Here is a 69827-nt window from a genome sequence, read left to right on the forward strand (position 1 = left end):
AGCTAATACGTGCACAGAGGGTTAATTAACTGCATTGATGAATGCACGAGTTCTGGAATTAGGTTGCAAACGCCAGCATTCGTTGCATTAGGACTGCTGCAGCCTGAGCAACAATTAAGACTTGCATTCGTTGGAAATCCTCCAGCAGCCTCATTTATCAGAATTCCTGCTAGCACGGATACCTGGCTCTTGCCCCTCATTTCTGCCCCAGTGTTGGAGTTGGAAAGCAAGGGGAGGCAGGACTGTCCCTCCCTCCCTCGGCAGAGCAGGACTCGGAAAAGAAGAAGCTGGGCAAGTAGCAAACTAGCCCGGTCAGGCCGGGGCTGCAGGAAACCCTTCCGGAAGGAGCCCGGGAGGGGCAGGGGGTGCCCAGCGCCGGCTACTTGCTTGCGCCCTTCCGGGCCGCATCTGAGCCGCCGCCTTGGATTCTCGCCTCGCGTGGGGCGCCCCGGCCCTTCCCTGAACCTGCGGCGGTCTTTTCCGCTGGACTCCGGACTGAAGGCGCCTCCGGCTGCGCTGCCCGAGCAGCCGCCGCTCGGCTTCCATGTGCCGGGACACCTCCGCGTCGGCTCCAGCGCTCCTATTTGGCCCTCCGCTCTGCGCTCGCTGCCAAAGAGTCCGGGCCGGCGCGGTTGCTACCCCACCCTGCGCCTCCCCCTGCAGCCGAACCAAGCGACCTCCCTGGCGGTGGCGCTTCAGGCTTGAGCCCCGTGGAAAGCGCGCGGGGCGGGCCAGGCTCTGCTCCTCGGCGCCGCAGCCGGGATCCGGCGAGGCTCCAGCCCTGGGAGCGAAGGCCGGCACCTCGGAGGGAGCGGCCCCCCTGCGCCGCCAGCCAGGCGGCGGCGGCGGCGGCGGCGGCCGGGCAAGACGCGGCCTGCCCAGGGGAGCTGCAGGCCTCTTGCAGACTCCTTGAGCGACGACTCCTAATTGGCGCTGAGCGGGGCCGAGGAGGGATGGGCGGCCATCAGCCTCCGCAGGCAAGGAGGCAGCCGCTGCTCTCCCGCTCCGGCCGCCGCCGCCGCCGCCAGCCCCACGCCCCCGATGCCCGGCTTCCCGCTCGGCCGCTCCGGCCCGCTCGCCTTGCCCGGCTTCTGCTGCCTCCTGGCCGCCTGCCCCGGCTCCGGCTGCTGCGCCGCCCGCAGAGGTGAGAGCCGCCAGGGCCGAGCGAGGGGCGCCGCCGGTCTCCGGGCCGAGGTTGGTCCCGAGCCCGGCCCGGCGCCCCCTTCCCAAACGGGGCGATCGGCCGCTGCCTGCCAGCTTCCTTTGGGCTCTTTGGACGCGGACCTGGCCTTCGTGGGGGCGAGGGGGGGCTTGATTCCGGGAGGAGGGGAAGCTGGCTTGGGAGCCTGGCTCTTTGGAAGCACCTGAGCGCCTTTCGCCAGGCAGGAGACGCCCACCAGACTCGGGTTGTGCATCGCAGCTCTGCTTGGGAGAACCCCGGCTGTGCACCAGAGCTGGGAAATCGGCTTCCCTGCGGCTGAATGGGGGCCGTTTTCTGGTGCCTGCGCTGTAGACGCCGTCTGCTGGAGGAGGCCAGCTACCCGGCAGCATAGAAGGATATGGCTGGCGTTGGGTTCCTCCGCCTTCCTTGATGGAGGGATATTTGCAAGGCATTGAAGGGGAGGCCAGCTCTCTCCCTTCCCCCAGGTCACCAGCTGCGTGCTGAGTTCAAGGGTTTCCATGCCCTCCAACCCGCCCTGGACAGGCTCCTGGCGAGCTTTCTGCCCGGAGAGAAGACTTTCCCCCCTAGCAACTCCTCCCAGTAGAGTTTTTCAGACTTAAGAGCTTTCCCTAAACCTTAAACCAAATATTGGGCAGATTGGATGCTCCAGTGGTGAAGCCAAACAAAACACCCAGCTGGTCTCTGGGCCCAGGATGGAAAGTCCTGAGCATGCAAAACAAGGCAGGGAGGGATACCAAGCCCAGGTTTAGGGTAGCAAAGTTGATTTTTACTCCTATCTTTCCCCCCAAAGTCCTGGTGCTGATCTGCTTCAGAATGCCTTGAGACTCCAGCCTCCCTTTCCTCATCATGGCCTACAATGTCAAGGATTCCCCACCCCCTAATGTTAAGAAACCACACCAGATAGGCAAATAATGTTTTCAAACTCAACCATACTGATTCCATAATCAAACAGTTTATTACAATTATATTCTTCAGAAAAAAAGTTGGACTTTGGTTTTATTTGCAAAGAAAAGGCCCGCCACACAATGCCAGGCCAATTCTTTGGAAGTCATGGAATCCTAGGGCCAGAAGGTACCTCAGAGGTCCTCTAGTCTAGCCCCAAGTCTAAGGCAGGGAGACCGGATACCATCCCAGACAAATGGTTGTCCAATCTTTTCTTGAAATATTTTATCCTTCCGTTTTTTTCAGAATATCCAGTTCATGCTTTTGTTTATTGTAATAATTAAGTAGAATGTAGCATGTTCCCATAGTACACTAATCCATGGTACCCATGATTGACTGAATTAACCCAAGCTAGTTGGGTTCATACAACGCTGTAAATGAATTGCACCAGACAAACCAGCCGATTATACTTTGGCTGAGCAAAGTGTTGCACAAACAAATTGACTCAGTAGAAGTTTCCCAGAAAATATAACAACAAAAACTCTAGATCTGTAGTATTGCACCTATGTAACCCTAAATACAATTGTTCCCCCCCCCCCCACATGATCTTAATATTTTCTTCCGAAAAGGACACTCTTCATTTTAAAGAAGAAAATGGCTGTTTGTGATTCAGGTATAGGAATAGCAGGCGCCTCTTCTAAAGCAACCACCAAAACCATTGGTGTGTGAAAAAACCCTCATGTGTTATACCATAAAGTTTTTAGGGGAATAATTTCTTCAAAACACGCTGTGATTTTAGCATATTAAAGAATACGTTTTTATTGCACCCTTTTCTATTTTCGACCTATTTGGTCATTCCACGTGTCCCTACGCAGGACATGTAATGGATAAATAATATTTATTGGTTTATTGTTTAATCAGAATATTTATATGGTCAGCCAACTCAAATAACTCTGGGTGGTATACAAAAATCACTAAGCACAATGACACTAAACAGGTTTACTGAAACAACGTGAAACAGTGAAATGGCAACCAGAACCTGAAACTATCTCAGGAAAGATCTCTCTAAAGAGGTTCGGTGTAGACTGACTCTGGTGCAAAAGGCGCCCGGCCTCCAGTTTTTCCTCAGTTTCGTGCTCAGGGCCCTTCTGGTCCCCGTATCTCCTCCCACCTGGAGAGCTGTGGCTGTGGCAACAGTTGCTTCCTCTCATTGGCAGGGATTTTTGGTCAGCGCTTGGAAGACACAGTCAGCTATGAAAAGAAATCTGGGTGGCAGCCGGTGCCCCTTCTGGTGGAGCAATGTGTGGACTTCATTCGGACGCGTGGCCTGACCGAGGAGGGGCTGTTCCGCCTGCCTGGGCAGGCCAATCTGGTCAAGGACCTCCAGGACTCCTTTGATGGCGGGAAGAAGCCCCAATTTGACAGGTACAGGGGTCCCTTTCCCAAGGAACTGCTGAGGGGGCTGCAAGGCCCTCCCCAGGTTCAGGGACCGACTCTGCCCTGCTTGGAACTGGAGGGTGGCTCCTTTATTTGCTTAGGGGTGTATGATGAGATCCCCCCAAGCTGTGTCTCAGGGTGGTAGGAGATGAAAATAAGTGACACAATAATCGGCAATAAAACAAGTATCGAACCATATAAAACCTTCACTTAACATGGTGCTGTGCAGATGTCTCTCTCCTCTCCTCTCCCCAGAGTGGCCCCTCCACATGCTGATTGGGGGTTACGTTCTAACAGATGTTCTACAAGATGTCACATTCTACAAGGCTTATCCTGCATTGTGTAACATATGCACCTGTGAGGTCCTTGGTGGTCTCTGAGCTTGGTGGTTTTCTTGCAGATGTTTCATTACCCAAACTAGCTAATATCATCAGTGCTAGTAAGAAGTGGGCTTTGCTCTCAGTTGATGCTCGAATGGCTCGCCCTGGGGCCATCTTAGAGAAACATGAAGAATGGTTTCAGGAAATGAATATGGCCAGACTAAAGAAAAGAAGGACTAGGGGTGATATGACAGCAATATTCCGGAATCTGAGGAGCTGCCACAAAGAGAAGGTCAAGCTATTCTCCAAAGCCCCAAAAGACAAGAAGCAGCAACGGATGGAAACTAATCAAGGAGAGAAGTAACCTAGAATTGAGGAGAAACTTCCTGACAGGGAGGACAATCAGCCGGTTCGGGTTGTGGCTGCTCCATCACTGGAGGTTATTAAGAAGAGGCTGGACAGCCACCTGCCTGAAATAGTAGAGGGTCTCCTGCGTGAGCAGGGGGCCGGACTAGAAGGCCTCCAAGGCCCCTTCCAGCTCTATTCTGATTGACGTTCTTTGTCATGTTGGCTTGTTTTGGGCAGTTCCTTGATTGGGGTATTGTTTACTTGATAGATGGTCTGATGTTAATCTTGGACTTAATCTCTGGGTCATCTGGGTGCCAATTGCTGGTGGGGGGGCAGTGTTGTGGGGGGGGGGGAGTGTTTTGGTCCTTTTGTTCCCCGTTCAGCTGGTTGACTGTCTCTTGTGGTCTGGATGGGAGCCACGATGGCGCAGTGGTTAGAATGCAGTCCTGCAGGCTACTTCTGGTGCCTGCCGGCTGACTGCAATTTGGCAGTTCAAATCTTACCAGCTCAAGGTTGATTCAGCCTTCCGTCCTTCTGAGATTGGTAAAATGGGGACCCAGATTGTTGGGGGCAAGAGGCTGACACTATGAGCCACTTAGCGAGGGCTATAAAGCAGTGAAGCGGTATAGAAGTCTTAGTGCTATTACTTTTGCTATTTTGCACAATATGTAGATGTCATTTATGTCTAAGTGTCTATTGATGGCTAATTTGCCAGAGTGCCAGGCTTCTAGAAAATGTAGAAAAAGAACAGCAATATTTTTAAAGAAAACTTACAATTCCTTACTGCTCCATCTTGAAATAGTTGTGGGCTCAACAGGCTTAGTGAAAACTGGTTTTTCAGGATTAAAGCCACGTCCCTCGTGAACATTGCAAAATCAGAACTGAACATAAATCACTTGGAAGACACAATCACAGCAGAAAGTCATTAAGACTCTGAAAGGAAACAAATGGAAGGAAAATAGCACCAAGAGAACAAATTCAAAAAGGCATTTTGTCCTGGGCTGAGTTATCCAGGATTTTGTCAGTGTACTTAAGCCGTGTACCTCTGAGTGGTCTATGTAAGGTGAGTGGCCAGGCTGTGCCCGGGTGATATTGAGGCCATGTGTTAAGGCAGCCAGCGAGGTTCTCCTGCGCCAAACAAGGATGCAACTCGTGCACCAGCTGGAGGCAGGCAAAGGGCCACGAAGTCCATTTTCCACCTGCTGCTCAAAGGCAGGATAGGTGAGAGACTAGAAGGATGCCGATGTCCCCCAAAGAGCTGGTGAACTTCCTTTTTCAGAGTAATGCCTGCCAGCCAGAAATAATATGGCTGTGGGAACTATGAGGGAGAAGCAGTCTCTCCAACTTGCCTAGGTTCAGTTTCGGTCTGCTTGGTCCCATCCAGACCCCGACAGCCTCTGAGGAGGATGAGAGGACATCCACGGCATCTCCCCTATTGTTTCGGGTAGCCACAGAGAATTGGGTATCACTCAAACAGGGGGACGTCCCCCTCAACCAGCAGCTGGGCAGAGGTTTGAAAGAGCAAACGAGAGAGGACAACCTTGGTCTTTCCTGCAAAGCCAGGGAAGCCCTATTCTCCTCCCTCGCAGCCGTGGACTGGAAGGAGCAGATGGACGGCATAACTGCGCCTCCGGTTCCAGCTGCATAAGCTCCTGCAGTGAGACACCCTCGGCGCTGGGTGGTTTGCTGATTACCAGTTCTACAGGTATAACAGAATTGGAAGGGATCTTGGAGGTCTTCTAGTCCAACCCCTTGCTCAAGCAGAAGAAGGAATGATGGATGAATTAGGGACCGGGCTAATAGGCACGTGCTCTTAGTAACTTGGGAGATGTGCAGTATTCCATCCTGTGGGTTGGCTGTCGGCACTCAAGGCAGGATGACTTTTTGGACTTATCTGGCCAGGTAACGTATCGGGAGTGCTGCTCTTAGCTGGGCTGGAAGGTAACGGCCGGAAAGAGAGAAGAGCACCTGATTCTGCCACTTCCGTTTCCTGCTCACGTTTGCTGTATCTCATTCTGCCTGTGGGAAATTCCCACTTCCATGTCCCATCCCCAGAGAGTGATGGAGCTGCCTGTGTACTTGCCTGGTCCCCAGGGACAGCACTCCTGTCGTAATTCCAGCTACTCAACAAGGTTTTGGTTTTTAAAAAAATCAACGAAGTTTGAAGCCCGTCAGCCTCAGCTTTCCCGTCTTCATCCAGGGCCGTTGCTGAACCCCCTCCTTGCCCCTCCTTCCTTGCAGAAATACAGATGTCCACGCAGTGGCCTCCCTCCTGAAGCGATACCTCCGAGAGCTTCCCGAGCCCGTCATTCCTTTTGCCAATTACCAAGACTTTCTCTCCTGCGGCCAGTTGCTTTCCAAGGACAAAGGCCAGGTCAGTGGATTCGGCAGAAGTCATTATCCAAGGGAGAAGCAGCTGCATAAACAGGAGTCTGGGAGTGGTGGGAGGCAGGCAGGCTGCACGTTGCACCTCATCCCTGCTGCCTGCAGGTGAGAAGAAGGAAGAGGTTGAGGCGGCAGCAGCAGGACAGTCTGAAGATGGGGGGTGGGTGGGGGGGTGGCTAAAGATGTGCAAACTCTTGAACCCAATTGGCCCCTTCACTGTATACTGGATAAAAGGAGCCGAATCGTGTTCACAAGATCAATGCATTAATCTTGCATTTGAGATTGGGTAAGGTTACAAGTTCTTGAATGCAATATTATAAGGAATCCCAGGGCTTTAGCTACTCTGGAAAATGATCTTTATTTTAGGAAATAAGACAGCGGCCAACCATTTCTGTAGTGTTGACCAAAAAAAAAGGGAAAAATAACAAAATGAAATGAATCAAACTCAGCCTAAAGGTTTCTCCAGCTTTACTACCGTGTTTCTCCAACAATACGGCCTCCACCAATAGGAAGCCCCACCATGTTTTATTGGCATAAAATCAAATTAAGCCCCTCCCCCCAAATTAAGCCCCATATTAAACATGCGAAATGGGGGAGGAGACGGGGGGGCTTGCCGTTAGTAAGTACTTTTGTTGCATGCCCGGATATGGTGCTGCCTGCGTTGGTGGGGCACTTCATATCGGGAGACCTTCCACCGTTGCTTCTCCCTTCTCCCTTGCTGCCCCTTCTCCCTTGCTGCCGCGGCGTTTGGCGCAGCCACGTGCGGCCAGTCAGAACTCCTCCCTGCAACCGGGCCCTGAGGAGACACTTGGCTTCAGGCGCTCCCGTCTTCCCTTTGCTTTGAAGGTAAAGCGAATTATTTTACAAAGCCTCCCCTGCCCGAGGGCAGCCCAACTCACGTGGGGAGGCTAATTTCCGGGGCCTCTTCCGTTCCTCCCGACCTCCCTACGCTGCGCGCCTCTGGCGCGCCACTCCCTTCCCAGCCCAGCGAGTTCTTCCACCTCAAAGAAAGGCCAGGCGGGCAGCTGCAGGGCAGCAGCAGCGGGTCTGAGCCGCTCGCAGCGAAACAGCCACCACCCGTAGCCCGGCGGGGAGAGCGAGCGGGTTAGCGCCCGCCAGCCCGGGCGAGATTTGGGAACGAGGGGCAGGAGGAGGCACGCACACACCGCGGCTCACTTTCCCAGCTTTGCCCAGCCCTTACGGCTCTGGCGCGGCCCTGGCAGGATGAGCGGAGGGTCCGGCAGGGAGGCGCTCGCTGCCCGCCAGGGCGCGCCAGAGCCGTAAGGGCTGGGCAAAGCTGGGAAAGTGAGCCGCGGGTGTGTGCGTGCCTCCTCCTGCCCCTCGTTCCCAAATCTCGCCCGGGCTGGCGGGCGCTAACCTCGCTCGTTCTCCCGCGTCGGGCTACGGGTGGTGGCTGTTTCCACTGCGAGCGGCTCAGACCGCTGCTGCTGCTCTGCAGCCGCCCGCCTGGCCTTTCTTTGAGGTGGAAGAGCTCGCTGGGCTGAAGGGAGCGGCGCGTCAGAGGCGCGCAGCGTAGGAGGTCGGGAGAGAACGGAAGAGGCCCTGGGAGATTAGCCTCCCACGTGGAGTTGGGCTGCCCTCGGGCAGGGAGGCTTTGTAAAAAATTCGCTTTACCTTCAAAGCAAAGGGAAGACGGGAGCACCTGAAGCCAAGTGTCTCCTCAGGGCTCCGGTTGCAGGGAGGAGCCCTGACTGGCCGCACGTGGCTACGCCAAACGCCGTGGCAGCAAGGGAGAAGGGAAAGCAACGGTGGCCCGAACCCGAAGGTCTCCCGAATATCCAAGCTGTCGCCGCCCGCCCACCCACCCGAGGATGCAAGGGGGGAGAATTAAGTCACCCCCCGAAAAGACGTCCTAGCCGTTTTTTCGGGGGTCAAAAAAAAATAAGGCCCGGCCTTATTATGTGAGAAACACGGTAATTTAAACTGGCAGTTATACATACCTATTAATTTATAAGCTTTTGAAATGTGATTTTTTTTAAAGTTTCATAAAAATGAGCTCTATGTTGACAATGAATTAGGCCCGCCTATATCCTGCTTTTTGGTGTGAAAAATTCACAAAGCAAAAGCTTTCCTTCTCCTTCTAGCCCTTCCCTCCTTTATACTGCCCTTTTCCTGTCGTGGCTGACCTGGAGGGTGGGGCAGGTTGAAAGTCAGCCTTCAGGACCCGGGAGGAGGTCCTGGATTCAGGCTGCAGCCTCTTAAGAGATTCAGGCCAAGGGCTGGGATCTTGGGGGGTGGAGAGGGCTGCCAGGGACCCCCCCTCCCCCGTATCCGATAAACTTCGTTTAGCTGTTGTGTGAAAAATGGCACCTGCTGTTCCTATTTGTATGATCCCTCAGGGAACTCGGGAACTGACAAAACAGGTGCTCTGCCTTCCTGAGGCCAACTACAACCTCCTCAGGTTCATTTGCAGGTAAGTCCTCCAGTCCATGGGCAGGGAAGGGGATCCCGGCTGGCCAGACCAGCTGCAGGTAAAGGAAAACCCTGCTGCTACTTCCGTTTTGTTCACAATTGTTGGGTGACGGTGAGGCAGTTGCCAAGAGGAAGGTGGTGTGGTGCTTGCGTCTCTGCCAGAAAGGACTTTGGGGCTTTTCAGGGACTTCGGGAGAGAAATAAAAGGCACCTTCAGCACAAGGTGATCGGTTTCACGTTTATGATCTGAAAACAGGTTTCTTGACCTCTATATTTATTCCTCACAGTCTCCCTTTGGGGAGGCAAGCCTGGGGCTGTTTCCATAACAGATCTGGTCAAGAATGGCACAAAGCTCATGATTTAACAAAGATTCTATGGAAAAAACCTAGTATTATAAATTGTTTTCAGTTTTAAAATTGATCAGAAAATACTCCTTTTTTATTTTGACTGGGGATAAAGCTAATTGACATAAATCCAAACTCTAACCCCAACCCAGAATGAATATTTAATTCTGTTGAGGTATGGGTCCAAACAGGGAAGTGGAACCATATCAAAAAGCAGATTCTACCTAGTGATAGTGTTGAGAGCCAGTTTGGTGCAGTGGTGAAGGCATCGGGCTAGAAACCGGGAGACTGGGAGTTGTAGCCCCACTTTATGCACAAGGCCAGCTGGGCGACCTTGGGCCTTTTCCTCTCTCTCAGCCCCAGGAAGGAGGAGGAGGAGGCGGTGATGGCAAAGCACTTCTGAAAAGGGTGTCAAGAAAATTGCATGGACTTGTCCAGGCAGAAGTCAGGACTGACTCAGAGGCAGAAAATAAGAGTGTTAGCTGTATGTTTTCTGGAGCTGTGTAGGATTGTGAGTAACACCCTGTGCAAGCAGGGCCACTGGTTGTGGTTGAAGACAGATTTTAACCCAGAGGATGTGTGCTGGGTCCCACTCTGGTTCAGGGCTCATTTGTGCAAATCAGGGAACCTTAAACCTTTCCCTGACTGGCTGCAGCATTTCCAAATCCCACCCTGATTACTGATGAGCCCCCTCCCCAAAGGGCATCTCCAGTGGCTGAGCTGAGCCTGTTGTCCAAACTAGGTAGCCGTGGGGATAGCTTAGCCATGCGTGGAGCAATAGTTAAGGTTGGAAATCTTGGTCTTTGCCATTGAGAATTGCTGGTGGTTATTTATGAAGTTTTCATTGATTTTTTTGGGGTGGGGGTGGGGGGCTTTCAAGGTTTCTTGATGAAGTTCAGTCTTACGCCAGCCATAACAAGATGAGCATCCAGAACCTTGCCACGGTTTTTGGACCAAACATTCTTCGGCCTCAGGTGGAAGACCCTGTGGCTCAGATGGAAGGTAGGTAGCCTGTGTCCGTCCGTCCATCCATCCCCCCGCCCCCACAAAGGGCAGCAGTCCAGCCCCAGCTGCAAATGGACACCACTGGGCAGTCCCAGGGCCTGCAGATTCAGTTGCCCGTACTCGAGAAGAGCTGAATGTGGAACACTAGAAGTTTACAAACGGACCGAAGGCAAAACCCCAGCAAACGTGTGTTCAGCTGATGAATGGGTGATTTGACTCCATAAAATGGTGAATTGATTTTGAGGGGCGCAGAGACTAAGGCTGCGTGGACTGACTCTAATCCAGATCTTCAGTTTAGATTTTCAGTTTGATTTGATATGAAAAATTGAATTCATTCAGGAGAAATACTATTTTGCAAATCATGTCACTAGAATTATTATTTTGTACCTTTGAGTGTATTGGGAGGCATTGTTTTCTGATTTAAATCAAGTTGTCACATCGTCCTAGAAGAAAATGTATGACTCTCTCTTAGAATACCAAACTATACATCTGGTGAATTCATATCCATAGGAATATATGCCATTATGAATTTGAGATTCTTTATGATGTCATGGCACTCTTCGTTGCATTTATTCAATATCCCACCTCGGAAAGCCATCTGTGTTTTTTCTCTGTGATATCCTTTCAGGTCCTTCAAAAGAAAGCTGCCCTCTTCTTCCCTGCTCAGTCTTTTCTTCTTAAATTGTCTCTTCGTTTCCTCCTTGTAAATCTCAGTTTCTGCTTCCTTGATCATCTTCACTACCCTTCTCTGAACCTGTTTCTCTTTGGCCGAATCCCTCTTGAATTGTGATATCTGGAGCTGAACTCACTACTCAAGATAATCACCCGTGGAAAAGGGAAAGGTATCAGATTTCCCACTCAATTTTGTGTCATCTACAAATCAGATTAGCATTCTCTCCGCCTTCCTCATCTAAATCATTATTGGAAACGATGATATAGATTCCAGGACCAATGCCTGCAACACCCCACTTGAATATCCATTTAATTGGGCAGCCCTCCAGACCACATTTAACTCACTCCCTTGGTTTTCAAGGAAATAGGGATCCCTTGATATTTATATGCCCTCATGTTGAGTAAATGTCTTTCTCTGCAGAACAAATTGCCCTAACATGACTGTCTGAATATTCATCTCACAGGTACTTCACTGGTTCAGGGCTTAATGGCTATTCTGATAAGCGAGCATGCGAAGATATTTGATCCTTCTCTGATTCAGGACTCGGTTCAGCCAGACGCTGATCTCCAGTGTCCACCTAGCTGGGTAGATTGGAACTTGCAGAGTGGCCAGACAGAAAACAGCCTTTGCAGCCGTGCTGGCTCGCTTCCAGCTCTTGGGCCTTCTGCAGCCCAGCCTCACATGCAAGACTGCAACCAGAAAGGAAATGGCCAGCAACCACCCAGCAGCCCCAGCCACAGGAAGCAAGGCCTGGCCTCTTGGAAAGGCTCCCCTTTGCGGCAGCCGGGAACCAGATCGCTCTATCACCCACCAGGGAGCCCCTTCTTGGAAAGCTGCTGCTTATCCTTACATGAGAATGGGCTGCTGGGTGGACGGTCAGCTGTTCAAGGCCACCGTGGAGGAAAAGGAAAAGGGTCCGATTCGCGCCAAAGGCTCTCCGCCTACGACAACGTCCCCATTCTTCATCGCTCCAAGGAAGCCTGTAGCAATGCCGGCCCCAGCGGCTCCCTTTCCTCCAGCAGCCTGTCTCTAGCTGTGGATTCTGTCACCCCCTGTGCCACATGCACCACGACGACGAGAGCCTGCCTGGCCTTGAGCCCTCTGGGCAGCCCCTTGCCCCACAGCGAGGTCTCTCTGGGGAGCAACGGTGGGGAGCCAGAAACGGGCTGCGGCAGAAGCAGGGAGGGACGCAATTTGTCCGTCGCTTCTAGAGATGCCGTTCACTGCTCAGAAGCCCTGCAAGATCTCATCGCAGAGCTGAAGGCGGAGCTACGAAAACAAAGGTCTGGGTACGAGGCCGCTTTTAAGAGGTACGCCAGGCCAAAAGCAAGGAAAAAGAGGCAGGGAACCAAGGGAGTTGGTTACGTAACAGCTGAGAATAAAAGGCAAAATGGCTTCCTCTGCCTCTCTCTCTCTCTCTCTCTCTCTCTCTCTCTCTCTGCAGCTGCCTGGGCAGTGAGGCTAGGAACCGTGGTACACAAGGCACATATTCCTACAGAGAAACCTTACAGCTCACCTTCTGTTGTCTTGTAATCCTGACCTGAATTGTGGGAGACCAAGACATTAACTTTCACAAACATCCTCTGGGATGTGTGTTGGGAGGGGGGGGGCGACTCCATGATCAGGGCAGGAAGATGAGATGCCTATGCAAGCCCAGGGCCGCTAGGCAAGCGAAGTGGCGGAGGGGGTGGCTAAAGGAAATGAAGGCTGGCCAAAAACATCTTAACATCTCTTCAAACCAAAGTGGGCTGTAACTACAGAGACGGGACTTTCACAGGCATTCTGGTGACACGGCTGTTCAAAATGCACCCGCTATGTAATAAACTCACGTTCTCTCTTCCCTTTAAGGATGGAAGGAACAAGCACAGAACTGAGGAAGCTGGTGACAAGACTACAAGAAGAGCTCATCCAAGAGAAGAAGAAGCAGGCCGTGCTGCAAATCAAGTTGAGGAACTCTGAGCGGGCAAGGAAAGACGCAGAGAGGAGAAACCACTTCCTACAAGAAGAGATGGAGTATTTCTTCACCACTCTGGGGAATATCACTGCAGGGAGTCAAGTCTAAAGACAGGCAGGTGCCCTCCGCCCTCGGCTTCCCACCCAAGCAGTTTTGCCCTGGTCTGTAACCACTCTCCTTACTCACGTAGTAGCATCACAGTTGTTGGCCTAAATGGAAGATCATTGATTGGTGAGGAAGAGGCGAAAGGATTTCACTTACAACGTTACGAATGCTTTGCTAGACCCAGCATAGAGTAGTATACATAGTGGCGGCAAAGAGAGGGGATGGCTCTGGATCAACCTTCTCAGCGTGGAAGAATAATGCTTGGCTGATCTGCAAAATTAAAATTACTTTTCGGTTGCCCTTTAATGCTCTCCTTTTATAGGAGGACCTGCTAGAACTATTAGTTTTGCCACCCTGGGCCACTAACAGGATCGCTTTCACTTGCAGACTTTTGCCTCGACTGTACATTAGGCTTATTCTCAGAGGGAACTGAACTGCTTCTTTTCCCCCCAGTGCTAATCCAGATCAGTCAAACAGCCCTGACCCAAAACTGAGCAGACGGCATGATATAATAGGCGCAATAAATTAGGCATGTGAATCAATTTGCGCTCTCTGATCCTTGTATGTAATTGCCCATGCTGACAAATTTTACAGGATTTGGAAATAATTGCCTAGGCTTGCTCAGAAACTGGGGCTATGGTGCAAAATAACTTCTGCAGGCTATTTCTGCTGACGGCCAGGAGACTGGCAGTTCGAATCTCACCAGGCTCAAGGCTGCCCTCCATCCTTCCAAGGTCGGTCAAATGAGGACCCAGGTGGTTGGGGGGGGAGGGGCAATAGGCCGATGCTGTAAACCGCTTAGAGGGGGCTGCAAAGCACTGTGGAGCGGTCTATAAATTTAAGGCTGTTGCTATTTCTCTCTCACTGAGTTTTTTTCTTCTTCTCCCCATATAACGGGAGATTCTACCTTTCCACAATAATGGAAGGAAGGTGGCTGAAGCCAGGAAAAAATGTTTTCACCAGGAGGCCCAAACAAAGGGTACAGTCTCACTTATGCTGCCCCCAAAGTGACAGCTTTCCAGAAAACATTAAAATCTGAATTATTCCCACTGCCCTTGGAGGCCAAATTTAGTTTTGCTTCTCTTGTCACTGAGATCTGTGGATGCGGAGCAACTGTCACTGGGCTGAGGAACAGGGATGGTTTTAGGTCTGCGAGGGATCCGTTTGCCATCCTGCACTGTGTCTGTTCTAATGTTATTGTCTGTCGTCAGTTCTTTCAGTGTCACATTTGCCGAGTATGTTTTACTGTTTGTAGAATTATGCAAACCATGGACATTTCGGTTACTGTAACCTGCCAAGAGTCCGGTGAAACTGGCAGCATACAAATTTAATAAATAAAAACAAACAGAAATGACTTCTATCTACACAATGCAGATAGTACAAGCTTAATTCTTAAAACTCTGCAATTTTAAAATTCACAATTTTAAATTCACAATGAACTTAGAATTTGAATCAGAGGAATAAAATGAAATACATATTCGAAGATATGTATTGAAACTCATTTCAGCAGAAAGCAGAACAATTTTTAATTATATTCAACATTTCTACATTTTTTTTTCTTGGAAGGAAATTAACCAAAACATGATCTTAGTGCAGTCCTCCTGTCTTTTGTGATTTTTGTTGGGTTGTTCTAATACCCAACATCACAAAGTATTGTACAGGCTGAGCCCCCCCTGGAGCGTACACAGTACACTTATATATAATACTTTTACCACAGATCCAGAAGTATCAGCTACAGGTTGAGAGGATAACTGTCAAAAGGGGGTTGGGGGTGGAAGCATGTTTGTTTCTAGAATTGGTGCTAATCTGAATGCAACCAATGAGTGGAGAAGTGAACACATTGCAGGTATAAACAGGGGATTATTTTAAAGGCCTTGTGCAAGGGAGGCAAGCTAGGCTGATGGCAACATTCAGCCCGCCTCCCCCCTGAAACCACTGACGTGCCCCCCCCCCTCCCCAGGGGTATCCTCCCTCTGGGTCCATTGGGACACAGCCAGCTTATGTAGCGTTGCCCAGATAAGCACTTCAGAAGCGTTTTTGTTCAAAGACCTTATCCAGGCCTTATTCTATAGCCTAAAATTAGATATCCCATGAGTAACAACAATTGGAAATAAAAGATTGAAAAATGGCTCAGCTGATACAGATTCTCTAAAAAAACAATCTGAAAGACCTTGAAAGAAGCTGTGATAAGCAAACTGAATAGCAATATTACATTTAATAAACCTATCTTATAAATGCATCCTGAAAAAATAAAGTCAAAAATCACAGTAGTAAAGCATGCAATTTTAAAACAATAAAAATTAAGTTCCATACTGTACAATTAATTACAGAATAGCATCGTGATTTACTATTTTACTTTAAAATTAGCACTCTGAAAATTAATCCCACAATTACTTTTAAAAATACCCCAAAATAATACCACTGATTTTTGTTGCTAGCCATTTCGCTCCTACATCCACTTGCTGTCATCTACAGCAACTTAAGGGACTCGTTGAGGCTTCCAGGCTGCTGTCGGTGTCAGAAGTCCGAGTTCGGTCAGTGGACAGTGAAGTTGATGCGTCACAGACTGATGGGGATGAAGATGGATGCCGAGGGCTATGGATTGTTGTTACACCTGTGCTATGAGAAACAAAGCACCCCTTCAGTTACAGAGAGATCCCTCACTCCTCCTGCAAGTTTCTCTTCCTCTAGCCGGTTCCTGGTTACCTGCCGTCCTGTTCCTACGGTCAGGGAGGGCGACTGCATCGTTTGGCCCAGCCCCGTCCTAAAGGGATCCCTTGAGAGCTTGATTGATGTACTGCTGAAAGGCGCCAGAGGAGAAACCAGCAGGCCACGCGTTCTAGTTCTGCCTGAGCCCCAAAGCCAGCTGGGTGTCTCTGGGCCACCCTCAACTCTTGTCTAATCGTAATGGTATCCCATTAGATCGCACCAGATGGGCAGAAATTATCAGACACCATGACGCTTCCCATCTCGTTGACAACTCAGTGGAAACAACATTTCCAGCCTGGGAAATGGAAATTGAAACAAAGAGCTAAAGAGCCGCGTAAGGGCGATCCACTCTGCACCAAGTTGCTTTTTCTCCCCTAGGTAGATATCATTGCCAACCTTCTTGCAGAGAAATGGTGTGCCTTCCCATTGCATACAATTACTCTGATTCCCAGTGTAAATATGGGTATTTACACATACAAAACGCTACGTAGCTACCTATATGAATAAGAAAAAGGCACAATCTCAACATTCAGACAAGACGCTGAATAGGTGAACGAAGGCTGGATAAAAACAGCCTTTTCCCCTTATCCGTGGCATTAACCAAATAACATGCGTAGCAACTAACCTAAAGGAGATGGCTGCCCACGTATGACTCCGTTCTTGGTCCTCTCCTCCAGCTCCACAACTTCTTTGTAAATCAGTTCTGTAAAATGAGCAGGTGTAGTGTTATCTGTCAAGTATTTCAAGCAAGCCGGAGAAGCAATTTCATCTGAAAAAAAGAGAGCCACTTTCTGCAAGATAAAACTCCACTTATCAAACAGGAAAGCCACAAAGGAATGTATTGGACGAGCCAAGCAATGCTCATTGCTTCATGCTTCAGTTCCGTTCTCCTTGAATGAGTGGGACTAAGGTAGGAAATATAGGACCTACGGAACAAAAGCTTGCTGGCACATGTAGAACATGATAATGTTTTGGCAGGCTTTTTACAGTTGTATAGATTAATGTTTCAGTCCAAGATATTCCACAGGGGTAGCTACAGAGTTTCCTTTCAGAAGGTCTATCCATTCAGGGAGAAAGGCCCATCACCAAGCCCATGCGGCCGATGTCCCTGGGGCCGGCTGTTCCACAAACACATGACTTACAATGGCTGGTTTCTCATTTCCCCCCTGGAGTTTGGCTCCATTCATTTCTCCCCGTTTCCCTAGCATTTCTCCCCCCTGTCCGTCCTTGGGACACTAGGCAGCACAGGGAGCTGATCTGGTTTCATGTCGCTTTCAAAAGAGGCTGGTTATTACTGCTATTCTGGCCTTCTGGTCATAAATAAAATTATTATGATTGACTTACTATATTCAGTCTTTCTTCCAACTGAGACTCAACCCAGAAAGCAGGGAAACCAGCCCTGAATTCCTTCTGGTGTGGACAGCCATAGAGTGGAAAGCCCTCCCACTGAAAGCAATGATGTTATAAGACAGGCGTGGCAGGTTTTCCACCTCCTTTGCGCTGCTCCCCCGCCGCCTCCATCCCATTTCTCAACCTTGCAGTAGTCCTATGAAACCTTCCATCCATCCAGTATCCCACCCCACCCCCCCCAACCTCCCTCTGCCTAGGTCCCTGGCTGATCGATGCTTAAAAGGCCACAATTCAGCATTCCTCCTAGCCCTCCTTCCTTGCAGCTCTACTGGCATCCAGCTCGGCTTATGCTGAACACAGAAAGAATTTCTATCTCACCTTTCCATTCTTCTACTGTGTGCTCTCTTTCATCCAATTGCTTGTCTGGTATCTTTGGAGGAGGCTGGGAACAGAAGAAAGGTACAACAACTTAGCTAAAGGAAACACTATGAACGAAACAACAGATACAGCCAGTTTAAGAACAGACATGCAGTAAGCCTAACTTAATAGCTTCCCCGAGTGACAAGAACCACACCGTAATTCTATGCCATTCAATCAGCAATCATTTTAAAAAAGACCACGATTATTATTATTATTTTTAGCAAGCGAAGATTTGGCTCTCTTACATAAGTCCCAGCCCCTCCCCCAGCCCTCCAGTTATGCAGCAAAGGACCAGTTCCAAAGTTTCCGTCCAGCTGTAGCTCTGGGCCTCCCTGGCCCCCTGCCCCCCCCTCTACCCCAGAGCCTCCTTCCCCGCGCGCGAAGAGCCCGGGGTCCAAAGGGCCGGACTTACAGCTTCAGCTTCCGAAGGGTCGTACCAGACGTTGATGTAGGGGTGCTGCAGAGCTTCGTCCACTGAAATTCTTTTTGAGGCATCGATCACCAGCATTTTGGACAACAAATCTCTTGCCTGGCTGGCTGCAAGAGGAATGTTTAATACAGAATCTATTTAAATATTTTGGAAAGTGATATGTGAAATAGGAAGAAACCCAAATCGATTACACCAGTCAGTAGGAGCTGCAGTCCAATGTCTCATGGGAGGCTGATTTAGATAGAGAAGGGGCCGGCCGGCCTCCAGAGAGAACAAAAGGAGCCCAACTTTCCTTGGCTCCTGGAGGTGTCCGGGGGAGACGAATCCCCTTCCCCTTCAAAGTTGGTTCAAAAAAACAGCCACCCCTGGCAACTAGAGACTCTGCTCTTGCTGGGTGCCCAGCATCAGAAGTAGCCCCTCGCTTTGCTTCCTCTCAGCTGGAGGCGAAGCAGAGGCACCGGAGCTGCCGCTTCCTTCTTTCTGGCTGCTGCCGCCGCTGCTGCCAGGGCTCATATGGCCAGCAGGACCCAAGGAAGCTGCCCCACAGGTTCAGGCAGAATTTCCCACCAGGGGACACCTATCAGGGAGAGCTGAACCTGCACTGAAGTTCCAGGTGTGAACAAGACTAACCCCAAGACCAGATCAAGGGGGGACATGGTTCCCATGCTCTACAGTTTTAAACTGGTTACAAACTTCTGATAATGAGACTGTAGAATAATAAAGAAAATGACATTATTAAAGACACAAGACACACGGTATTTGCCTACCAGCTCTGGAATCTCCTAGCAGAACCCTGTAGTTGGTAAAATTAAAGGGGGAAACTGAAATTTGAACTTACCAGGAGGAATCCTTCTGGTCAGCAAAGGGTGGACCTGATAGGACAGGAAAGAATTAACTCCTCTCCTCCTCAAGAAAGCAGGGCCAACAACAACAGAACTCAGCTCCACTCCCAGAGGAACAAACTCTGACTCGGTAAGGAACTGGATTTCAGCTGTAATAAACTATCACAAAACGACCTCACGGCCAAAGCTAGCACTGAGAGGACTTATGGCTGGCTAGCCTCAAGAGACCTTCTCTAAAACACACACACACACACACACACACACACACACACACACACGGGCAACCAAATGTCCCTCACCTGAAAGAGTGGGAGGGATTTGTGGGTCTGCTCAGCATGACACCAGCCTCCTCTTCTTGATCAGTGGAGAAATGGAGCCCATAGGAAAGAGGTTCCAAAACGGTTTTCCTTTTCTCCCCCCCTGAACAGCGCCAGGCAAAGCCTGTGGCCAATCAAAAGACTCCATAAAATCACATCTCCAATTCTACAAGGGGGGGCAGCTCGGCCAAGACTCTGCACAGTCTGTCTTGCCAGGAATCCAATCTTTTACGCTGGGTTCTTTCTCCTTTCTGGGTGATGTCCTGGAGCTGGGATTCCAGGGTGAGAAAGAGCGAAGCCAGGTGCGTGCTGGGTTCCCCACTAGAGGAAGTCAGGAAGGCTGGGGGGTGGGGGGAGGCCTTGGGCAGAGGAGGAAGCGAAACAGGACCAAGGTGACCCAAAGCCTGCGGAAGCAACTGCTGTGGTTCATGGATCCGTCCCAGGAAGTGGATCCCAAGAACTGGATCCTGGGCAAAAAGGAAACCTTTAGGTGTAAGAGGAGGTGGATGAATACAGCAAAAATTGTGCAGCCGGAAAAGGAATGCTTTCACAAAATCCTGCCTGGGAGAGAGAAACTGGGGGACTAACACACTTGTAAACTGCCATAGTAGAAGGAGAAAGAGCTATTAGCTCTCGCCAGTCTAATCGGGTTTACACGTATTTGTATTTGTTCCATTTTTTAAAATCTTCTAAAAGTTGAACAGTAAGACTAGAATAGGCAACTGATAAAAAAGTCATTTTATTTTTCAAGCCTTTCTAATTTTGATTTAAGTATGAATTAGTTGTAAACATGTCATGTCACTGTAACCTTATATATATATTTTTGCTAAGAAGATTTTTTTGCTTAAAAAAAGGCTATTTTAGAATGGATCCTATAGAGGTAATTATCCCACTCCACTGTGGTCAGGTTGCATTTGGAATCCTGTGTCCAGTTTTGCAATTGAAAAAAACAACCTTATCAACAAACTGGAAAAAACTATCCTGGAGGTTTTCCAGAAGAGACTGGTCAATTTAGGGCCTTCTGCCATGGGCAAGGGGGTTGGACTAGAAGACCTCCAAGGTCCCTTTTAACAACCCTATTATTCTGTGTTCTAAGATGATGAGGAACTGGGCATTAACTCCTATGTGGAGCAGTTAAAGGAACTACGTATATTCAGCCAACAAAAGAGAAGCCGGACAAACGAGGCAGTGGGATGAGACATGGGAAAATAATAAGATTCTGGTAAGAGAAGCCTGTGACAGGAAGGCCAGTTCATGTGGCATCTCCCCGAGTGCTGAGTGCTGGAAGGACCACCTGGCCTACAAGAAAGACCAAAAAAAGACGGGAATAGAGGCATAGGGAGAAATAATGGCCAGTGCATTAAAAAAAGAAACAACAGGCCAACAGATAACAGCGAGGCCTGGCAGTGGCCAAGGGCAGGAAGGCTGAGGAAAGAGACAGAGGGGCTAATTCTGGCTGCACAAGGCCAAGCCTTAAAGAAGGAATGCCTACCAGGCTAGAATCGAGAAGACAGGTTTGCCACATCTGCAAAGGAGCTGAAAAAACATGGTCTTACTTGCTTAGCTGCTGCAAGAAGATCTCGCACAGACTGATTACAAGCAACGACAGCATGACGAAGTAGCAACAGTGGCACATTGGAATAGCTGCAAGAAATACCATTTGCTTGCAAGGGAGAACTGGTGGGACCACCAAACAAAGGAGAGAGAGAGAGAGAGAAGGGAGAGCGGGTGGGGAGAGAGAGAGAGCCCTGTCCCTTTCGCCCCGTCCAGCGTCCACCTCTCTCTCTCCCAGGACTCAATAGGGGAACACAAACCCCGAATCCAGTCTGAACCACACCTGGCTGGCTGCGTGGGGCCAGCCGCAACCATTTGGGGGGGGCCTGCCTGCCCTCCACTCTCAACGGCTGCCCGGCCGCCCACAAGAGGCATGCCGGGCCTCTGGGCCTGAGGGAAGAAACCTTTTGAAGACCCACCCGGTGAACTGCTTGAAGGGGAGAGCAGCTTGTTCGCTTCAGCCCTCTCCCTGTTGGCCCCAGGAAGTTTATCACTATAAACTTAGAAGAAGCCAAGAAGTGAGACAGAAGCTTGCCCCCTTCGTTCATTCAAGAAAGAAAGACCCACTGATCCCCCGGATGGCCTGCGCACTCAAGGTCGGGATAGGGCTGCAGCATTTGTGGCAGCCATTCCAGGGAAACGGAAGGAGACCCTGCCCTCTCCACACCCCTGGCACGAAGAGGGAGGAGAACGGGTCCTCCCTTCTCTAGCATGGCACGTTGTTGGCTCTGCCTCCTCAGGCAAAATAAGGCCGTCCTCTCTTGTCCTGTCCACTCACACCTCCTCCACTGACCAAGAAGCACCTATTGGTTACCACCTAGGCCAGCTGAAGCGTGGAAAAGCCCCTAAGTAGCCAGCAACTTTCCAGAGCATCGGACTCTGGGTGGCATCAGTTTATCTAACTCACAGGCGAAGGGAAAGAAAATGCTACTTTCTCCCTGTGGCTGAGCCCAAAGTCCAAAGTGTCTAAGTGAGATTCCATAAATATTTGCGCTGCCTAGTTCCTATTTAATATGAGGTCGTGATTGTGGCACCGTGGCTATTTTCAGGCAGCCTATCAGCTCGTCTTCAAATTGGAAATGACCGCTTGATGACATGTCGTAGAGTTTCATAGAGCAACAGAGTTGGAAGGGACCTTGGAGGCCCAGACACCGGGAGGCCCAGTTCTTGGCTGAGCAGACGTTGCTCCACAAATGGGAAGCGGGAGAAAAACCTGAAATCCCAAGGAAGCACAACATGGAAAAGCTGCTCCTGAAGGTAACAAACGGCTTCACAAGTCTTGGGGAACAGAAATAGCCGTCTGACTGGCCAATTTCTGCCTACAGTTCTCACGGTTGTCGGTGACCAAGGGAAAAATGCTTCAATTGGCCAGGATCATTTTTGGCATTTGTGACACCAAAAAAAAAAAAAAAAACAGAGAACTCTCCTTCAACAAAGAGTCACAAGCTACCAGTTCTATTTAGATATTTACTTCTGGCATATTTGTAGTGACATGTAATAGTAAAATAATGTGTGAATGTGAGGGAAGTAGCATTTTCTTTTTTATAAACCAGAAACTCATTTGCCTTCATCTATAAACTTTTGCTTTTCTACAACAAAGGTAAAACTGGGAGTAGTCATATAAAACATATAAAAGATCTTTAGGTGAGCTAGTTATTTATAGGAGAATGAGAACGTTTAACGAGGTAGATGCGATCCCAATGCTAAAAGAAAACTAGATTCTACCCATAGGAGCCTGCAATCCAATGCATCTTTTACTTTTATTATGTCCAAGGCAACATGTCAACATTAGCAGGAGAAAAAAATTAATGGTATCTTACCTTTCAGTTTATTGTGGTCAGAATCAACTGGAAAGAGAACATCTGGAAAGAGTTTTTCAAAACTATAGCCAGCATATTTAGGCCTATTCTCCACATACGTCCTCACTGTTGGTTGCAGCTTCTTCATAAATTCAGGACAGGGTGTCCCTAGTTGTTCAATAACTTTATTCCACTGATCGATATCTGAAATCACGAAGCTAAGGAAATGTATGTATCTGGTGTTCAAACAAAGGCTATTACTACCATTCGCTCAGAAAAAGCGGTGAGAACAACAAGAAAAAAGGATTTTGGGGTTCCATAGCAATTCCACTCTTTAGTTTTGCTGGTCTACAAGAACAGATCCTCTCGACAAAAGCCGAGTAAATTCATGCCTGGGCTACAAAAATGTAGAAGAGCCATATATGAGCAACTCAAAAAAACAAAAACAAAAAAATCCCATTTGCAATTGGAAAATAAGAAACTCATCCATTCGTCACACATATCAACTGTAAAGTGGCTTTCTGTTTTAATTCAACAACAAAAACCAGAAAAAATGTGATGAGAAGTTGTGTCTTTATTGAATGCGTGCCATTAAAAAAAAATCCTAAAATTGTTAGCAAATTCTGAGCAGGTAAGTGTAACTCACCTATTTCTGGTTTACTGTGCTCCTAAATAAAACAAAGGGTCCAGAATGTTGGTAGCCCTTAGCAACGAGGAGGCGGAGAACTTGGAAGATTTCAACACAAAGGCTCTGTCCTAATGCAGGAGGCCTTCCTGTGAATCTACGGCGCTTTTGTAGCACCACAAAAGGTGGGAGGGGGGGTGTCAATGCATGTGCTTCAGGCTTATGCCTGGTCCAGGTTATCCCCATCTCACAACTGAAGACGGGGAGGTGGGTTCCCCCGCCCATTTGCCTGCCATACCTTATGCAAGTTAACTATGTTTTTATAAAGTTCTCAAGTAAAACATTTCATAATTATCAGGAAGACAATCCTGCTGATGTTAATATAGACCATATTTTTTGGTGTATAAGACACACTTCCTCCCTCCCCCAAAAGTGGGTGGAAATGTCTGTGCGTCTTATACGGTGAATGTTGCCAAAGCTCCACCCACCCCCGGCTCCCACCCACTGGCCTCCTTGCAGCAAAGAGCAAAGAGCCTGGTCAGCTTCAGCACAGCCTGATTTAGCACAAGCAGCTGATTGTCAGTTCAGCTGTTTCAGGCTGCAGGGATTGCCATCGCCTATTGCTGCCTCTGCACCCCCCCCCCCCCCGATTTTCAGCCTCCACATCCTGTTTTCGTCCATGCGCCTCATTTTTGGCCCATTCCGATCCCCACCGCCTGAAACGGCTGAAAATGGGGCACGCAGAGGCGGCAATAGGCAACATCAATCCCTGCAGCCTGAAACAGCCGGTCGTTGGGAGGCAGATCCAACTGAGAATCAGCTGCTTGTGCTAATCAGGCTGTGCTGAAGCTGACCAGGCTGTTTGCTGCAAGGAGGCCAATGGCTGGGAGACAGAGGCAGATTTTTTTTGTTTTCCTCCCCCAAAGCTAGGTGCATTTTATACTTAGGAGCATCTTATAGTCCGAAAAAATGCAGTACTCTCTCTCTATAACGTTTGTCCTTTTCCCTTAGCCAAGAAGTGTTTTAGGAAAAGAGAAATGTCCCTTACTACGCTATTTGCTGCACTGCAAAGGGACGAGAGATTTGTTGTATAAAATGTGTGTGCAGGTATTCTTGGCTGACCAAACTCTTAATAAAAGACAATTTTTCTTGTATACCAAATTGTATGAAAAAATATTTGTCAACACAGCTTATCGGGCCATTAAATTATCTAATGTGCTTGGGTGTGTATGTAAAACTTAATGTTTGGGTTAGAAAGAAAAACGGTAGAGAAGATTTGTCTGCTCAGATTTCTGTTCAAGGCCCCAGGAAGGATACGGTCTGTGCCAGGAAATAAAACACCACCTTTGATCATTTCTCCCATGATGCACCCCACTGACCAAATGTCAACTGAAATCAAAATGCAATGACATTAACTGAGTGGAAGGAAACAAAAAGGGAGTTTGAGAAGGAAACACACAAACAAAACGGCCAGGGACAACAAAGAGGGAGGCAGGAGGAACATAAATGGATAAAAATGAGCCACCATCCCAGTGGAGACTATTTCCTACTGCTAGATGCAGCCTTAACAGAATCAATTTCTAATTTTTATATTTATCAGAAATAAATATTAGGGCTTTAAGAAACAAATACTCTGTCAAACTTATATCCCAAGAAGGAACATTAAAAAAAAAAAAAAAAGAGGAGAGAAGACAGCTACCAGAAGAAATTAATTACCAAAAATTCATCCCGCTGCAGAAGCACAAGGATACAGTCCCTTCCAGGAAAGAGGATTTTGTGGCAAACCATTTCTCCCATAATGCACCCAACAGACCATAAATCCACTATGTTTGTAGCACAAAAAGAAGAAGCAAAGCAAACTGTCACTGGAAATTAAAAGAAGCAGCAGGACATGACTGCATCTTACGGCAACGAAAGCATTAACAAAAGGGAAAAGGAATCATGAGATCGGGTGGGGGGGGTGTTTCCAGAACATACACAGGACTCCCACGACCAAAACACCTCCTGGGCAAGGAAAACAGGAGGAGAGGCTGCTGTGGGATAACATCCCCCTTTGCATATGTTACTCTCTCTTAGAATAAATTCTAACACTTTCAGAATTCTTGCATTATAATCTACCTCAAATAAAAGATAAATAGTAAGAAACTGAATTATTTAAGAAAGCCAGTACAGAAGAAGCACAAATGTTATTAGCAAGTAGAATCAGCAATTGGCAGCTTAAAAATTAATAAACTAAAATTAGTGTCAAAAATTGAGGTTTTATGAGGAAAGGGGGTCCTTTTTTCCAGAGGGGTGGCTGTGGGGGTATGTTGCCTGAATACACGGGGCTATCTGTGTATTTTCGGGATCCAATCTTGGAGCAATTAAAAGCAAAGTCTGGCAGCTCCCCAGGCTGGGTCTGGGCTCAGAAGCTAAGCTGGGCCGGGTCAGGCCAGGACGTCAGTGGGAGGACCCCCCCCCTCCTCCTCCAGGCTGGAGTGGGAAGTGAGATAATGAGCCACTTCCACCATGTGGCCAGGAAACTGAGGTGAAGGAAATTTTGCTTTTATTTTTCTTGCACCGAGATAAGCAGCCATGATCCATGCTGTGGCAATATAAGTGTTAGGTGTTCCTGTTCAGAAGAGTGTTCAAAAGTGCTCTTGAGCTTACACACAAATGGTGTGTGTGTGTGTGTGTGTGTGTGTGTGTGTGTGTGTGGAAAGGGTGCGATCCGTTGCCCTGAGTCAAGTGTAGCTCCCTGGGTTCACAGAATTTCCTTGGCAACAAAACCAAAATACACTGCTCAAAAAAATAAAGGGAACACAAAAATCTGAATGAATGAAATATTACTATTAAATACTTTGTTCATTACATAGTTGAATGTGCTGACAACAAAATCACACAAAAATTATCAATGGAAATCAAATTTAGCAACCCATGGAGGTGTTTTTGGAATTACACTCAAAATTAAAGTGGAAAAAAACACTACAGGCTGACCCAACTTTGATGTAATATCCTTAAAACAAGTCAAAATGAGGCTCAGTAGTGTGTGTGGCCTCCACATGCCTGTATGACCTCCCTACAACACCTGGGCATGCTCCTGATGAGGTGGCAGATGGTCTCCTGAGGGATCTCCTCCCACACCTAAAGCATCCCCCAACTCCTGGACAGTGTGTGGTACTGTTGCAGCAGATCCTGTTTCCAAATCAGGACACAAGACCACGAAAGGTTGGAGAATACAGGTTTTCAGGCTACCTCTGGCGAGCACATGGAGGGTTGTGCAGCCCCCTAAAGAAATGCCACCCCACACCATTACTGACCCACTGCCAAACCAGTCATGCTGGAGGATGTTGCAGGCAGCAGAACGTTCTCCACGGTGTCTCCAGACCTTGTCACATCTGTCACAATGTGCTCAGTGTGAACCTGCTTTCATCTGTGAAGAGCATAGGGCGCCAGTGGTGAATTTGCCAATCTTGGTGTTCTCTGGCAAATGCCAAACGTCCTGCACGGTGTTGGGCTGTAAGCACAACCCCCACCTGTGGACGTTGGGCCCTCATACCACCCTCATGGAGTCTGTTTTTGACTGTTTGAGCAGCCACATGCACATTTGGGCCCGCTGGAGGTCATTTTGCAGGGCTCTGGCAGTGCTCCTCCTGTCCCTCCTTGCACAAAGGCGGAGGTAGCGGTCCTGGTGCTGGGTTGTTGCCCTCCTACGGCCTCCTCCATGTCTCCTGATGTACTGGCCTGTCTCCTGGTAGTGCCTCCATGCTCTGGACACTACACTGACAGACACAGCAAACCTTCCTGCCACAGCTCGCATTGATGTGCCATCCTGGATGAGCTGCACTACCTGAGCCACTTGTGTGGGTTGTAGACTCCGTCTCATGCTACCACTAGAGTGAAAGCACCACCATTCAAAAGTGACCAAACCATCAGCCAGAAAGCATAGGAACTGAGAAGTGGTCTGTGGTCACCACCTGCAGAACCACTCCTTTATCGGGGATGTCTTGCTAACTGCCTCTGCTTTCCACCTGCTGTCTATTCCATTTGCACAACAGCATGTGAAATTGATTGTCAATCAGTGTTGCTACCTAAGTGGACAGTTTGATTTCACAGAAATGTGATTGGAGTTACATTGTGTTGTTTAAGTGTTCCCTTTATTTTTTTGAGCAGTGTAGTTTGCCATTCCTTCTTCAACTTTCTAATTTAGAATCCAGCCCTGGGAATCCCTGGCACTTCCCATTCAAGCACTAACCAGATCCCTCCCTGCTTAGCTTTTTGGGGATCAGTCATGGAGATGCAGAGGCATCTACAGGAAAACTATTCAGCTTTAGGCCGAAGGAACTTCACTTCCTTCTAGCTGACCGCAGGGAGGGCAGAGCATGGACAAGGCAATCAAGCGAGATCCCTCTCGGTATTGATACAATTCCTTGGACAGAAATCCTTTGGGGATCAGGAAAGTGTTTATCTTCTCCCAGCCCTTTTAATATATTGTTCTAATATTTTATAACTTACTTACCTATTAGAAGTATTCCTACACTGTACTTCATCAAAAGAAAAATCCTTTCAGTAAAGTAAAAAGAACAAAATTGCAGACAAACAAGATGAAAACAAACAATTAGAGAATGCCGGAGAGACCCTAAACTTTCCAATATTATATTTTGTCATCTGTGTCATGCAAAGGTGACCCCAATCCTCAACTCATGGAGCTCATCAAGGAGAACACTGCCGTGTGTGTGTGTTTGTGTGTGTGTGTGTGTGTGTGTGTTATTAAAATCAGCTTAGAGATAAAAAATGGTAGCACTTAATCATGGAGAAAATGACCAACTTGGACTTCGAATTATTTTGCAAGTATATGACTGCACGTCTCTATGGTTTATAAAAGCACGGTTGGCAGAGTAGTCACCCTACTAACCCTCGGAAGTAATCAAAAGGGCTCCACTGGATACCTAGAGTGACAATGAGTAAACCTACTTGACTATTCTCATTGTTAAGTAACAGTCAAGACTCCATGGTCCAACAGGTGTGTGTGTGTGTGTGTGCCAGGTCGACTATGTAAGGAGTCTTCTGCCACCGATACCGCAGCCATTCTCTTTTCCTCTTCCCTCTCTGCATATGTAGTACATTTAAATCTGTTCTAGAAACTATCTTCAAAGTTTTGCTTTGAAGAGTAAGGTAGCAATAAAGGAGACTATTCTGGGTTGAACTGGGGGGGTCCTTGGCGCTCTCTGAGCCTGCTTATTTTCTTGCAGACGTTTCCTTACTCTTAACTAGGTATCATCATCAGTGCTGGAGACTAGCACTAGCACAGAGAGCACCAAGGACCCCTCAGAGTGAGGTAGGTTTGTTTAAAATTATTCTTCAAGAATTGATACTTATTTTTTTATACTATTTGTATGAGTAAATATAAAACATATGTATGTATAAATATCAACTCAATTGCGATACATGGAGCATTAAAATATTATTCACTTCAGGCTGGTGCTTTCGGCTTCGTGCTTGTGTGAGCAAAGCGTGATTGGAGCTGCTGTCTCTCTATAAATACTGGTGGGGAGGTTGGCTGTGTTGTTATTTCTTGCTTGGTTGATGGAGTTGGTGTTTGCAGATTGGTTGGCTTTTCCGTGATGTGATATCCTGAGCGGGTGGCTGTGATGTGCCGCTCAGGATATCACATCGCGGAACTCAGGAGGTTACACCACAAAACCTCAGGATGTTACAACACAGCCAACAACACAGAATGTCACAACAATAGAACTCAGAAGGTCATCACACAGCCTATGACCCAGGTCATTACAACCCAGGAGATTACAGCACAAGACCCAGGATGTCAAAACGATAGAACTCAGAAGGTCATTACACAGCCCATTACCCGGGTCGTTAAAACACAGGAGGCTGATAGACACACAGCCAATACCTCAGCCACACATGTTCTTACGAAAAAGCCAGCCAATCTGAAAACATCAACTCCATCAACCAATCAAGAAATGACAACACAGCCAACCTCCCCACCAGTATTTATAGAGAGACAGCAGCTCCGATCACGCTTTGCTCGCACAAGCATGAAGCCGAAAGTACCAGCCTGAAGATGGCGAGTGGGACCTCGTCGAAACGTCGCCAAGATACTCTCAATCTGACACGGGAAAAGACCCGAACACGCCAAGACCTGCATACCTGTACCCGTGAAAATCTATGAAAAGATTATAGATAGATATGGAAATATATATATATTCCCTTTTATGAACCCTAGTACAAAGAGAGGCATCTTCTCCTCATTCCTTCAACCCACAACAATGGCACTGTGTCAAAAGTCATTCTTTTGCAGCTATGAAAGCAGGGAAAGCTCAAAGGTGGCACGTGAAATAAAAAGTTCCCTTATCCTGCAGGTCTGTCCCGTGTAACGGGCTGATACAATTTTCTTCTTCTACCCTTGCTTCAAAATGGGCAGCATGAACTACAGTGCTAACCAGGGGTGGGATGCTACCGGTTCTGTCCTCTATAGAACTGGTAGCGCTGAAGAACCAGTTCTGTGTCTGCTGCTGTTTGGCCCACCCACCCACCCAGGCTCTTACCTGACCTTTATTTCCTGCTTTTTCAACCTCAGCTGCTTTGCGCAGCACAGCTGAGGTTGAAAAAGCAGGAAAAAAGTGGCTTTTCAAATGCTGCGCACCCGCGTGCAGTGCTTTCCAGTTGTCCGGGTGGCACAGCTTAAGGTTTTTAGCATGCGCGCATAGTGCGTATCTGGTCCACAAACTGCACATGCAAAACATAGTCACCGAACCGGTAGTAACACCGGTTGAATCCCCACTCCTGGTGCTAACCATACCCTAAGCTGCCCAAGACGGCAGGTGGGACCAGCAGCTCAGCTGCTCACTCGCCTGCAGGAACCCCAGGGAAGCCCCCCCCCATGGCCTCAGAGGACCTGCCTGACCATGTCATGTGACCGTGTCCCTTAGCCAGACATGGCGGGCCCAGGTGCTGTCATTAAGCAACGGCTTCCTGTGCGTAGTTAAGCTTAATTTTAGCCGCTTTATAGAAGTAGAAGTTATTTTTCACATTTGAAGAACACAGAAACTAAGAAAAAAAAGCACTGTCCCAACACCATCAACATTAAGGTGCTTCCAACACGAAACACTGAGACTAAACACACGGCAGATTCTGAGAATGCGTTAGGTTTTAACAGCTAAATAAAGCATAAAATGAGGCACATGAAAAGATGAGAGAGGAACCCAAGGAATGGAATGACAAAAAGACGCTGTCTAGCAATCGAAACGTGAGGCTCCTAACCGTTTTCTTTGTATCCCATTCCAAGGATGACTTCTGGTGCTCGGTAGTAGCGCGTCACGACGTAAGGAGTCATCATGAAGCTGGTCCCGGCTGTTCTGGCCAGCCCGAAATCTAGAATCTTCAGTGTGCAGTCAGCTTTCACCACAATATTGCTAGGTTTTAAATCCTTTGAAGAGAAAGACGTGAAATCCAAGGAATATCAAAAGCAGGATACAAAAAAGAAATCAGCTCAACAACTACGACCACGCTTGGCAGCATCTCTGTGAAAATAGCACAAAATGTACTCCTCTTTAATAACTTCTGCAAGTTATTACATGCATTCTTCTTTCAGCTCTCAGGAGGAGGGAAAATACACAGCTCTGAAATTGACAGGAAGGGCTGTTGCTGGCATCGGCCCTTCCTGGAGGAGATGTAATGCCCTTTGCATTTCTCATTTAATAAGGAACAGGGGATTAGTCATGGAGCCGCTTACAAAGCGACTTGATGCAGTAGTCCTTTCCTACTCTCTAGTTAATAAAGTTAAGGCATGTGAGCTAACTGAGAGAACTTATGTAAAAAAGTAAATTCTTCCTTCAGTGGAGTTCAACTCTAGACAGAAAACAGGACGAGGTGAGCTAATTCTACTGTCAAGCCCAAAATTGACATATGTGTAGCCATTTTAGTGAGGCTTAATATATATATTATTTTCCTTACTTTCTCTGTGGCAGTCATGGGGGAAGGGTTTCGGGCTCGCCACATTCCTAAGGGGGGAGGAGTGGAGATAGAGTTGTCTAGGCTAGGTGATCTTCCTTCCCGTGGGAAACGAGCTGTCCGTGCTTGGGCCCCTGGAGGTGGAGATTTATGACATCAAGCATCATTGAATTATTTCTATTGGAGAATGTGACTTTGGGGGGTTGTTTCTAACTTGTAATATTGTGGGGTAATTCCGGGTTGTGTCAGATCCGGAATTACCATGGACTTTGCCAATTTGATACTTTTCTAAATAAAAGAAATCTTTTTTGAAGATGGACTTTGTATTTTTCTTTTAAAATGGATTTCATCCCTTGGAAACCTGATATCTAGTTTATTCTAAGGATACCCTAGCAGAATCTTGCAAGCCTGAAAGTTCTGCCACCACTTTCAGTTGGCTTGATCCATCAGGATGGATCCCTCCCAACGACCTTTCTCTGATGGTTAACCCATTGGGGGCTCCTGCAAATCTTGTCTGATTGCTTTCTAAGTAGCCTCTCTTCCGGACTTCTTCACCAAGGTCATCCACTCCTTTCCTCCATGATCCTCTTCAGAATTTCCAGTCAGGTTTCTTTATAGGGCAAAGCCCTAATATTCCCTGATCCTCTCATCCAAATGCTTAATCGGATCCAACCCTGCTTAGCTTTTCCAATAGCACCTCTGGTTGGCTATGCACCACCTCCTTCTGGGAACTGCACGAACAGTAGAATTCTTGGACATTTTTAATACAGAAGACAGATGAAATGTGTTTTCACATCCACCATTACATCCAGAATATTTAGTGATCAATTAAATAGCATCCCTCTTAGAATAGAATGCAGTCATATTTATCATGCCTAGACTTCAGTTGTACCGAGAAGATGATTTAAGAATAAATCCAGTTAATTAAAAGCAAGTGACACAAATACTAGTCAAGTGTTATATTTGAGAGGAAGCCTGTAAAATTGGCCCAGATATTCTTTCAGGTATATTAAAATCTGCTTAGTTTAATAAAGAAAAGAAAATCACGAGACACGTAAAACGACAGAAATGACCTCACTAACCCTATGTATGATTCCAGCCGAGTGGAGGTGCTTGATGCCACACAACATCTGATACAGCAAGTAGGACATCCGTTCGTGGTCAAGCTCCATCTGGATGACTTGGCAGAGATTGGCATCCATGAGCTCCATCACTATGTAACTTGGGAAGGAGGGGAAACAGGCAGTGAAGGGAAACGGCCGAATGGCAGTCTCATCGTATCGTCAGTTGTGCATTACTACGGTTAACACAGGCTTCCCAAAATTTATACTTACACATCTTGGAATTCTTCCAGTGATTTCTGTGGAGTGAACACGTTTAACAGACCAATTATCTATGAAAAAGAAAAAAGGTATCGTAATAAGCACACCATTTTTGATTATCATTTATATAAAAAGTAAAAAATAAGCTGCAAAACTGGAGAATCTGATCAACTTAATCTTAAAGCACTAAAATCTCTATATTGTTCGCTAATTTACACCCAGTTTACAATACTGATCAATTTTATCCTTACTGTTGAAAAATGCCCAGATTTAGAATTCGATGGTCTAGAATGGAAAGAGAAAATCCTTCTCGAGTAGTTAGTACAAAATTAACTTGAATAAACAAACCATAAAACAAGAAAATGACAGGTGTGTGGCTACGAGAAAGTTAATACCTAAAAGGAACCAGTGAGTTATGCAGGCAGATATGAGGCCTCTCTCTCTCTTCCTTAACTATGCACGGTTTCTAAAACATAAAGAAGCTAAGAGAAAATTGTTCAACTGACTCCCAATTTAACTTAATGCCAGGTATAAATGTATATAGCTATATAATATCCTCCCAGAAAATTCAGACAAAAGAGACATGATCTTTGAAAAGTATTCCTATGTAGTCTACAGGGATTCCCCCATGCAAAATAAAACGGCCGCCCACTGCAGGATCCTAGTTCTTTTGTTTTTCTAGAAAACCAGGAAATTCAGGGCTGAGAAATCATTCACTCCCGGCCATATGTGAAGCCAAACGAAACTTTTTATAACCACCCATCTTTTCTCAGCTAGTGAATAATGAGCCATGGCAGTTTTGGGGCTAGATAGGAAGCAGGGAGGAGAGGCTCATGTCCCTCCTTCCCAGAGACTTGAGCTCAATCTGTGTGTGTGTGTGTGTGTGTGTGTGCTTCAACTCTTCTTAATTTATCTTTACCCCTGGAATGGTAAAGACAGCAAAAGAATCACTTCCTAAAGGACAACTTTGATATTATCTTTAAGTCTGCACAAATATACTTACATTTTTGTGGTTTACACACTTCATGAGGACCAATTCTCGATAGGCTCTTTTAGCATGTGTTTGATTTTGAAACGGTCGGCTGAGTTTCTTGATTGCAACATTTCTTTCAAGAAGAGCATCATAAGCTGCACTGTGAATAAAAGAAAACTGCCATCACTCACAAGCATGCAACCAAGCACCGCCAGAAATGGATTCAAAAGGTATTTATCAAAATTATATTAGCAGTACATAATTTCAGCTTAGATGACAGAATTCAATAAGGGCATACGCAAGAGCTGAAGCATGAATTTTAGGTATGAACCCAAGAGGAAATCTGGAGCCAGATCAGGCAGAGTGAATTCTACACTTACTGCAATATAAGCTATTAATATTTTTGTTCTTCTCCAGAGGAATGAGTACAGGGACACGGTATCGTCTATGGGACTAAATGATTCTGATTTTTTCCAGACAATAGAGCCCGTCTCTTCTTCAGTGCTCAAGGGCTTCAATTAGACATGGCTGCTGCCATTTACCTTTTTCCCCACCGAAAAGTTAACACTTAAAGAATTTAACAGAATGTACCACCCTGTTGAAGCACCATCTGGAATTAAAAGCAACTTCATGTGGAAAAAAAAAAGAACCTTGGAATGAAAGGCCACATAACAAAGAACCTCCTCTCTTTTCCTGAGTCCGTAGAGGCCCATGAGCAACCTCCAGTGAACAGGAATCCCATCTGTGAGGGAACAAATTGGAGTTTCCTCTTCTTTATTGCTTCCCATCTGAAACTCTGATTCTATTCAAGAAGAAGCTCCTTCGTCTCTATGGAGACATTGCGGGTGGGGGGAGGGGAGGGAATGCCTCTCCTCCAGGGAAGGGTGCTGGCTGGGGAAAAGACTGTTTCACTCTGTCCGGTCCAAAATGAGGGTCAAAATGATGGCAGGGTGTTGGATGAAAGGGACTGAAAGCCAGAATAAAAGCGGGACACCTTTACGGCAAGCAGAGTTGATCCTATGTAGACTACTTCTTCCGAGAAAGGAAATCAACATTGCTCCATCTTTGATTGTCTCCTCTTCTTCAATAAAAAGAGATTATTTCACTGGGGAAAATGCCTTACCATACTATCCCCTGTGCACCTGAACCAATCGGCTTCAGATTCTGGTATCGCTTTAATACGGTGAAAGTAGAATCTCCAATTTCAACACTGTAGAAGTTACTTTCACGCTTGCTTCTGCTCATGATGCCTCCAGCTGATGAGCTTAAGCTAAAGGACACCAACCTGCAACACATAAATCAACATTTTCCAGACTCTCACAAAATGGCACATAATCCTATCATGCTTTTCTTCACTACATAATTAAATGGAGAATGCTGCTAAATTGCATGTAGGAACATCAGGTACATACTTCATGGTTTACATTAGTTAAGTAATGAGCAGAATTATTTTCTGTTCAACTCTAAGAAAATTTGGCTTTCATTTCTAAGCCAATCTGAATTAAATTGCACATTCACATAAATGATTCTACAATCTCAACCTTTCATTCCTACATCCATAGTGTCATGTCAAGAATTTAGGAGCATGCAACCTGATTTTGCAACCAATCATCTGTGACAGTCCCACAAGGCAACAATGCAGAAAAAACAAGACTACCTCCCAGTTCTACCCTTTCCAGAGGCAGCTGACCCCAAATTGCTTAGCAAAAAAAAAGGGGGGGAGAGGGGCAACTAAACACCCTACTGAATATTGAACACAAATCACCGGGGGCCGATGGATGACATCCCAGAGTTTTAAAGGAGCTGGCAGAGATCATCTCAGAACCACTGCACCATATCTTTCAAAAATCCTGGAGCACCGGGGAACTACCAGAGACCTGGAAAAGAGCTGATGTGGTTCCCATCTTCAAAAAAGGAAAAAAACAGACCCAGGAAACTATAGACCAAACAGGCTAACATCAATACCCGGGAAGATACTGGAAAAGATAATAAAAAAACAGAGCTGCCAACATCTAGAAACAAGTAAAGTAACAACTAGCAGTCAGCACGGGTTTGTTAAGAACAGATCATGCCAAACCAATCTTATTTCATTCTTCAACATAGTGACTAGCAAAATACTGTGGACATAATATACTTAGATTTCAGCAAGGCATTTGACAAAGTTGACCACAACCTACTTCTTAGTAAGTTAGAAAAAAGTGGAATAGATAGCACCACCACTAGATGGACTCGCAACTGGCTAACAAATCGTACTCAACCAGTAGTCCTTAATGGGTCTAAGTCTACATGGAAGGAAGGAAGGAAGGAAGCAGTGGGGTGCCACAAGGTTCTGTCTTAGGCCCAGTACTCTTCAATATCTTCATTAACGACTTAGATGAGGGAATAGAAGGGGAACTTACCAAATTTGCAGATAATACTAAGCTGGCAGGAATAGCTAACACCCAAGAAGACAGGCTCAAGATCCAGATGGATCTTGACAGACTAGAACACTGGGCCATATCTAACAAAATGAAATTCAATGTAGAGAAAAGTAAAATCCTCCACTTAGGCAAGAAAAACCAAAAGTACACATATAGACTGGGTGAAACCAGGCCCAATAGCAGTAACTGTGAGAGGGATCTTGGAATCCTAGTAGACAACCAGCTAAATATGAGCTAGCAGTGTGCAGCAGCAGCCAAAAAAGCCAATGCAATCCTAAGTTGCATTAACAGAGGGATACAATCGAGACCAAGGGAGGTACTAATACCACTCTATAAAGCCACACCTAGAGTACTGCATCCAGTTTTGGTCAACACATTATAAAAAAGATGTTGAGACTCTATAAAAAGTACAGAGAAGAGCAACCAGGATGATTAGGGGACTGGAGGCTAAAACATGATGAACGGTTGCAGGAACTGGGCATCATGTCTAGTCTAGTAAAGAGAAGGACCAGGGGAGACAGGAGAGCAGTCTCCCAATATTTGAGGGACTGCCACAGGGAGGAAGGGGTCAATCTATTTTCTAAAGCGCCTGTAGGCCAGACAAGGAATAATGGATGGAAACTGAACAAGGAGAGATTTAACCTGGAAATAAGGAGAAACTTTCAGACAGTGAGAACAATCAACCAATGGAACAGAAGTTGCCCTCCGAAGTTGTGGGAGCGTCATCACTTGAGACCTTCAAGAAGAGATTGGACTGCCATTTGTCAGAAATGGTGTAGGGTCTCCCGCTTGGGCAGGGGGTTGGACTAGATGACGTACAAGGTGCCTTCCAACTCTGATTTATCTGTTAGATCTGTTAGAATATTTTCAAGCATTTTCAAAAGCCTCTTGTCCCACATCGCCATTTCAAATTATACCATGTTGGAGGAGGCCATTTGGCCTAATGTCATGCTCAGTGTGGGAATCCAAATTAAGGCATTCCTGACAAATTGTTTTTTATTGTATACAAACAGAGGAAAAGAATCTACCAAATTCCCTAATTGGCTGCACTGCACTTACCATTAGTGATTCTTTTTCCCCCTAAAATTCAACCTGAATCCACCTTCTTGTAGCTTAAATCCATTATTCCAAGTCCTGCATTCTGAAACGATAAAAAAAGGAAATCTCAGCCTTCTTCAATGTGACAACTTCATTCAGAGATCTAATCAGCGCTATCATCTCTAATCTGTGCAAAGCTATGTTTCCAATTCCTTCCATTTCCGGTCTTGGCTTCTAGTCCCTTTGAGGGCCCTCCTGGGAGTTGCTTTTAACCCCTTGAGTTTAACCCCAGGACAGGCAGCCTCAAACCACCCTGATCTTTGAAGCGCTTGTTCATATTCAGTTTGTAATCAGCTTCTATTCTTTTTCACACATGGTGTCAGCAAGGCAGGCACACCTCATTCTATACCGCACATTTAATTTGTAGACAAAACCTGGAGGGAAATGCAAAGGACACAGAAGTCACTGTTACTTTCAGCTGACTTGTCTCCTCCATCAAGATCATTTTGAATCCGGCTTCTGTGTTTTACAGGACCAGCTAAGCCACCCAATTCTGTATGGTAGGCATAATAAACCTTTAACTCGCCAGCTACGTTAACAACCTGAGCCTTGGAGAGCAGAGGGCCCAGGGTTCGCCCTTGGGGCGTTCTCCTGACCCCCCCCCCCTTCCAGGTTGTCTTTATTTCCCTGCTTTAGGTCATTTGACATCCTTCCTTTCCTGATAATAATTGTGTCCCCTCCTCCGGGTAGGAATCCAAGGAATGCTCGGATACCGGGAGGGCTGAAGGGCCAGGGACGGACCAGGGCGACGCCCCCACCCCCACCCCGGAACCAGCCAGGCCACTGAACCAGGATCGACGCGCTTCTAAGCCCTTGTTTCCCACCGCCATTCGCCGTAAGCCCGCTCTCAGCTCTGCGCGTCCGCAGGCTGCCTCGACTGCAAAAGAAAGAGCGGGGATCGTTTCGTGGTCCCTCACGGATGGGGGTTGCAGGCCAAGAGGCCCGAAGGATTGTGGAATTAAATCTGCATCTCCACCATTTTGAGGCGTGGGTTTCTTTTCCATTTCAAAATCTGACCTTAAAAATAACAAACCAGGACTTCATTCCCAGAGCGAAGGAAGCCGCCGCCGCCGCCGCCGCCATCCGCTCAGCTCTGCACCTGCCCGGACGCCGCCCCCCGCCGCCGCCTCAGCCCGGCCCCGAAGGAAGGAGGCCAAGGCCTCCAAAGGGCAGTTGGGCTCGGGCGGGGGGGGGGAGGCTCGGGCGGCGCAGTCCAGGCGCGGGACGGGACGGGGGTGGCACCCCGGAGCCGCCGCCGCCGCCTCTCCGCTCCTCACCTTGGCCGACCCCCACGCCCACTTCAGACAGGCCGAGGTCCCGCCTTGCTCGGCCCTGCGCACCGGCCACGGGCCCAGCAGCCCCGGGCGCTCAGGTGCACCGCTCGCCGCCGCGCCCTCCGGGTCGGCGCCGACAGGAAGGAAGGAGCCGCCGCTGCCGTCGATGCGGCCTCTCTGGCCGCCGCCTCTCCTCCTCTCCGCGGAAGCGACTCCGCCCCGCCCCTTCCTCCTCTCCCCCCTCCCCCTCCCCCGGGCACCTGGAGCGCCAGCCAGCCAACAGGCCCGCCCACCCGCCTGACGTGACTGCGCGCCACCTGCGCCCGCCCCTTCCGCTGCCAGGAGGAGGAGGAGGAGGAGGGTGGGCGTCAGTCTCCGCGAGCTGCGCCTGTGCGGGAGCCTCGGGTTGTGGGGGTGGCAGGAATCCTCTCTAGCAGCAGCGAGGGGACCCGGGCGGCCCCTGGGGAGAAGGGGTGCAGGTTGGGCGACACCTGGCTCAAAAGCAGCAACCCTGCTGGAGGGAGTCCCAGTCACGGAAGCACGAGCCAGCAGCCAAAAAGGCTTAACCCCACCTCCCCAGATCCTCGGTTGCATGAACAGAGGCATTGAGTCAAAACCACGTGAAGGATTAGCGCCGCTTTATCACTGAGGCCCCACCTGGAATCCTGCATCCAGTTTTGGTCCCTGCATTGCAAAGCAGATGTGGAGACTTCGGAGGAAGTGCAGAGGATTAGAGGCCTGCAGAGTAAAGCATAGGATGGCCGGACTAGAGAAAAATGAAGGACTGGGGATGACATGATGGCAGCTTTGTTCCAATATCTGAGGGGCTGCCCCAGAGAAGGGGGGGGGTGTCAACCTATCCGCCAAAGCCCCTGAGGGCAGGAGAAGAAGCACCGGATGGAAACTCATCAAGGAGAGAAGCAACCTGGAATTAAGGAGGAATTTCCAATCAACCAGTGGAACAGAAGTTGCCTCCAGAAGTTGTAGGTATTTCATCACTGGAGGCTTTTAAGAAAAGATTGGATTCCAGCAGTCTGAAGTGGTACAGGGCCGTGATGGTGAACCTATGGCACGCATGCCAGAAGTGGCACGCAGAGCCATTTCTCTGGGCACGCCGGCCGTCACCCGTTGTTCTTCTGGTTTCTGGCATGCACATGTGCACCGGCCAGCTGGTCTTTGCGTGCGCATGCGTGCCAGAAACTGGAAGACCAGGGGGGGTCTGAGCTTCCTGGTGTGTGCCGGGAAGCTGCTCTTCCAGTTTTTGGTGCTTCCCCCCAGCGCATGTACACCCTCCCATTTCGGTACTGGATGTTGAGAAGGTTCACTAACACTGGTATAGGGTCTCCTGCTTCAGCAGGGGGCTGGACTAGAAGACCTCCAAGGTCCCTTCCAATTCTATTCTGATGTAGCTCTACAGCATCTGGGCTGGGCGGACCGAGCCAGAAAAAGCAAGATTTTGCCCAATGTTGACAGAGTTAAACACAGATGGAAGTCCCCTTTGCACCTGATGGATTTCTATAAGAGATTCTTAAATATTTTTTTTAAAAAGGAGGGCATGAATATTCAATTATTCTCTCTACCACCCTTGATTTGAAGCCTGAACTTTTGTACAGTATTCTGGGTATGGTGTTTAATTTAGTTTATTGTCATTGCACCTCATACAACGAAATCAACCCCCATCTTCAGTGCATTAGTGACATTGAGCTGGCCACGCCTTCCCTGACCACGCCCACACCCACCCACCCCTCCCCAAGGTCAAACACACCCCTGATGCAGCCCTCAATGAAATCGAGTTTGACACCACTGTTGTCAGCTCCCCAGAGTCACTATCTGTCAGCTAGATGGCTACAAAAAATTGCTTCATTAAATATACACTGCTCAAAAAAACAAAGGGAACACAAAAATAAGACATCCTAGATCTGAATGAATGAAATATTCTTATGAAATACTTTATTCATTACATAGTTGAATGTGCTGACAACAAAATCACACAAAAATTATCAATGGAAATCAAATTTAGCAACCCATGGAGGTCTGTTTTTGGAATTACACTCAAAATTAAAGTGGAAAAAAACACTACAGGCTGATCGAACTTTGATGTAATATCCTTAAAACAAGTCAAAATGAGGCTCAGTAGTGTGTGTGGCCTCCACGTGCCTGTATGACCCCTACAACACCTGGGCATGCTCCTGATGAGGTGGCAGATGGTCTCCTAGGTATCTCCTCCCACACCTGGACTAAAGCATCCCCCAACTCCTGGATAGTCTGTGGTGCAACGTGGCATTGGTGGATGCAGCGAGACAAGATGTCCCAGATGTGCTCAATTGGATTCAGGTCTGGGGAACGGGTGGGCCAGTCCATAGCATCAATGCCTTCGTCTTGCAGGAACTGCTGACACACTCCAGCCACATGAGATCTAGCATTGTCTTGCATTAGGAGGAACCCAGGGCCAACCGCACCAGCATATGGTCTCACAAGGGGTCTGAGGTTCTCATCTCGGTACCTAATGGCAGTCAGGCTACCTCTGGCGAGCACATGGAGGGTTGTGCAGCCCCCTAAAGAAATGCCACCCCACACCATTACTGACCCACTGCCAAACCGGTCATGCTTGAGGATGTTGCAGGCAGCAGAACATTCTCCACGGCGTCTCCAGACCCTGTCACGTCTGTCACGTGCTCAGTGTGAACCTGCTTTCATCTGTGAAGAGCACAGGGCACCAGTGGCGACTTTGCCAATCTTGGTGTTCTCTGGCAAATGCCAAACGTCCTGCACGGTGTTGGGCTGTAAGCACAACCCCCACCTGTGGACGTTGGGCCCTCATACCACCCTCATGGAGTCTGTTTCTGACCATTTGAGCAGCCACATGCACATTTGTGGCTCGCTGGAGGTCATTTTGCAGGGCTCTGGCAGTGCTCCTCCTGTCCCTCCTTGCACAAAGGCGGAGGTAGTGGACCTGATGCTGGGTTGTTGCCCTCCTACGGCCTCCTCCACGTCTCCTGATGTACTGTCTCCTGGTAGTGCCTCCATGCTCTGGACACTACGCTGACAGACACAGCAAACCTTCCTGCCACAGCTTGCATTGATGTGCCATCCTGGATGAGCTGCACTACCTGTGCTACTTGTGTGGGTTGTAGACTCCGTCTCATGCTACCACTAGAGTGAAAGCACCGCCAGTATTCAAAAGTGACCAAACCATCAGCCAGAAAGCATAGGAACTGAGAAGTGGTCTGTGGTCACCACCTGCAGAACCACTCCTTTATTGGGGATGTCTTGCTACCTGCCTATGCTTTCCACCTGTTGTCTATTCCATTTGCACAACAGCATGTGAAATTGATTGTCAATCAGTGTTGCTACCTAAGTGGACAGTTTGATTTCACAGAAATGTGATACATTGTGTTGTTTAAGTGTTCCCTTTATTTTTTTTAGCAGTGTGTGTGTGTGTACACACACACACACACACACACACTTAGATGTAGTTTAGGATTGCAATTCCTCTTTCTGCAGCCATCTGACATTGTGGGCTGGAGTTCAGCTTATCCTTCCTCTCTCCCTGCTACGGCCCCCTGGGCAGCTCTGCATTTCTTCTTACTGAGGTTCATCTTCCTGGTTTCTGCCCGTTCTTCAAGCTTGTCAAGGTCCCCCTGAATCCTGCTTACAATTTCCTACCTTGACTTTGTGTTGTCTGCAAGTCTGATCGTGATCATCTTATTTTCTAACTCGTCATTCAAGTCATTCATAGATACATTGGTCCAAACAATGTGGTTAGCAAATGTAGCTGTAAATATTAACACCACCACGTTCCATCTGATGGCTGGCATTTGTCTTTAAACGCAGCATATGTTTAAAAAAAGAAATCATCCACGTAATCATTTGATTCAAAGTCTGCTTCCATCCAATTTTTTCATATCACCATCTATTTCCCAATTTTTAAAATTGGGGTTCCCCATAAATCAATTTAGTATGGGAAAAAGTTTAATCTTTTTTAACATATTCATCATTTTCTGAGATAATTTTCTGAGAATATATGCATATTCCAAAATTGCCTTAATCAGAAAATTAAACCAAATTTATGTTTTCTAGTTAATATTTGACAATAGGTCAGCAAGATAGTATAATTTCAAATTTGGAAAATTGAATCCTGCCTCATTAATTGGTAATTGCATTTCCTGTGAAGATATATTCTGAATTGAAGAATCCCATGGATTTTTTTTAATAAAAAAATTATTTTCTCTCTCTCTTGCTCTTTCAGCCCCAGGAAGAAGGCGGCCAGGGGAAGCCATTTCTGAATTCTTCCCAAGTAAACTGCAGGGGCTTGTCCAGTCAAGGACCACCAGGAGTCAACACAGGAGAAAGAGAAGGTTTTGGCCCTGGGTTAAAGAGCCAGCCTTTGAATGTAGAACTATAGCACAGCCTAAACTGCGCTTGGCCGTTTCCAAAGTCCTGGGAAGGGGAGGGCAGCCTGGGCCCCAGTGACGTCACAGAGGCCCAGGGTTCTACCTCGCAGTATGGCAGTTGGAAAGCCAGCTCCAAGGACCTCGTGGAGACTCAGAGCATCCGGTCATCCTGTGGGTACTATGAACTAGCACAAATGCAGTATATTGAGGGTTGGTTTTTGTTCTCTTGTTTGGATCTGAATTAAATTCCTGAAGATTAAATAAGCTTCTGCTTTTTCTATAGCTCATGGTGTTGATGCGTATTGCCCTGGAGAGCAAAAATTCCTGGCCAAGTTTTGAAACTCTAATAGCCAGAAATGCAGATAGCATGAATGAATTATAAATTATCTATTAATGGCCTAAACAAGTAAAGGGACAGGGTATACATCTTTACTGGGTTTGTTTCACTTACACTGTCAATATTTCTTTACACTAATGATTTTATTTTTACTTTTCTCCTAAATTGAAAGTGTCTTTTGTCCTAAACAGATTTTCATGTTCTAGAGGAGTTTCTGCAGGTCTACAATGGGCTAGGGTACTACAGCTGTCATCATCCTAAGCCAGGATGGGAAACTTACATCCCTCTGAGTTCACCCTATGCTGGCGTCCACATTAACCCTCCCTCCCTCGTGGCCATGCCTGCCTGGAACGCAGTCCACTCTAGAGGGAGCTGTCCCTGTTTTGCTCAGGATACGGATGACTTTTCTTTGTGCCAGCTCTGTTCCCGTCACTTGTGCCAGCTCCACTCAAGTCCCTTGAAGGAGAGAGGTCTTCACACCTCTCTCTCTCTCTTCACTTTGCATAGTAAGCTCTTGTGGCCTCTCTCATTCAGAGTGCCCAATATTAATTCTTCTGTTCAGATGAATATGGTGGCTTGGGAATGTTAGAAGTGCAGCAAGCTATCACATGGAAGGATCCAGTCAAGACCAGCAAGGAATCGGCCAAAACCTTGAAAAAGCCAGACAAAACCAGGATGGTACCCATCAACCATATAGCCATCAGGTGAGGGAGGAATGGAACTGTAGCTTTCCATGACCTGCAATGCTTATGGGTCTTAATACTAGTGGTAGGCATCCAAGGAAGGTGTGCAAACATAGCAGCAGGAGTGCAGATTTCAAGGATGAGGGAATCATTCCAGGTTTCTTTTCTTTTTTTTTAGTAAAAATTTGGAACAAGGGAGAAGTGTTCCTGAAACTGTAAAATGTAACAATTAGGTGAATTTCCTTAGGCAATGCCTCTTGGCACATGAAAAGCCTTCATAGGTAGGAAAAGAGAAACAAAGATATTCATTTATATCACAATGTTGGAACAGTTTTAGATACTTTACAGCAGGGGTCCCCAACCACCGGTCCGTGGAACAAGTCCTACCAGGCCGCTGGCTTGCTGGGCGCCGTATCTTTTTGATGAAAAAGTGCTTCCGGTGAGCTTTCTACCCGGAAAAGCTCACCGGAAGCACTTTTTCATCAAAAGATGGCGGCGCCAGCTAATGCCAGTACCGGGCCGCGCCATAAAAAGGTTGGAGATACCGGCCGCGGCATAAAAAAGGTTGGGATCACTGCTTTACAGCACTAGATAAAAAGTGTTCATAAAGCCAAATAAGATCAGCTGTTGGCAGTAAAATTTATAGGTTAAATTTTGCCATTTGGAATATTTTCAAAATGTAGACGTGTTCTTTTGCTGTGTTCAGTAGTAATTGAAATATACCCTATGGTTTAACTGCAGGCTGCTGCATCCTATCCATGCAATCTTATACATTTTACTGTATTCTGTACTTCTTGTACAGAATTGAAGCTCAAGATTCCTTAAAGCAGTTTCTGCTATTTATGAAACTATTTATGTTGTCTGTGAAGTATAAATTGGATTCACCCATTTTGTAAAATTTTCTCCAAAATTCATGAAATTTTAAACAGAAATGTTCAGTTCAAATTGTCAAAAGCTTTCTCTGCATCTAAAAAGATCAACGCAGCTTTTCTTTTTCATTATTTTATGTTCCAAATAGTCCAAAATACTCAACACAGTGCCAGGATTAATCTCTTCATGGATATTTTGTAAAGAAAAACTGGAGTCAAGTATAATTAAAAATAAAGATTTTGCTAGCCGGATGAAAAATTACAAGTATCCCACTTATGGACATATATTGATTATCTAAGATCGTCTTCATTTGCCCTTTTTAAAGGTCATTCATTAAGGCTTTATTTTTTAAGGAAACAGCTAATCAAGCTTTCCCTGCAACCAAAGAGGATTGGCCTGGGAATTCTGAAAACAGGTAGGAGTTTAAAGCCCATCCAGATTATAAGCCTGGTCAGATATGTCCTTGCCAGCTCTTTGTTTATGTATAAACGCAACTGTCGTTGGCCAGGAGGTTCTGAGAGGTGCGCCTGGCCCACCGATCCCAGGTGCTTCTCCTTTTGAGAAGGGTCTGCAAGCTTCCTCTTCCCTTTGGCAGGCAAAGAGCCCCATCCCTGCCCCCCCCCACCCTCCGTGCTCCTTTAGCCTCTGCAGCCAGGCGGGTTCCGGGCCCTGTAATGCCCTCCTGCATTGAGAAGCCCTAGGTGAGGGCCTGGGGGGGGACGGGACACACAGACCAGCCCTCTGGCGCTGCTTCTTAACCTCTGTAGGCAGCCAGTGAGGGAAATCATCAAGAAGTTCAAAGGGAAGAAGCATCACTATGCAGGTGGTCCTCGCTTAACGACTATCCTTTCAGAGACCGTTCGAAGTTACAATGGTGCTGTAAAGATAACTGTACATCCCATTTACGACTATGTATGACCTTCACAGTATACCTCAGTCATGTGACCACCAGTATGGGCTGTCCTGTGCTTGACCTGTTGTTGCTGTTGTTTTTCCTTTCTCCCCCTCCCCCTTGCACAGCAGAGAGAGAGAGGGAGGGAGGAGAGGGAGAGAGAGGGAGGGAGAGGGGAGAGAGAAGATGCAGAGACAGGGAGGAGAGAGAGAGATTGGAGAGAGAGGGGAGGGAGGGAGGGAGAGACAGATTGGAGAGAGTTTGGAGAGAGATTGGAGAGAGGGAGGAGAGGGAGAGAGATTGGAGAGAGAGGGGGAGGAGGAGGAGAGACAGATTGGAGAGAGATTGGAGGGAGGGGAGGGAGGAAGAGTCAGATTGAGAGAGAGAAAGTTGGAGAGAGTGGAGAGAGTGAGAGAGATTGGAGAGAGAGGGAGAGAGGGAGGGGAGAGACTCAGATTGGAGAGAGGTGAGGAGGGGGAGGGAGAGAGAGGGAGGGAGAGAGAGATGGAGGAGGGGGGAGAGAAGAGAGAGATGAGAGAGAGGGAGGGAGGGAGAGACAGATTGGAGAGAGAGATTGGAGAGAGGGAGAGAGAGAGTGGAGAGAGAGAGATTGGAGAGAGGGAGGGAGGGAGAGACAGATTGGAGAGAGAGAGATTGGGGAGGGAGAGAGTGGAGAGAGAGAGACGCTCTTTTACACATCAAAAACAACGGCAGCTACACTGGCAGGTGGGGCTGGGAACCACAGGGGGGCACTGTGCAAGCAGCCCACGACTGTCCTGTCCTGAAATCTCCTCCTCAGTCTCTCCCCTCTGCCAGGCAGGCGGAGGAGAGGGAGGGAAAAGGCCAAGGCAAGCAATTTCCATGGGCCATCTCTCTGTTGCCTCACCCTCACTCCCCTACCCCCACCGCACACTTGTCCTTATGAAGTGGAGATATTGGAGAGGGGTTTCAAGAGAGCAAGTTCCTCTATCTCATGAAGGAGTTGTCTGTCCCGACTGGGGTCACTAAGCAAGGACTACCTCTACCTCTTAGTTTCAGTTCCTTATCTCAGCGAGCCAGGGAAAGCCTGGAGGCCATAGGTAAGAACTGCTTTCGGGTGGGCCCTATATACAAAATGGAGGGCCTCAACTGGCCTTCGTGAACGGAAAAACCTGCGTCCCCCACCTCATACAAGCTGACCCCACCTGGCACATGTTTTGCCTCGGGCATTCACACACGGGTGGGGAGGACTGTCAGGAGGACTCTGCCACCCGAGCGCGGGGTGTGTGCGCTCGGGTGGCAGAGTCCTCCTGACAGTCCCTGCTGGGCCTATTTCTTAACCCGTGAATGAATCCAATACTGCCACGTTCCTTCTCTCTATGGTAAACGAAAGGGGGAAGCTAGAAGCGTGTAAGTGTCTACCTGCAATTCTTAAACGAATAACCCTGTTCTGAAGCCCTCAGAGAGTCTACGCTGGGGCCCAAAGAAGGCAGGAAACTCTAGGAGCAGAAGGTTACAGCAGCGATGAAGATGAAGTCCAAAGGCTGACCACACTGCCCCAAGGTATCCTCTTTCGTGTCTGCCTGGTGGGGGTCTTTTAATGCCATTGAAAGATAAGCCCCCTCTCCCGTGTGGCGTCACTCGTGTCGAAAGTGTCCTTTGGATTATGATGAGTAGGTCAAAGCAAAGCCTTCTTTAAAGCAAGCTTCCCCCCGGGACCATTTACTTTGTTTGGCGAGAACAAGGAAGTGGTTTGGCCAAGTTGCCAGCTACAGATCTGAATCTGTTTGTTCATATCCCGCCTTTATGATTTTACAAATAACTCAAGGTAGTGAACTTACCTAATCCTCCTTTTTCCCACAACAACCATAACCCTGTTGTCTGGGCTGTGAGAGAGAGAAAGAGAGATGGAGGGAGAGAGCGGGGGCAGTGGCCTAAAGTTACCCAGCCGACTCCCATGAGGCTAGAATTCACCGCCTCTTGGTTTCTAGCCTGGTGCCTCCATCATGAGACCAGCTGGCTTTCCATGAGAAATCAATGTATACAATTCTCTATATTAATCAGCTAGGATTCCAAGTTAAAAGGCTGCAATATTTTTCCATTCACAACATTTTAGCGTCTTCTTGTCTGAATCCCTCCTGGTCTGTCCTCCCCAAGGGGGTTGCCTGGCAGTTGCAGGTGGTCCTGGTGGAAACGGATGGCCTGGAGCCCTAATCAGCCTGGTTGGCGAGGCCCTCACCGAGACAGTCACACCTGTGGACGATCTCTGGCGAGAGCCAGCTGGCGGCAGGGCACCCATCCTAGACCTTCCTGATGTCTCTGCAGCCACAAATACCCTTGGCCCGAGTGCCCCTTTGGGCCCCTTGTGTGATCTGGAGCTAGGTGCTGCCCTACTACACCAGTCCAGCTCCTTTCCCCATCGGTGTTAATAGGTGGGAGGCGACCCCCAGTCCATGGACACCCCTCTTTGGGTGCCGCAGGTACTTTCCCTGATTGGGTGGGGTTTTTTTTTAATTAGTTTTACCGTTTCTACTGTTTTAAAATGTTTTATTTTGATTTTTAATTGTAATATATTTCATGAACAGTAAGCTGCCCAAAGTCATTGACTGAGATGGGTAGTCTTAGAAACTGAACCAACCAATGAAGGCAGGAAACAAGGGCTTCTGGGTTTCAGCCACCCCGTGAGAACACCTTCCCTTGCCCTTTATTATTCCAGCAGTCCTTGGAAGTTTAATCTGTGAATGGAGAATGAAGTTAGGACGGTCGGGATAGAGCTCTAGAGAACGTTTCAATCTCTTCAACTAGAAACTGGTAATTATTTTCCGATCCTTTGAAGGGCCATCAGTTGTCAGTGAAGAGGAGTTGGCCCAACTGGCACTGATCAAGCCATCCCGGTCAAAATGTGGCCTGCGACATAATGCCAGACAACTAATCCAGAAGATTCAAAGACAAATGGAAGACCAGGAGATTCTGAAGGAGTTTTTGGTGAGTTCTCTTTACCTTATAGATCCAAACTTTCGTTATTACAGTCCGGGCAGAAACGGTTTCCAGGAAATGAACTTATGGGTCCCATTTTGTATACAAATTTCTAAATTTCGTTGCTGTGGTTTTCCTTCCTACCAGATTCTACAAAATGGAGATGAAGCTCATTGTATGTTTAGGTTGGCTTTAAACCTGGAAAGACCACACACTTGAGTAAAGGTTACTGGGGGGGGGGAAATCACATCAATTTCTAGTGGTCAATTTATACATCACACAAAGACAAAGGTACATTTTATCACCAAGTTTGTACTCAGAAAGGAGCATCGGCCAATCAAAAGTTTTCAAGGGAGCTAAACTAAAGCCTATTTGTTAATCACAACATATTGAATAAGTCACTAGTTGTATATAGTGTGCTAAGCAAATCCAAACAATCCTCATTATGTCTGACCCCCTTCAACCACTCCTTTAACTAAAATAAGCAAGTGCTTGTTTAAACAAATCATATACCTGATTTTATCTTTGGGTTAGAGTTTAGAATACCTAAAGCCCCTGGATGACTGCCAGGTTGCCAAAGCACCAGAAAACCGGGAAAAGAACAGATATCGGGATATTCTCCCATGTAAGAAATACTTCTTTGTTTTTTTATACTATTTTCATCTCACTGAAACCTCACATTTGAAGTTTATAATGTGGTAATAAAAACAACAGGATGAAAAAACTTACCATCTAAATCTCAAACAAAAACCAATTTAGGAGAGTAGGAACCACAAGACGTGCAGGGGGTGGGGTGATGTTTGTGAAAGACTGCTTGGAAAGCTTCATTTCCAGAGGTTCCCTAAAGGCCATGCGGAGGGGCCAGTCTGATCTCAGTGGGCAGCCATGGCGTGGCACTGGCACTGCCACAAGGGCAACACGTCTGCTTTTGGCAGTGACAGGGTGATGAATCTCAATCTGAGGCCAAGTTAAATGAGACCCCTGGCCCATATTTAATGTTTGGACTGTACAACGTTAGTTCCGTTCCAACTGGGGGGATTCTGGCTCTCTCTCCCCCTGTGCAGCCACGAAGGCAGTTACGATGCAGCATTTTATTTCTTTACAATTTTTACAAGGTGCTCTTGAATAGTATTATTTCCAGGACAACTAACAAAATAGGAAAAATCAGAAAAAAATGGCACTCTACATGAACATCTAAACAGATATACTTGCATTTCTCTGCCAATGTTTCTGTGCGAATACCTTGGATACTGAATGATCAAGAAAAGCCCATTGGAGTTGCGTTTCTTCCTCCTTTTCCTCCCTCCCTTCCCTTTCTAGATGATGCCACCCGTGTACCCATCGGAGAGGCAAAGGGCTACATCAACGCCAGTTACATCCATGTGCCAGTGGGCACAGAACAGCTCTGGTACATCTCCACGCAGGGCCCGCTGCTTTCTACCACCCATGACTTCTGGCAAATGGTCTGGGAGAACAACTCCAATGTCATTGCTATGATTACGAGGGAACAGGAACACGGAGTATCCAAATGCCACCGATATTGGCCTGATCCGCCTCACAAATTTTTGGACTTACTTTGCTTTCGGCTGCAACTACTCAACTACCAAATCTTGGATTATTTTGTCATTAGAATCATAGAAATGGTCAACAAACAGGTAAGGCACCCCCAATACAATAAACATGACAACTGGCAATGCAGCATTTGGTTTTTCAATTAATAACAGGCTACATTTGTTTATGTTGTGGCAGCCAATGATAAGAAGCATTTTAGGTATGAAACTTCCATTCCAAATGCATCTACTCTTGGGCAAAGCAAAACATTTGTAATTTTGTTTCGTAGCCGAACTGTAACAAAATTGTGCTCTGCTTGTCAGTGTGTCCAGTCTGTCCCCAAAGTGACATTGCTAATGGTAATAGCAGTAGCCCTTAGACTTAGCATATACCGCTTCGTAGTGCTTCACAGCCCTCTCTTAGCAACTTGCAGAGTCAGCCTCTTGCCCCCAACCATCCGGGTCCTCCTTTTACCCTCCTCGGAAGGACGGAAGGCTGAGTCAACTTCGAGCCAGTCAGGATCGAACTCCTGGCGGTGAGTTAGCCCTGCAGGACTTGCATTCCAACCACATCCGGCTGGAAAAGCGCTCCCTAGTGAGCAGGGGGACCTTTCCCGCTCTGGGGCTCCCAGGCGGTGGAAGAGGCTCCCAGGCAACAGGGAGGCTTCTCCTCAGCTGGAGGCTGAATCGCCACCTGCCAGGGAAAGTCTCTAGCAAAGCCCGCGTTGAGCAAGGGTTCTCCATCAGGTCCTTCCTGGCTCTCTGGTTCTGGGGCTTGCATTAAGAGGGCTTCACCCAGGGGTGGGATCCAACCGGTGTAACTACCGGTTCGGTGATTTACGATTTGCTGCGTGCACGTGTGAATTGCCGTCAGCTTGCTGCCTGGACAGCTGAGCAGCGCTGCGCACAGGTGCGCAGCAGTTGAAAAAGCCTCTTTTTTCCTGCTTTTTCAACCGCAGCTGTGCCATGCAAAGTAGCTGAGGTTGAAACAGCAAGAAATAAAGGTCAGGTAAGAGCCCGGGCGGGCGGGTGGGCCAAAACAGCAGCAGACATAGACATCGGTGTCTGCTGCTCTTCAGAGCTACCGGTTCTACAGAGCCGGGCAGAATCCCACCCCTGGCTTCACCTGCCCGTGTACCTTTCTGTTGCAGACACAGGAAAGGCGTGTTGTGCAGCACCTCCAGTTTACGAACTGGCCGGACCACGGGACTCCCAAATCATTACAGCACCTGGTCAAATTTGTTCGCTACATGAGAAAAACTCACCAGTCAGGCCCGGTCGTTGCTCACTGCAGTGCTGGGATTGGAAGAAGTGGAGTGCTGCTTTGCGTGGATGTTGTGTTGATTTACATAGAAAAGGATTTGTGTGTAAGTCCCAAAGCGAACATGTTTGTGCTTTTCCTGTTTCAAAGAATGAGAGAAAATTGGAAGAGGGTTTCCTTCTTAAAGCTTCAGCAGCATAAAACGTAACAGGCCTAGAACCACCCAATCTCCACAGTCCTTCAAGTGACTGGCCAGCCCTCCTGCCTCCTTTTCCAATGCAAGCGGAAAGGGGGACTAAGCTCCAGATACACCAGCTCAGCTGTGAACTGGATTGGTTGAGAACTGACCAGTGCACAGATTTCTCAGTAGATCTAAGTAAATACTTGGGTGAGAAAAAATCCAAGCCAGGACTTCTCCCTTCTCTGTCATTCTGTCCTTCCAGTCCCAGGGCTGTTTCCGTCTTCTAGAAACTATTTTTTTCCAGGCTGATATGAACTGTATGTGGTTAGAATGTTTATTTTAAAGGATTCTAAAATAGAAACAGCAAGAGGCACCATTTCATCTGAATCCAATGCCTGCTTCTGGGTCTGAGCTCTGCATTCCTAAAGCATTTAGAATCTCATTGCAAAACAGCTTTTTAGAAAGGAAAATCAGGAATATCTCCTGCTTAGTTCCCAGACCCAGAGTATGATCGCTCCCTACACTTTAGATTGTGTATTAATTACACAATTAATTAGATCAAGATTAAATCCTTACGCAGTTTCAGAATGGTTGCCAAGATCCATCTTCAAATTGAGTCTTTTGGGTTCCATTATGAATTAATTATTCTCTCCCATTCCTGGCATCCCAAGACTGGCAAAGTTAAAAGTTTCAGCTCCTTCCGGGAGCTTCAGGAGCAGAAATGGGTCTTTAAACCACCAACCAGGATATCTGGAGGCCTGTAAAAATAGAAGTGTAGCCCCTCTTCGCAAAACTTTGTCCCTGTAACCAAAAAACCCCCCAAAACGCTACATAGGAAGTTAGAAATTGCTCTGTAAAATGTTAAGAATAATAACGAGACGCTGCATGCGATGCCTGGTAACACGTAGCCCCCTTTCCCCCCCCCCCCATACTGCAGTTTGATATCAAGCAGATTGTCACCCACATGAGGAACCAGCGCTTTGGAATGATCCAAACCAAGGTGAGGAACGTTGACTCTTTTCTGCAGGAGCCAGGCCAGGTTAAGTACACCAAACATTGCCATATCTTATGCTTGGGAAGGATAGCCCAGCCCAGCTCCCAAGTCTGTGCCAGGCTGCCAAGAGGGGCATCAGTCCAGATTCAACCCATCAGAGGGAATCCCCCCTCCCAAGCAGATGCGGGGCGCAAAGCCAGCCTGCTTCATGGGGTCAGGGGAGACATGAGGGCAGGAGGAGGAGAACGGGTCCTCCCTCCGTCTGCCAGAGGCCTGTGTGGCTTTGACTTGCTTTTAGCTTTCTGAGAGGGCCCAGGTGAGACGGTGAAGGGCCCCCACCCCTTCTCTCACCTTCTTGCTATTCTTGGCACCTTCCCCCTTTAGAGGTGTGGGGGATTTGAAGTGAGCTGCTGCCTTCCTCTGGGGCGGAGCAGATTCCCTTTGGCCTTCTTGCAGCAGGCCTGGACTTGGGTCTCAGCCCCCTTCTCCCCCCCCCCCAGCCCCCGCGCCCCTATCTATTGCTTCCCTGCCCAAATGAAGATGTTCCTCCAATGAGCTGCTGAGATGTCATGGCAAGCAAAGCTGTTATTTATTTTATTTTATTTATTTGATTTGTCAATCGCTTACAAGATAATAGGCATAAATATAAACATGAGTAAGATACAGGAAATATGTACGAATAAATGGGGACAATAGGACAGGGACGGGAGGCACGATGGTGCACTTATGCACACACCTTACAGACCTCTTAGGAATGGAGTGAGCTCAATAGTGGATAGTTTGAGGGTAAAGGATTGGGGGTTAGAGGATGTAACAACAGAGTCAGGTAGTGAGTTCCATGCATTGACCACTCTGTTGCTGAAGTCGTACTTTCTGCAATCAAGTTTGGAGCGGTTTACATTAAGTTTATATCTGTTGTGTGCTCTTGTGTTGTGGTTAAAGCTGAAATATTCATGAACTGGTAAGACATTGTAAGAGATAATTTTATGTACTATGCTTAAGTCCAGCCATCGGCGATGTAGTTCAAAGCTGTCCAAGCCCAATATCTCGAGCCTGGTGGTGAAGGGTATTCTGTTGCGAGCAGAGAAGTGTAGTTCTCATGAAATACTTCTGGACTTTCTCAATTGTATTAATGTCTGATATACAGTGTGGATTCCAGACTGATGAGCTGTATTCAAGTATTGGTCTAGCAAAAGTTTTGTATGCTCTAGTTAGCAATTCATTATTTCCAGAGGAGAAGCTCCATAAGATTAGATTTACAACTCTTAATGCCTTTTTGGCAATGCTGTTGCAATGAGCTCTGGCACTTAGGTCATTTGATATGAGTATTCCAAGGTCCTTGACAGAGTGAGGGTCATCAACGAGTTCATATCTGTCTATCTTGTATTTGGTGTACTGATATTTTTTTTACCAACGTGAAGGACAGAGCATTTGTTGGTCGAGATTTGGAGTTGCCAATTGTTTGACCATTCAGACACATAATCAAGGTTACTCTGAAGGACAGTAGCATTGTCGGTGCTGTTGAATAGTTTTACATCATCCGTGAAGAGCACGCAGTTGCTTATAAGGTGATCACAAAGGTCATTTATGAGAGTGTGGGTCCTAGAATGCTGCCTTGCGGGACACCACTGTTAATTGGAGCAGGGTTTGATATAGCGCTCCCTGTTTTTACTATTTGTTGCCTGTTTGACAGGAACACAGTAATCCAGGGGTCCCCAACCACCGGTCCGCGGACCGGTACCGGTCCGTGGAACAAGTCCTACCGGGCCGCTGGCTTGCTGGGCGCCGCCATCTTTTTTTTATGAAAAAGTGCTTCCGGTGAGCTTTCTACCTGGAAAAGCTCACCGGAAGCACTTTTTCATCAAAAAGATGGCGCGCCCAGCTAATGCCGGTACCGGGCCGCGCCATAAAAAAGGTTGGGGATACCGGGCCGCGGCGTAAAAAAGGTTGGGGATCACTGCAGTAATCCATTTATGAAGGGATCCAGAAACGCCTCCAGAGTTTAGTTTTAACAGTACCACTGTAGTGTACCACTGTCTATATAAATTGCATCTATTGCTTTACCCTGGTCGAGTAGAGTAGTCCATATGTTTTTGCAATGTAGGAGTTGTAGGTTGCAGGACAATTTTTTCCTAAAACCAAATTGTTTTTGGAGAGTAGGTTATTTGACACTAAGTGGAGGGTGATGAATTGGTTAATGATTGATTCCATGACTTTGCACGTGACACAACACAGTGAGATTGGTCTGTATTTTTCAACCAGGCAGGTCACCTTTTTTGAAGATAGGGATGACCGTAGCTAAGGGCCATAGGTTCGGTAAGGAGCTGGTTCTGAATGATATCTCATATATAATGCTTAGGGGTTCTGCTACGGCAGAGGAGAGCTTTTTAAAGAAGTATATACATAATCCATCGGGGCTAATAGATAGGGATGGTTTTAGGTTACATAGTGCCTTTTCTACATTATCTTCTGTAAAGTCAATATGTAGTAGATCATTACAGTTAGTTGTGGTGCGACTAGGAAATGTGAGGTATGAGCCATTGCTGTTTACAAAGACTGAACTGAAGAATGTGTTGAAGAGGTTGGCCTTAACAGCTTCATCGCTGCAGTCTTTCCCATTTGGTCCTTTTAGGAGTGGGATGGTTCTTGAGCCTTTAAATTTGGTGTTTACAAAATTATAGAAAGCACAGGTGGATTTTGTACGTAGGAGGTTTTCCTCTTGTTTGCAGTGGTAATTTGTGCCTTTATCTGTCGGCATAAGGTGTTATATTGGTTTTTAAAGTTTCCTACGTAGCTAGTTTTGTTTTTACGCCATAGCGATCTTTTTTATTGAAGTTTCCTTATTGTTTTGGGTAACTTGTTTTTTTGTTTTGGGGGGGTACATATAGTTTAATGACTCTTTCAAGTTCAAGCAAGAATGCATTATAATGGTCTCCTGTAGTATTACAGCTAGAGAACAGAATGTGCCAATCTAGAGATGATGGGTCGGCATCTATGAGATCATAGTTGACTTTTTTGAAGTTGTATTTTGGGGATCCATCATTATGATCCTCTTTGTGAAGGCGTAAATTGAGACAAAAGTCAATCATACTGTGGTCACTGTTTGAAAAGGGTTCTTGTGGTTGTAGGCCATATATTGAGTTTGAGCCGTTGCAGGTCAAGGCAGTTGTTGAGTCTAGTGTTGTTAGTTACTAATTGATCCAGTCTAAGTGTAGTAACGGCGTTGCACAGGGGTGCATGTATGGGTTCGGATGTACATTCATTTAGGGTCCAATTTATAAGAGGTAGATTGAGGTCATCAAGGAAAATAAGAGGGTGTGGGCAAGAGGCAGCCCACGTTAGCAGTGAAGTTAGCTTGTTTGCTTGAACTATGACAAATTCTGGGGCTCTGTAGCACAGTAAGAAGCAGATTGTGGTATTTGAGGACAGTTCACAGACAATGGTCTCTGGAAGAGCAAGCTCCTGTGTAATTTGAATCTTTTTTAAATTTAGAGATTTTTTTATAGAAGATAGCAACTCTACCTCCTCTACGGATTTCATGATCTGACTGATAAATGTGATATTCTCTGACTGTGGTAATGGGGTCTGGAAAAGATGCATTCAACCACGTCTCACAGACGAATATAATATCGAATGTGGCCACGCTTAATGAGATGAGGAATTCATGCATTTTGTTTGCGAGGCTTCTTGCGTTGAGTAGTTTGCATTTTAGATATGTAGTAATGGGTCTGGAGGAAGTAACAGGCGTGCATGCCTAATGTTGGATGTTGGGGTGATGGTTATTGGCATGTAAGTTGAAGGTCTTGCTTTTGATACATTCTGTGCAGTAGTCAATGTATAGGTTAGTATTTCCTTGTTCATGGAGTCTTTTGAGCTCAGAGCGAAGTTTACAGGATCGTACACTTTGCTGTAAGGTTAGGTCAGGGCGAGAATGGAGGTTCTTATGGTTGGTGTTGCTCTTGGTGAGTGAATGTATAATGTAAATGAATTTTCGTTTGCTTAATTCATTTTTGCAAATGACCCTGCAGAAGTGTGGGGCCAACAACCCATCACTATTTTCTGGGCCAATGCAGGAAATGTCGAGTATTTCATCAGGGGAGTTGTTTGATGCTTGATAGTCACTGATGATGTTGCGGACATTTGTGATGCCATCATTGTCATTGTTGTCTTCTAGACCAAATAAAATGGCATTGGGATGCTTCCGTTTGCACTTGACGGCTTCTTTGATGAGGATTGGGATATCATTATTTGTTGGATTTGTGGGTTTTTGTGGATTGGGTTGTGGTTGCGGTTGTTGGGTAGAGATGTGGTTTGTAGCTATTGGATGTTCGTGTTTTTGTGTCTTTTTTTCCAAGGTTAGTTAATCTTGTTTTTATAGTATCCAGAGATGTTACTATGGTGTCAAGGGATGTTATTCGTGTTTCTATGGTATCAACTCTTTCGAACAGGTCAATGTATTTGTCTAGTTTGGGTCCGCACAGTGGGCGGAAACATGGAAATGCATTGTTGGATGTTTCTAGGAATTGAGCAATTTACTTGTGTAATCCCAAGCAGCCATGTTGAGCGTAGTTGTCACATAGGGAACATTTGATGGAATTTTCATTCTCCTCTAAAGTTTCTTTACATATAAGGCACGTGCAGGAGTCTGGTGGTTCATTGGTGAGGATTTCTTTCTTTGGGGGTTGTGGGTTGGCATTGGATTTTCTTTCCTGGCATGGTAGGTAAGATATTGGGGTAATCAATATAGCCAATATTGCACCAATTAATCAATTATATTAATCACGCTAGTCAAATAATTTAACTAAGCAACAATCACCCTAATCAATTAATTATACAAATCACTAATCGCACTGGTCAATTAATTTCACCAAATCACTAATTTTACTAATCAATTAAATTACACTAATTGCTTATCAGTTACACTGATTGGTAATCACAGTATTTGCACTAAACACTCTAATCACACTAATCAATAACTGTTGCCTGGAGGGAAGGCCAAGCAGTCCATTCCCTCCAAGACATTGAGGAGAACAGCTTGGGAAGACGCCGGGTGAATAACACAAATGTACAGATACAGAGGAAAATGCTCGCCTGGGAGAATAAAAGCACACATTCAGATATAGACAAGCAGCAAAGTAAAAGTGGACACAGCAGACGGCTGAGTTCTCGTTTATTAGATCAGCACTGTATGTCTTTAAAGGGTCCCTTTCTCACTCTTTTGACCACGACAGATACCAAATAATTCTACTTCAGTGTGAAGTTGCATGGACATGCTGAAACCTGATAGATGATCTATTTCCTTCAGCTCTGCTGGGAAAGTAACTGGCTGTTTTTTTTCTTCTCCTCCTCACCCAGGAACAGTACATGTTTTGCTATGAAATAGCTCTTGAAGCTCTGAAGAACATCCAGAGTAGGGATTCCCAGTAAGGACAGCCTGCAGTTATCCAAGACTTCAGGCTCATCTTCTTAATTGCAACTGTTGTGAAGAGAAGCACTGTAAACACTGGATTGAATTCCACTTCAGTGTCTGAAAACATGGACTCTTAAGGCACCTGCCCAACGTAGGAAAGTCAGTGTAGATGGAGCTGCTAGCTGTATAAACAAGGCTGCTTGTGACTGAATTCAGCTCTGCTGGTCTCTGTCATGGGGAGCCTTGGTGCACCAAACACGAATACAGTGGTTTCCCTTGGATCAGAATGGTAGCTCAATGGAGGCGGGGAGGGTGTCTTTATGGGGCTGTGAGATCACCATTTAAAGCAGGCGAAATCTTCAAGAAAGATGATGAGCTGGGCTTGAAGGATAAAAACAGGACTTCTGAAACCCACACTGTAGATAAATGTTAGTGTTCGAATATAGTTGCACCAGGATAGAAGAAAACTCAGAAGAAAGCTTAGATAACAGTGTTGTTATCTTAACTACAGTATTAAATCATAGGGAATTTTCTTCTAATTTGTTTGAATTCCAAATGGGGGCTTTTAAATACTGTCCTAACCGTGTGTATGTGCTGATTTATTTCCCTTTCTAGCCATGTTTTGAACCTCAGTTTCCTAAATCAATATTTTATTTAGATATAAAGGAAGAAGTGGAACAAGTTTATTTGATTCAAGCACTCTTCTTTCTTTCATAACTTCATGTCTTTCAGTTTCAAAGTTCCTTTCATAAGTTAATATGGTAGCATTTTAAAACTGAAACATTTTTATTTAATGCTAAAAGTATAATTTCATCCCTTGGAAGTGGTTCTAGATGGGCAACTGATTAGTGTGTGTAGTTAGTAAAATATGTTATGCTACTCTTCATAAATTAACAGTTCATCTAAGTATCCCATACGGGCTTTAAATCTTTGAGCAGCAAAATATAACCTGTATACACACATGCAATTGTTACTGCTTACCTTAGATATTTCTGAGTCTGCTTTTGTTCACCAGCATGACAAAGCCTTGTGATATTATCATACACGGAAAGAAAGATCAGGGTTGTTAACCCCCATTGCAGAGATGGTAGCATTTCCACGGGCAATTGCTTAGATAAAAATACTGTCCCTACTATGGCTGAATAATTTACAATTCTGACACGTTTAGATGTCACTGTAAAAGGCAATCATAAAACAGTTTTTCCTTTTTCATGACACTCTTATGCGATATGGACATCACAAGATGGAAACATTGAAAGAGTTATCACATTTCTCAGTTGGTCTTAGGATCACATCCACCAATGCAACTATGAAAGGGGCAGGGCCCATATTTTCATTGGTAGGAAATAAAGTATGATTTGTCTTTAGGTGAATATTGTAAACTTCAGTTGATGCTGTAACCTTTAAAATTTTATTGTTCAGTTGTGATGTGTTTTCCTTCTGTATTGTGTATGCATGTCTTATGTGTTTTTTATGCAACATATGTTTTTTCCCAGTTTGCAGAATTTCATCTTATGCTATATTTGAATTAATATAATACTTAAAATTGTATAATGAATGAATACATTTTAATTACTGCCTTTGGCCAGTCAGCAAATATAATAAACCCCACAACTAAATTATTCTTAAATCAATGAAATTAATTAAATATAGTCAGGAAAATTTACACTGTCAGAGATTGGGCTTGGTCTTAAGCTCGAAATAAAAAAACAAAACCAAACCCTCGGAACCCTTTGCAGGTGGTCCTTGCTTACACTTAATGACCACGATTGGGGCTGAATCTTAGTTGTTGAATGAAGTGGTTGTTAAACAAATACCCTTGGAAAAGGTTCCCCCAACCCTTAACTCTTGTTGAGCAATACCACATTGAAATATTTTCTCTTTTCCGTCCCATCATGACTGATCCCCAAAGACTGCCTGGAGAAGCTTCCGCCGTTTTCTTGGCAAGGTTCCAGGAGCGGTTTGCCGTTGCCTCCTTCCTAGGGCTGAGAGTGAGTGACTGGCCCAAGGTGGCTTTGCGCCCAAGGCAGAACTAGAACTCACCATCTCCCACTTTCTAGCCCACTGCCTAAATCACTACACCAAATTAGCACTCCTCACCTGATTAGATAGTAATGAATCATTTTGTTGGTGGAAGCAGTGTGCAAATTTTCAAGTTCTCTGCAACATTACCAGCCAGCAGGTGTCACTGTTTCCTTGTGTACCATTTTATCTGTGGTTGATCTACAGGGTGTAACTTTTCCCTGAGCATCACGGACCCGGAGTAGGGTGTGGACACTTTTTATTCAGAAGAAGGAAAAGAAATCCTTCCTGTTCACCCGTTTTAATATGAGAGGGCACAAAAAGTCTTTGGCAGCCCACTCCCCACCACTAGTTCTCAATTGCTGCATTTCAAGACTCTTGGCCCCCTCCCACGAATTGGGGTCCTTTATCTATGATTCAGAAGCAATTCAGTATTGGGGGTGGGGGGTGCATGGTTCAGCACGAACCACTGGGGGGAAATGGCTTCAAGGGACAGTGGGACCTGAGTCTTAACCCATCAAATAATAGAAACGATCAGCATCAACCATCTGATTTCCCCACCGTGTATTTGTGGAAGCAAACAGGAGCACCTCCAACAATATTTTGTTCAATATATTTATCTCCTCTTGAAGATTCACTGTATCTCCATACTCTGGCCAGACAACTATCAGATACCTTTATAGAAGCCTTCTCCCAGGCTTCTATAAAAGCCGGTACTATTAGAAAAAAGGACACAGTCCTGCAGTGTATATGGCATCTTATTTCAAAAAGGATAATTATCAAGGGCAATGCTTAGATTTGTCTTAGCGCTTCAAAATATTTTATTTTGAAACAACTAACTGTGAAAATCTATTAGGACCTCTGCTGTGTTCCCAAACAGGAACTCTTCAAAGATATTAAATGGCTTGCACATCTTGTTTGTTTGTTTATCTGCAGAGATATTAAATAGCTTGCACATAGGATTAATCTTATTTATCTCTCCCCCCCTTGCTGTCTCTCATGCTCTCTCTATACATTCATACTTCATATTGCTTAACCACCCATCTTTCTATACTGAAACCCCAAGATTCACACTCCCCACCCTCGCTCAAATGCTGAAAAGGATCTTAACACTTTTAGAGTGCCCCACATTAAATAGGGACAAAGAGCCTGCCTGTCCATCTGCAGCAGGCAAGCACATTTGTCTTGGTGCAATTTCAGTCTTGTCTGGAATTAGAGACTCCCCACTTATCTGCATTCAGTCCGGTATCTTGAAGCATGTCAAATATGTGACAAAAATTCTCCAGCATTCTGGGATGTGGGACAACTTTTGCACTTGGGTTTGTTGCCACCAACACCATACAGTTCTAAGCATACACAGGCAACTGCTAAGAGTCACCTGAACTGCAAGATGGGCAGCAAGTAAATTTGATAAATACATAAATAAATAAGTTATGTGATTTGGAATAGCCTTTACAATCACACAGTTGAGCATCTGAAGACTAGAAATAATTGAGTAACTTTAACTTAGATCTAGAACTTGGAGTTAAAAATGGCTTGCCTTGACTCAGCTGGAGACTATGCTGGTGACATCAACATCATGGGTGGGGGGGCCTATGCACATCATACCTGATTTGGGTCATGACCTGGTGCCATCTGCATCCCTAGGCTTTTTTTACTTTGGTGATGTCACTGGTTAAACAGACAAGCCACTGCTAAAGTTGGTCTGCACTATCCCTGAGGCTGCCAGCACTGTGGCAGTGCAGAAATGTGCCACCATCTGTTCTTTGCTTTCTTCCATATTTGTCACTTATTGATGTTAACACAAAGAGATGCCCAGCCCAGGGAGCACACCGTGCTTTTCCCTGTCACAGCACCTGGGGAGACAGTTCTTGCCAGACAATATTAAATTTCTTCTCACCCAGTCAGCTGTGCTCATTTCAGCATAAAACTCTAGGGTGAGGGTTTGGAAGGAGCTGTTGAAAACAAGGGCTCCGTTGAATAAGTCCTGATTCTGTCATTTTGACTCATATGTGGCTTTTCGTAGCTTTTCGCTGAATGTCAAGTCATTTCATTGACTTGAATGATTGAATGCGTTAACAGGCAGACTAGGAATCAAGCGGCCCTTTTCACTCAGAACATTGCGCTGTCCCTCCCCAGGATGCCTGCTTTGAAGCAGCACCACCAGCCACTTCAGGGGGAGGACGTGCCCAGCTCTGCTGACTGCTGAAGCCGGCTGAAGAGGAGGCAGGACCCAACAAGGCCCCTTTCTACCAGCCAGGGACACAGAGCTGCAGGACTGCCTTCCTCCCATCCACCCGCTTCCTGCAGCTCCACTCCTTCATTCTCCGTGCCGTGAGAAAGATGAGGGTGGTTATGGCATGGCACGTGACCTTCTCATGTTGACAAGGAAAGCCAGGTCCACACGGGCTCTTTTCAGTTATGAACCTATGAACTATTGGGCAATAACTGCACAGAGATGCTGTCAGAGTAAAGACTGGCTGTTTTAAACAAAACAAAAATGGGTGTTTGGGGGAGAGTGGAGCCTTACATGAAAGCAGAAACAAGTGGATTCATCTCAATCTCCAAATCCTTTTGCTATTTACCAGCAGAATCTCCATCTTCTCTGGATTTCATCTCCGCTTGTCCCCACTCATCTAGCCCCTCCAATTGTTTCTGTGGCATTAGGTGGTAGGGCTGGACAGAGCTTGTTCCCAAAGGTCAATTCCGAATGACCTCACCCTACAGTTTCTGGTAGAGGTGAAATACCTTTGGGGACAAAGATATGAATTTGTAAGGCATCAAAAGATGACAGAAACAAAGAACTTGAAAGCAGACTAGTCTGTTACTAGAGCAAGCACTCTTAATAGCTTCCCCCCCTCCCACCAATCGATTTACTTATCAGAGATCTGGAAATCCTGTTTGTGCAAATCCAGTTCTAACCTCAGAAAGGTGAAATTGATAATGGGCCAAGCACCTACATTGTTTGAAGTATTTCAGCACCATCTTCTTCAACGGAGAAGATCTAGAACCACTAAACAGCTATGACTCCTGGCCCATCACAGCCAAGAGGTCCCGAAAGATACCAAGGTCCATGATGCTGAAAGCAATAAGAATCTGGGTGGTTGAACAGGATCAGACTCTCCACCTGGAATAAATCACCCACCCTAATGATTAAAGCAGTCCAAAAATCAAGTAAATAGCTGATTGAAATAGATTCAGGCAATCAGTTATTCAGATGTAACTGATTAAATAGAAGGTGTAAGGCTAGTGTATAATCGCAGTGGTCTTCCAGAACCACGAAGGGCTTTTCCATGGTCTAAGTCTCCATGGAGGGAAGGAAGCGGTGGGGTGCCACAAGGTTCCGTCTTAGGCCCAGGACTCTTCAATATCTTCGTTAACGACTTAGATGAGGGAATAGAAGGGGAACTTACCAAATTTGCAGATGCTACTAAGCTGGCAGGAATAGCTAACACCCAAGAAGATAGGCTCAAGATCCAGGTGGATCTTGACAGACTAGAACACTGGGCCTTATCTAACAAAATGAAATTCAATGTAGAGAAAAGTAAAGTCCTACACTTAGGCAAGAAAAACCAAAAGGACATATACAGACTAGGTGAAACCAGGCTCAATAGCAGTCACTGGGAGAGGGATCTTGGAGTCTTAGTGGACAACTGGCTAAACAGGAGCTAGCAGTGTGCAGCAGCAGCCAAAAAAGCTAATGCAATCCTAAATTGCATTAACAAAGGGATACAATCAAGATCAAGTGAGGTACTAATGCCACTCCCTAAAGCCTTAGTAAGGCCACACCTAGAGTACTGCATCCAGTTTTGATCACCACATTATTAAAAAAGATATTGAGACTCTAGAAAAAGTACAGAGAAGAAACAACTGGAGACTAAAACATACGAAGAACGATTACAGGAACTGGGCCTGGCTAGTCTAGGGAAGAGAAGGACCAGGGGAGACTTGAGAGCAGTCTTCCAATATTTGAGGGGCTGCCCCAGAGAGGAGGAAGGGGTCAAGCTATTTTCCAAGGCACCTGAAGGCCAGTCAAGGAATAATGGATGGAAACTGAACAAGGAGAGATTCAACCAGGAAATAAGGAGAAACTTTCAGACAGTGAGAACAATCAACCAATGGAAAACCTTGCCCTCGGAAGTTGTGAGCACCATCACTTGAGACCTTCAAGAAGACATTAGACTGCCATCTGCCCGAAATGGTGTAGTCTCCTGCTTGGGCAGGGGGTTGGACTAGATGACCTATAAGGTCCCTTCCAACTCTGATTATTTGTTATCTATTATCTGTTACCTGATGTCATAGGAAGTATCTTCTGGTTGTAATTGCACACAATGAGAAGCATCATTTCCACCACAGGGAGATAGGAAACAGGCAACAGCCTCAATTGTAACGTAATTGCATTTTTTAATTGCCTCTGGAGACATTAATCATCTTCTGTAGCCATGAGACCGGCTGAGGGAGAAGCAGTCAAACTGAGGTGACTCTGGAAAGAACAAAGGGAATTGAGAGCCTCCAACCATTCAAGCTTCCCACACACGGTGCAGTTCCTCCACTTTGCTGCTCTCTGGTCGAACAAGGCGCTGCTTGAGCCCCGTTGAAGGAAGAAGAGTAAGCGGTAAGGCCTCCCCACCAGCTCAAAGGAAGGGGCGGGGCTTAAACGGTACCGTCCACGGGTGAGGGAGGAAATGCCCCACCTGGAGTCTGGGTTGGAAATTTTAACCAATGTGGCTATTATAGCTTATGTTTATACAGTAATCCTCAACTTATGACCACAACTGAGCCCAAAATGTCTGTTGTTAATTGAGACATTTGTTAAGTGAATTTTGCTCCATTTTACAACCTTTCTTGCAACCGTTGTTAAGTGAATCACTGCAATTCAGTTAGTAACATGGTTGTTCAGTGGATCTGGCTTCCCCCATTGACTTTGCTTGTCACAGGAAGTTCACAGAAGGGGATCCTATGGCCCCCAAGACACTCCGAGACACTCATAGATAGGAGTCAGCTGCCAAGATCCTGAATTCAAATCACATGGCCACGGGGGGGGGGGAGAGATATGCTGCTGCAACAGTCTTAAGTGTGAGAAATGGCCGTAGGTCACTTTTTTCACTGCCGTTGTAACTTCAAGCGGTCACTCAACCACCTGCTATAAGTTGAGGACTGCCTGTAACCTCACCTCCTTCTGAATCTCCACAGCCTCCGTGGAAGGCAGGCGTGTGTTTTGGAGATCCTTCGCTCTTTGGAGGGCTGCACAGTTGTGTCCTTCTCTTCCTGCCTGAACAGGGAAGAAGCCCCCTCCATTTCTCAAGGCAGGGCTGCCTGTATCTTAGGGGACAAATTCCTTGTATTGGAAGATATAATGGGGGGCCCGACCCCCCCTCACAATTAGCTGTCCTCAGGTCTCATAAAGGATGCAATATTTGTGGGTACATCATATATATTCACACATGGCTGGTTTCTGCAAAAATATCCCTTATAACGAGATAATTTAAATATTTTGTTGCAAGCAGCTGTGCCCATTTTCTGAAGCTGGGTCGGTGGTGAAACCATCCTCCACATTAAGGGCGCTCAGATGCTAATGGAGGGAAGCATGTTCCTCCAAAGCTGATCATTTGTCTTCATCATCTCTGACCATCCTGACAGGAATCTCTGTTTGGGAGATAATAGGAACCACGATTTCGGAGAGTAAATCTAATGCCTCATAGGCCTTTGGGAGCAATTTGTATTCATTAATGTTCTCACAGATTAACTTTCCCCGATTAATCTAGGAGCGTGATAGGCACCAGGGCTGTCCTGCTTGAGCTGCTTTGACAAATCAGCTCTGACGGCCATCAGAGGCTAATAGACTGGGAGCCTCGTGTCCTTTCACCATTGTCCTTCTGTTCTTTCCCACTGGCTGCCCGAAGCAGGTCAGGGAAGAATCTTTGGGCCGTCAGCAAAACCAACTCATCCCTCTCCTTCAGACCGGTGGGATGAGGCGTCTGGAGCCCATGAATACATGCATTAGGCAGAAGGAAAGTTTGGCTTTCTCTTCCTCAAATTCAGAGGGTCTATCAAAAATCAGGCCAGAGGCCAACAGGCAGTCTAAGGGAGCCCGTCGCACAAGAATTTGCAAACGTCCGAGAACAAGTTGCTCTTCTAGGGATGTTCAAAGGTCAAACGAGTGAGGACCTTTGATAAAAAATGGCACCCTGTTAAAACATTTAATGCAATTTTTATAATAAATTGTCTATTTTTGTTTATTATCAAACTTTTATGGCACCCTTCTCACTTAGTCCTAGTGTATTGTTTTACAAAATGGAAGGTATAGCAATGTGTGCTGTTTTTAATTTAAGGTGGTAAGCTTATATCAACTTGAATTATGAAAAATAGCAATGTGTTGCTATTTGTTAAAACCAAAATAACTATAATTTACAGTTTTGTAAATTACACTTTTGGATCTGGTGGATGTTTCTGTCCAACCCAGAGAATAAATCAAAGGAAGGAGCAACAGCTGCAGGCACGGGTTGTCCTCCTGTGTCTAATGGACCGTATCACCCCTGTGAAATAAAAATCAATATTTATCACCTACCTAGAAGACCATCCCAATCAATCAGATTCCTGTCTCCCGTCATTTCTTTTGGGTTTTGTTAAGCACTGACAGTTCCTCTGGAACCCACCCACCCCTGTGTGGGATATCGAGGGCCACTGGGGGTTCTCCCCTCGGCTGCTTGGGGAGGGTCCAAGCCCAGGGGAGCAGAGGAACACGGGAGCTGAGCCAAAGAAGGGCCAGCACAGGCCCCCTCCCCACAAATCAACTTTGGCTTGGTCCAGTTACATCCTCCTGTCTGGGGGTGGGGGTGGGGGGGCAACTGCAGTGTGATAGCAGTACAAAGGGCAGCGGACTTTGCCTTCGTCCTGGTTCTGCCCAAAATGGTTTTCTTTCTTTTTAACATACAGGTTTCCCATGGTTTGTCAGAAACTGAAACATCCATCACATGTGGAAGACCAGCCTCAGAAAAGACTCAGGCAGTCTTGAGCACAAAGGTTTCCCAGACATAACTGACCCAGAAGAAGTTTTTGTTTTGGAGACGCCACAAGAACAGCGTCCTTCCTTCCTTCCTTAAAGCACTTGCATGTCCCAGGGCCCCACGCCAAGGAAACGCATGCCATGTTGCCTGTGCTCATGCAAAAGGAGCCCTACCCCACAGTGCAGAATGGGAGAAGGAGGAGATATTTGAAAGTTCATCAGTATTTCAGCTCAGATTGTCGGTGTGTGTGTGTGTATGTGGAAGACTGTCATTGTGTTAACTGCCTTGGCATATGCACACACAGTGCTGATTAGTGAGGGAAAACTGAAAAGATCGCATAGAACCTTCTGTGTAAAAGCAATTGCAATGGAAAGATAATGGGGGAAGTTTCAAATATTTACATAATGACGGGATTGTTGCGCCTTGTAATAGAAAAAACAGAACTCCTCAACCTGGGTGACGTGTACATGAAGGCTAATCAAAATGAGTTTTTCTTGTCCATTCTCATTTTGATTTTGCCTGGTGTGGGAACCAAGAAAACAGTCTACCATATGCCTTCCCCAAGAATCTTAAAATATGTATTGTTGCTGGCAAGGAAACGATAAAGGAACATAATTAGGCAATGATGACCCCAAAGCAAACAGATTCTTTCCTGGATGCCACAAGCCATCTGGGCTTGCCTGATGTTTATAGAATCTTCATTAGTGAAGAGCCTCAATAGATAAGAGGCTGGACTGGAACATCAATGGTTGAGATAAGGGCAAGTGGACAACCAATCTGAAGATCCACAAGGGGCTGGGAAAGAACATGCACACACACAGCAGAAACACAGCTTCAGAAAGTGTCAGGCCCTTTTATTAAATTCACAGCATGTTCTTCAGACTTCATCAGACAAAACTTTGCTGTTCTGGATCATTTGTTGTTCCCCAGCCTTGGAAATTTAACAACATGTTATATTTTGGTGCCTGGACTTTTCTGTATGCCATCCTCATTGTCGTACAAAGCAGAACCCTCCTGGGAAACGAGCACAGTTTACCCACCAAGGACAATTCTTACAAATCTTCGGGTGAACTTGGAAATAGGGAGGGAGAGGCCTATTTCAACTTTGAGGCTTTTCTGGAGAACCTGAAAGTGGATTTTTTAAGGAACTTGAACTTATCGGCGATACCTTCACAAGAAAAGATCAAAGAGGAACCACCCCAATTCATGATTGATTTATACAACCGATACACCCAGGACAAGTCCTCCAGTCCCATTGCCAACATTGTGCGCAGCTTCAGACCTGAAGGTATGAGTAGTTTTCAACGGGTAAGCTACAGTGTTTTGAGGTGGCAGTTGGGATGCTAAATTCCATTCACATATGGCTTTTTTTTTTTAAATATTCTCCACTTGTTTTCTTTTATAATGTAAGATATAAAAATGGAAGCTTTAAAAAAGAAGATTGAAAGCACCAATAAGTTATCAATGTAATTTACATAAGTTTCTCAGATGAATGTTAGTACTTCTATATAATTTCTTTAAAGTGCAGGTTGGCAGTTCTGCTAAAGCAGTGGTTCTCAACCTTCCCAATGCTGCAACCCTTTAATACAGTTCCTCATGTTGTGGTGACCCCCACCATAAAATTATGGCTTTCCGATGGTCTTAGGTGACCCCCCCTGTGAAAAGGTCATTCTACCCCCAAAGGAGTCATGACCCACAGGTTGAGAACAACTGAGCTAAAGCATGCAGTGCAGCCGTGAATAATCTCTGGGTGTTCTAGAAACCTCTGGAGTCATGAACATTTGCAGGGGTAGGGTGGGTGGGTCGTGAAACCAAAAGAAAGCCAATGCGATTTCATTTCCTCCTGACCTGTGTGTTCTCCTGAGCCAAAACTGTCTGGCTTTGATAATGGCTAATTAATCTGGCTGAACTGTACATTAGTCTTGGCTATCAGGTGCATCATTTACAGTATTGCCAGGTGGAGTAAAAAGTTTTCAGCTCTGCTCCAGGAGGAAGAGGTCTTTAAGTACTAAATTAAAAAAGAAAAAGAAAAAGCTAGAACAAATGTTAGGATGGGACTATTTGGCTTTTTCGGAGGAGATTCAGAAACAGGTCAATTGACCTAAAAACTGAGGACAAATGCAAGCAGGGCTTAACAGCCTGTCTCCCCAACATACAAGAAACTGCCATTAATTGTGTGCTTGTTTACTAATTTGTTTGGCTTTGTGAAAGAAGTCCCAACCCTGCTCATCACCAAAGGTGGATCAACATGGAACTCTTCTTCTGAAAGGCATTTAATGAACTGATCGATTAACACAGAGCCATCCAAGTGTTACAGATGGTTTAAAAAATGTAATAAACACACAAGTAAGATTATATGGAAGGAGAAAAGATGGGCAAATCTCCCATTCCCCCTTAGATAAGGCCTCCTCTCTGTATCCCACCAACTCAAAGTCACAGATAAAATATTGAACACATCATCAGCAAAAGTACTAAACCCAACATTCACACATTTAGGCAAAGAAACCAGCTAATGCCTCCACTCTCTTTTGATAAACATAGATTTGGAGCCCATATAAAGTGCTAAAGTCTCTAGGAAGCCTTCAAGAGAGTTTTTTTAAAAAATAAAAGTCTACCCAGTTTAATCTTGGCCTTTTGACTACAGCAGAATTTTAGGCTGATAACTTTCCCAATGGATACTAATTGTTCAACCCAAACCATGCAAATTATCCATTCTTTGAAGTTCCCCTAATCTCTTTTTAGACAGAGCCCGTGCAGTGAAACGCTTAATGTTGGGTTAGAACCAAGGAAAGCCTGGTCCGAGGCCCCCTCAGTCATGGTAGCTCATTCAGTGACTTTCTGGCAGGCAGAAAGTCGCTCAGCTCAGCTCGCTCCGCAAAGTTCTTGTGATTAGAACAATATAACTACTTACTTTGCTTACTTATTTTTATTTATTTGGAAAACATTGTCATTTTCTGAGGACGTCTGATTTTTCATTGTGCAAAACTCCTTTCCCTGCAATTTCTAGATGTTATATTTGTAAACAAGAGGGCGGGCAGCCTCCCTTGGTACTTCCTCCCCTTATTTCCCTACAACAGCCACTCTGTGAGGTGAGTTGGGCCTAAGAGGGAAGGCTA

At 46.3% G+C, this 69827-nt stretch overlaps 4 protein-coding genes across 18 annotated transcripts in view; 3 read left to right on the plus strand and 1 right to left on the minus strand.

Moving 5' to 3' along the window:
* The first annotated feature begins 294 nt into the window (after positions 1-294).
* On the plus strand, positions 295-14438 carry ARHGAP22 (Rho GTPase activating protein 22). 2 transcript variants are annotated; one of them, XM_026688553.2, is made up of 7 exons: positions 295-1144; positions 3283-3490; positions 6412-6544; positions 8916-8989; positions 10213-10334; positions 11474-12320; positions 12859-14438. In XM_026688553.2, the coding sequence occupies exons 1-7, from the start codon at positions 1042-1044 to the stop codon at positions 13070-13072; spliced, it is 1701 nt and encodes a 566-aa protein (XP_026544338.2). In that variant the 5' UTR covers positions 295-1041; the 3' UTR covers positions 13073-14438. The 2 variants fall into 2 exon arrangements, with proteins under 2 accessions (XP_026544338.2, XP_087823760.1); XM_087967634.1 differs by lacking the exon at positions 12859-14438 and adding an exon at positions 12455-12620.
* Positions 14345-38357, minus strand: MAPK8 (mitogen-activated protein kinase 8). 14 transcript variants are annotated; one of them, XM_087967636.1, is made up of 14 exons: positions 38159-38357; positions 36843-36924; positions 35763-35863; positions 34487-34648; positions 33394-33523; positions 32403-32461; positions 32151-32289; positions 30379-30544; positions 24433-24504; positions 22512-22694; positions 17961-18085; positions 17507-17570; positions 16404-16481; positions 14345-15683 (listed from the first exon to the last, which is right to left on the minus strand). In XM_087967636.1, the coding sequence occupies exons 4-14, from the start codon at positions 34606-34608 to the stop codon at positions 15535-15537; spliced, it is 1287 nt and encodes a 428-aa protein (XP_087823762.1). In that variant the 5' UTR covers positions 34609-34648; positions 35763-35863; positions 36843-36924; positions 38159-38357; the 3' UTR covers positions 14345-15534. The 14 variants fall into 14 exon arrangements, with proteins under 14 accessions (XP_087823762.1, XP_087823768.1, XP_087823766.1 ...); XM_087967642.1 differs by having other exon boundaries at positions 14345-15688; XM_087967640.1 differs by lacking the exon at positions 24433-24504 and adding an exon at positions 24867-24938.
* Positions 38358-45349: 6992 nt separating this feature from the next.
* PTPN20 (protein tyrosine phosphatase non-receptor type 20) lies at positions 45350-59167 on the plus strand. The gene is made up of 8 exons (XM_087967701.1): positions 45350-45390; positions 46767-46873; positions 48147-48295; positions 48821-48911; positions 49607-49941; positions 50988-51203; positions 52216-52278; positions 57628-59167. The coding sequence occupies exons 1-8, from the start codon at positions 45350-45352 to the stop codon at positions 57697-57699; spliced, it is 1074 nt and encodes a 357-aa protein (XP_087823827.1). The 3' UTR covers positions 57700-59167.
* Positions 59168-67432: 8265 nt separating this feature from the next.
* The window catches only part of GDF2 (growth differentiation factor 2), a 4281-nt gene continuing 1886 nt past the window's right edge, over positions 67433-69827 (plus strand). Inside the window, exon 1 of the mRNA XM_026688551.2 lies at positions 67433-67999. Within this exon, the coding sequence (XP_026544336.2) occupies positions 67582-67999 (418 nt within the window). The 5' untranslated portion in view covers positions 67433-67581. The remainder of the gene's footprint in view (positions 68000-69827) is intronic.

The sequence above is a fragment of the Notechis scutatus genome, chromosome 5 (assembly GCF_049901735.1).
Source record: "Notechis scutatus isolate UNSWTSFEM ecotype Mainland chromosome 5, rNotScu1.2, whole genome shotgun sequence".
Taxonomy (NCBI): domain Eukaryota; kingdom Metazoa; phylum Chordata; class Lepidosauria; order Squamata; family Elapidae; genus Notechis; species Notechis scutatus.

Excerpts from the sequence above, each read along its gene's own strand:
- MAPK8 (XM_087967635.1), bottom strand. The coding sequence starts at position 34,608 with ATGAGCAGAAGCAAGCGTGAAAGTAACTTCTACAGTGTTGAAATTGGA. Across the intron at positions 18,086-22,511 it reads TGACCACAATAAACTGAAAG|CCAGCCAGGCAAGAGATTTG; the intron begins GTAAGATACCAT and ends TTCCTCTTGCAG. Across the intron at positions 17,571-17,960 it reads ACCCTTCGGAAGCTGAAGCT|CCTCCTCCAAAGATACCAGA; the intron begins GTAAGTCCGGCC and ends TTCTGTTCCCAG.
- ARHGAP22 (XM_026688553.2), top strand. The coding sequence starts at position 1,042 with ATGCCCGGCTTCCCGCTCGGCCGCTCCGGCCCGCTCGCCTTGCCCGGC. Across the intron at positions 1,145-3,282 it reads CTGCTGCGCCGCCCGCAGAG|GGATTTTTGGTCAGCGCTTG; the intron begins GTGAGAGCCGCC and ends TCTCATTGGCAG. Across the intron at positions 8,990-10,212 it reads CTCCTCAGGTTCATTTGCAG|GTTTCTTGATGAAGTTCAGT; the intron begins GTAAGTCCTCCA and ends GGGGCTTTCAAG.
- PTPN20 (XM_087967701.1), top strand. The coding sequence starts at position 45,350 with ATGTATGACCTTCACAGTATACCTCAGTCATGTGACCACCA. Across the intron at positions 48,912-49,606 it reads ATATCGGGATATTCTCCCAT|ATGATGCCACCCGTGTACCC; the intron begins GTAAGAAATACT and ends TTCCCTTTCTAG. Across the intron at positions 52,279-57,627 it reads TTGGAATGATCCAAACCAAG|GAACAGTACATGTTTTGCTA; the intron begins GTGAGGAACGTT and ends CTCCTCACCCAG.